The sequence below is a fragment of the Cucumis melo genome, chromosome 8 (genome assembly GCF_025177605.1).
Source record: "Cucumis melo cultivar AY chromosome 8, USDA_Cmelo_AY_1.0, whole genome shotgun sequence".
Taxonomy (NCBI): domain Eukaryota; kingdom Viridiplantae; phylum Streptophyta; class Magnoliopsida; order Cucurbitales; family Cucurbitaceae; genus Cucumis; species Cucumis melo.
The window spans coordinates 2384870-2442337 of record NC_066864.1 but is presented as its reverse complement, the minus strand read 5'-3'; the positions used below and the strand labels follow the sequence as shown (position 1 = coordinate 2442337).

The 57468-nt window shown below is 33.3% G+C and overlaps 10 protein-coding genes across 17 annotated transcripts; 2 read left to right on the top strand and 8 right to left on the bottom strand.

The window, feature by feature from the left end:
- Nucleotides 1–15896: 15896 nt before the first annotated feature.
- Nucleotides 15897–17495, bottom strand: LOC103484596 (CRIB domain-containing protein RIC10-like). Of its 2 annotated transcripts, none has more exons than XM_008441744.3 (4): nt 17100–17495; nt 16912–17015; nt 16735–16828; nt 15897–16621 (listed from the first exon to the last, which is right to left on the bottom strand). In XM_008441744.3, the coding sequence occupies exons 1-4, from the start codon at nt 17161–17163 to the stop codon at nt 16443–16445; spliced, it is 441 nt and encodes a 146-aa protein (XP_008439966.1). In that variant the 5' UTR covers nt 17164–17495; the 3' UTR covers nt 15897–16442. The 2 variants fall into 2 exon arrangements, with proteins under 2 accessions (XP_008439966.1, XP_008439967.1); XM_008441745.3 differs by having other exon boundaries at nt 17106–17491.
- Nucleotides 17496–19615: 2120 nt separating this feature from the next.
- Nucleotides 19616–24756, bottom strand: LOC103484595 (pectinesterase). Its single transcript, XM_008441743.3, has 2 exons — nt 20507–24756; nt 19616–20415 (listed from the first exon to the last, which is right to left on the bottom strand). Exons 1-2 carry the CDS (start codon nt 21480–21482, stop codon nt 19724–19726), a joined length of 1668 nt encoding a protein of 555 aa, XP_008439965.1. The 5' UTR covers nt 21483–24756; the 3' UTR covers nt 19616–19723.
- A 196-nt stretch (nt 24757–24952) lies between these two features.
- LOC103484594 (probable dolichyl-diphosphooligosaccharide--protein glycosyltransferase subunit 3B) lies at nt 24953–26299 on the bottom strand. The gene has a single exon (XM_008441741.3). It carries the CDS (start codon nt 26185–26187, stop codon nt 25153–25155), a length of 1035 nt encoding a protein of 344 aa, XP_008439963.3. The 5' UTR covers nt 26188–26299; the 3' UTR covers nt 24953–25152.
- A 212-nt stretch (nt 26300–26511) lies between these two features.
- On the top strand, nt 26512–28328 carry LOC103484593 (uncharacterized). The gene is made up of 4 exons (XM_008441740.3): nt 26512–26932; nt 27063–27180; nt 27823–27914; nt 28012–28328. The coding sequence occupies exons 1-4, from the start codon at nt 26917–26919 to the stop codon at nt 28074–28076; spliced, it is 291 nt and encodes a 96-aa protein (XP_008439962.1). The 5' UTR covers nt 26512–26916; the 3' UTR covers nt 28077–28328.
- A 2035-nt stretch (nt 28329–30363) lies between these two features.
- Nucleotides 30364–32265, bottom strand: LOC103484592 (polyubiquitin-like). Its single transcript, XM_051088641.1, has 2 exons — nt 31964–32265; nt 30364–31721 (listed from the first exon to the last, which is right to left on the bottom strand). The coding sequence occupies exons 1-2, from the start codon at nt 32201–32203 to the stop codon at nt 30576–30578; spliced, it is 1386 nt and encodes a 461-aa protein (XP_050944598.1). The 5' UTR covers nt 32204–32265; the 3' UTR covers nt 30364–30575.
- A 1737-nt stretch (nt 32266–34002) lies between these two features.
- On the bottom strand, nt 34003–35044 carry LOC103484590 (ubiquitin domain-containing protein 7SL RNA1-like). The gene has a single exon (XM_008441738.3). The coding sequence runs from the start codon at nt 34725–34727 to the stop codon at nt 34131–34133; it is 597 nt and encodes a 198-aa protein (XP_008439960.1). The 5' UTR covers nt 34728–35044; the 3' UTR covers nt 34003–34130.
- An 893-nt stretch (nt 35045–35937) lies between these two features.
- LOC103484589 (tyrosyl-DNA phosphodiesterase 1) lies at nt 35938–41670 on the bottom strand. 2 transcript variants are annotated; one of them, XM_008441737.3, is made up of 16 exons: nt 41324–41670; nt 41043–41222; nt 40714–40938; nt 40386–40580; nt 40091–40151; nt 39630–39706; nt 39298–39555; nt 39054–39143; nt 38807–38941; nt 38461–38610; nt 37583–37686; nt 37282–37335; nt 37080–37170; nt 36792–36866; nt 36485–36669; nt 35938–35953 (listed from the first exon to the last, which is right to left on the bottom strand). In XM_008441737.3, coding segments are annotated over exons 1-16 (1896 nt in total). In that variant the 5' UTR covers nt 41339–41670; the 3' UTR covers nt 35938–35952. The 2 variants fall into 2 exon arrangements, with proteins under 2 accessions (XP_008439959.1, XP_008439958.1); XM_008441736.3 differs by lacking the exon at nt 35938–35953 and adding an exon at nt 36131–36432 and having other exon boundaries at nt 36513–36669; nt 41324–41668.
- A 475-nt stretch (nt 41671–42145) lies between these two features.
- On the bottom strand, nt 42146–44660 carry LOC103484588 (uncharacterized). 2 transcript variants are annotated; one of them, XM_008441734.3, is made up of 6 exons: nt 44449–44660; nt 44282–44351; nt 43902–44057; nt 43697–43793; nt 43303–43549; nt 42146–42509 (listed from the first exon to the last, which is right to left on the bottom strand). In XM_008441734.3, exons 2-6 carry the CDS (start codon nt 44306–44308, stop codon nt 42425–42427), a joined length of 612 nt encoding a protein of 203 aa, XP_008439956.1. In that variant the 5' UTR covers nt 44309–44351; nt 44449–44660; the 3' UTR covers nt 42146–42424. The 2 variants fall into 2 exon arrangements, with proteins under 2 accessions (XP_008439956.1, XP_050944597.1); XM_051088640.1 differs by having other exon boundaries at nt 43691–43793; nt 44449–44648.
- A 3642-nt stretch (nt 44661–48302) lies between these two features.
- On the bottom strand, nt 48303–53439 carry LOC103484587 (probable UDP-3-O-acylglucosamine N-acyltransferase 2, mitochondrial). Of its 5 annotated transcripts, none has more exons than XM_051088639.1 (11): nt 52942–53439; nt 52592–52802; nt 52414–52490; nt 51954–52003; nt 51535–51599; nt 51380–51431; nt 51206–51276; nt 50998–51064; nt 50537–50696; nt 50310–50454; nt 48303–48733 (listed from the first exon to the last, which is right to left on the bottom strand). In XM_051088639.1, exons 1-9 carry the CDS (start codon nt 53087–53089, stop codon nt 50646–50648), a joined length of 792 nt encoding a protein of 263 aa, XP_050944596.1. In that variant the 5' UTR covers nt 53090–53439; the 3' UTR covers nt 48303–48733; nt 50310–50454; nt 50537–50645. The 5 variants fall into 5 exon arrangements, with proteins under 5 accessions (XP_050944596.1, XP_050944595.1, XP_050944594.1 ...); XM_051088638.1 differs by having other exon boundaries at nt 50615–50696; nt 52942–53432; XM_051088637.1 differs by having other exon boundaries at nt 48372–48733; nt 50537–50686; nt 52942–53429.
- A 28-nt stretch (nt 53440–53467) lies between these two features.
- LOC103484583 (putative F-box protein At3g21120) lies at nt 53468–55606 on the top strand. The gene is made up of 2 exons (XM_008441728.3): nt 53468–55048; nt 55239–55606. Exon 1 carries the CDS (start codon nt 53894–53896, stop codon nt 55040–55042), a length of 1149 nt encoding a protein of 382 aa, XP_008439950.1. The 5' UTR covers nt 53468–53893; the 3' UTR covers nt 55043–55048; nt 55239–55606.
- Nucleotides 55607–57468: the final 1862 nt, after the last annotated feature.

Below are 57468 nucleotides of genomic sequence, written 5' to 3'. Positions count from 1 at the left end.
TGTGGCCTCTTTTGTGACAACAGAGATGTTTAATTGTTTACTTTCGTAAGGTGCGGTTTCGCCTCTTCTCCAAAATGTTGACCAGCGAACTCTACTCCTCTTTGATATGTTGCAGACAAGGATCTTTCCATGTGTTGTGCCCAAGAGGATCTTCATCTTCATCTTCTCCCATGTGTTGCAGCCGAGAGGATCTTCATCTTCATCATCTCAAATATGTTGCAGCCAAAAAGATTTTTGTCTCAAGTATATTGTAGCCGAGAAAGTCGTCGTCTCATATATATTGCAGTCGAGGATGTCGTCGTCTCAAATATGTTGCCGCCGAGGAGGTCGTCCCCTCAAATATGTTGCAGCTGAGAAGATTGTCCCTCTTAAATATGTTGTAGCTGAGAAGATCGTCGTCTCAAATATGTTGCAGTCAAAAAGATTTTTGTCTCAAGTATATTGTAGCCGAGAAAGTCGTCGTCTCATATATATTGCAGCCGAGGATGTCGTCGTCTCAAATATGTTGCCGCCGAGGAGGTCGTCCCCTCAAATATGTTGCAGCTGAGAAGATTGTCGCTCTTAAATATGTTGCAGCTGAGAAGATCGTCGTCTCAAATATGTTGCAGTCAAAAAGATTTTTGTCTCAAGTATATTGTAGCCGAGAAAGTCGTCGTCTCATATATATTGCAGCCGAGGATGTCGTCGTCTCAAATATGTTGCCACCGAGGAGGTCGTCCCCTCAAATATGTTGCAGCTGAGAAGATTGTCGTTCTTAAATATGTTGCAGCTAAGAAGATCGTCATCTCAAATATATTACAACCGAGAAGATCGTCGTCTCAAATACGTTGCAGCCAAAAAGGTCGTCGTCTCATATATGTTGCAGCCGAGGATGTCGTCGTCTCAAATATATTATCGTCGAGAAGGTCGTCCCCTAAAATATGTTGCAGCTCAGAAGATTGTCGTTCTTAAATATGTTGAAGCAGAGAAGATCATCGTCTCAAATATGTTACAACCGAGAAGATCGTCGTCTCAAATATGTTACAGCCAAAAAGATTTTTGTCTCAAGTATATTGTAGCCGAGAAAGTCGTCGTCTCATATATATTGCAGCCGAGGATGTCGTCGTCTCAAATATGTTGCTGTCGAGAAGGTCGTCCCTTCAAATATGTTGCAGCTGGGAGGATCTTCACCATCATCATCATCTTCAATGTGTTGCAACAGAGAGGATCATCATCTTCATCTTCAATGTGTTGTAGCGGAGGAAATCATCAACTTCATCTTCTCACAAATGTTGCAGCCGAGAAAATCATCGTCTTCATCTTCTCACATATGTTGCGGCCGAGAGGATCATCATCTTCATCTTCTCATATATGTTGCAGCCAAGAGGATCATCATCATCATTCTCATCTTCTCACATATGTTGCAGTCGAGAGGATCATCATCTCATTTTCATTTTCTCACATATGTTGTAGCCGAGAGGATCTTCACCATCATTTTCATCTTCTCACATATGTTGCAGCCGAGAGGATCTTCATCAGCATGTTCATCTTCTCACATATGTTGCAGCTGAGAGGATCTTCATCATCATCTTCATCTCACAAATGTTGCAGCCGAGAGGATCTTCATCATCATCTTCATCTCACAAATGTTGCAGCCGAGAGGATCTTCATCATCATCTTCATCTCACAAATGTTGCAGCCGAGAGGATCTTCATCATCATCTTCATCTCACATATGTTGCAGCCGAGAGGATCTTCATCATCATCTTCATCTCACATATGTTGCCGAGAGGATAACCATCATCATCTTCATCTTCAAGGCAGCGCAGCGAAATCATCATCAACTCCATCTTCAATGCGGCACACTCGATAAATCATCATCGTCTATAGAACAATCATCGTCGTCTCCATGCGGTGTAGTCGATAGAACAATCATCGTCGTCTCCATGCGGTGTAGTCGATAGAACAATCATCTTCGTCTCCATGCGGTGTAGTCGATAGAACAATCATCTTCGTCTCCATGCGGTGTAGTCGATAGAACAATCATCGTCGTCTCCATGCGGTGTAGTCGATAGAACAATCATTGTCGTCTCCATGCGGTGTAGTCGATAGAACAATCATCGTCGTCTCCATGCGGTGTAGTCGATAGAACAATCATCGTCGTCTCCATGCGGTGTAGTCGATAGAACAATCATCGTCGTCTCCATGCGGTGTAGTCGATAGAACAATCATCGTCGTCTCCATGCGGTGTAGTCGATAGAACAATCATCATCGTCTCCATGCGGTGTAGTCGATAGAACGATCATCCTCAAATTTGTTCAAGCGGCAATCCATCCTCAAATTTGTTCAAGCGGCATCTCGATCCTCAAATTTGTTCAAGCGCATCATCTACACACTTCACTCTATGAAAAAAGAATTTGTGGAAAAAAAAATTGGAGTAAAAGAATTGAAAAAAAAAAAAAAAGGTTTAGCTTCACTCCTATGAAAAAGAAGGGTAAGTAAGTAAAAAAAAATTGTTAAAAAACATTGGGGTAAAAAAAAATTGCAAAAGAAAAAGTTTGGAAAAATGGGGACAAAATGGTTGAATTTTCTTTTTAACAAAATTGTAGAAAAAAAAAGGAAAGAAAGAAAAAGATAATAAAAAAAGAAAAAATTTGAAAAAATTGAAAAAAAATTGAAAAAAAATGAAAAAAAAAAAGAACAAGGAAAATATAATAAAAAAAAAAGGAAAGAAAAATGGAAAAAGAAAAGATAAACGGTAATAAAAGAAAAGGAAAACGATAAAAAAAGAAAAAAGAAAAAAAAGAACTACATCTGCCGCATAAAAAAAAAGGAGAGAGAGAAAAAAAAAACAAGAAAAGAAAAGAAAAAGTTTTAAAAAGAAAGTAACTAAAAAAAAAAATTGAAAAAAAAATGTTAGAACAAAACGATTTAAAAAAAAAAGAGAAAAGAAAACTTTTTCTAAAAAAAAAAACAAAAACAAAAAAAAAAACAAAAAAAAAGTTAAAAAAAGAAAGGACAGGAAGAAAAAAAATGAAAATGAAATAAAAGTAAACAAAGAAAAACAAAACTAAACTAAAAGGAGTAAAAATGTAAAAAAAAAAAAAAACATATATGTATATTAAAAAAAAAAAAGATGAAAACGTGAAAAAAAAAAGAGGGGAAAAAGTAATTGAAAAAAAAAAAAGAAGTAAGAAAAAAAAACAAAAAAAATGAAAAAGAAAAAAAATAAATATATATATATATATATATATATAGAGAGAGAGAGAGAGAGAGAGAGAAAAGAAAAGAAATAGAAGAAAAGAAAAAAAGAAATAAGAAAAGAAAAAAAAAAGAAAAGGAAAAGAAATCTCTCCAAAATTTAAAAAAAAAAAAAGGGGGTTTTTTTTCTCTCTTCTCTGTCTCTTTTTTTTCTTCTTCATCTGTGCTCTTCCTTACCAATTGAATGAAAAAAAATCTGTTTTTTTTTTCATCTATCACCTCTTCTTCCAAATCATGAAAAAAAAGAGAAGCACATCGGATTTTTTTTTCTCTCCCAAATAAAGAAAAAGAATTGGAGGATCAAACACATATGCAATGAAAAAAAAGTTAGAGAAGATGAATTGGTGTGAATTTTGTTTGCAAGCTTCTTCCCTATTTATAAAGGATGGAAGGTAGCAAATCAAATCTTTTCTCAACAAACTAAATAAAAATCTTCTTAACAAATAGTTAGATTAGGTGAGATTATAGGAGAGAATTCCTAACCTCCCCTATTCTTTTCCTTTATTAAATAAAAAAAAAAAAACCTCCTCTATTGTTTTTTTTTTTAAGATTAATTAAGAAAAAAAAATGACATTCTGTTTTTTTTAAAAGCGTTAAAAAAATTTCAAGTCTTATCCCTCCCATATCCTCTTCATAATTAAACCTTAAAAAAAAAAAAAAAACCTCAAGTCTTGGAAAAAAAAAATCCCCCGATTTTCTTTTCTCATCTATTAAAAAAAAATGTTTAAATTTTATCCCAAATCATAAATGGATTTGAAATGAAGTAAAAAAAAAATGGCAAACTTTTCAAATTTTATCCCAATTCGCTAAAAATTCAAATTAAGAGAATATGCAAAAAAAAAAAAAAAAAAAAAAAAAACTTTGACTTAAATTCATATTTTGATGAATTGGCAATATTCCAATTTTATAAATGTTATGTCTCAATTCTTCCATTAAATTCATTGGTAAAAAAGAAAAAGTTCAATTTCATTCAAGTTTTGGCTATATTCCAAAATAAATAAATAAATGGTGAATTAAAATCAAAATTCACTACAAATTTGATATTGGGTTGTATCAAAACTTCATTTTTAATCAAACTTATGTCCAAACGCATAGTTTGATTAATTCGACATATTAACTGGAGCAAAAGTCAAGAACAAGATCACTTGTATTTTTTGTTCCAGCTTATCATTTTCGAGATTCATCCACCCATACATGTGTACAAATCTCGAAAAGGGGGCATTTGTTGAACAGGAAATTTTGACCAATTAAATCACGCCACGTCATCACAGCAAAATTGAGATAATTATAATTTGATTGGATTTAGGTAGTCAAGTTTTCTCATACCCAACCTAGTTCAAGGCCCTAAAAAAATTGGGCCAAAGAAATAATGGACCCGAGCTTGCGCAAATAAGTGGGTCGAGTTCGAGCCCACCAAGCAAATGGATCCAAGCCCAAACCGATCGAGCAAATGGGTCCGAGCCTAAGCCTGTCAAGAAAACAGGTCCAAGCTCAAGCCCAACAAGCAGATGGGTCCAAGCCCAAACCCAACAAGCAGATGGGCCCAGGCCTAAGCCCGCCCAACAAGCAAATCGGCCCAAGCCCACCTAAAGCCCATCGAGATTCTCTATAAATAGAGACCTTCTCATTCATCTTGGGGAGACCTTTGATTGAAGAGAAGAATCGAAGCTCTGAAGAATTGAAGACAAAAACTTCTGAAGCCTCTCAAGACGTGCAAGTTATCATCAACCTCGAAATCAACCTTCTGAAAAATCGAAGACTTGGAAGATCAAACTTTCCTTGAATTCCAGAAGATTGAAGCTCGAACTGACTTGTAGTTACAACTTCTTGAAGATCGAAGACCACGAAGTTTTAAATCTTACTTTTTGTATCCAAGAGAAAGAATCAAAGGAGTAAATATTAGAGATTGTATCCGCAATACATAAATCAATACAAAGTTCGATTCCACGAATTAAATTTCTCCTGAAATCTCGTGTGAACAATATATAACAATAAATATTTAGTTTTAAATAACGTAATGCAAAATATTACGATATAGGTTACAATATATTATTATTTGTGTTTATTATAATAAAGAGATACAAATAGTAGTCTATTTTTATCTATCAAAGTTTAGAATAGATAGATCATAACATTTTTTTATATTTTAATTTATTTTATTCTACTTGAAAATAAATTTTTATTAATTTTAATTTGATATAACAAATTTGTGTCCGTATTTATTTATTTTACAATAAATTCACATGATAATCAATCAATTTTGAAGGGGTTTTTTTTTTCCGATATATTGATGAAAATAATATATAATTGGATAATAAGGTATAGGAAAGCAAAGGGAAATGCATTCCAATAATGTTACAGACATAAACATTTAATTTCTTTAAAGTCCTTTTATTATAACCATATTAAATACTCCTTCGTTTTTAAAGTATTGTTCTCCTTATATTTTTAACCACCATACAATTTAAACTTATCAAAACAACATTATTGTTTTCGTATCTACTTTTAATTCTAATTTAGCTAAACCATACTTTTTTTTTTTAAATGAAAATGAAGATAAAAACTTTGGTACATACACATAAGCTATAAGATTATTTCTACATATAACAAAATGCACTAACTTATTCTTTTTAAAAAAACTATTGTAAACTTAGTTACGATCTATCATGAATAAAAAACAAACTTTTTTTTTATATATGTTATAAATATTTTCAACATCAACAACCAATTGTTTGAGTAACTAAGCTTGGTGAAGTGAGGTCTTAGAACTATTAAATTAAAAATTTGAAACTTTATTTAATAAATACCAAATCCGAATTTGGTATTTATTTATGGTAAAATTTATATTGGAAATTTTCTAATTAAGAGTCACCAAAATATACGATGAAGATGAAATTTTGGCATCTGTTTGAAGAGAAAAAATCTCTCTTCCGATGCTGATATTTTTATTATTTTTCCTTTAAATCGTTTCATTGTATCTTGGTCTTAGTTGAGTTATAAAAGTTTATGTTTGGATGTAAATTATTTTCATTTGGATTATAATATGTATTTATTCTATGGATTATTTTAGTTTGGGAAGAAAATGGTAAATACTATGGGGACAATAAAAAATAACGAATGTCAAATAGTAAAAAGTGTAACAAATAGTACATACAATAATGAGAGGTTTTGAAATAATGTTTACGTAGTTGACTGAAATTTTTTTAAATAATGTTAGTTAGATGTGGTTATTATGATCTTGTATTATCATCATCCGGGCAAACCCTAAAAATCAAAAGGCATGCATTTTTATTATTTATTTTGTAATATTTGTACCCTATTAATTTCTTTTAACTTTTTAAGACTGAAACAACTAATTTTCTAATATTTCAAGTATAGTTACTGTTCAAAAATTTGTAAATATAGTAGGTCTATTGGCAATAGAAGAATATAGTTTCCCTCTGAGTGATAGACTTTTAACAAATTATACTATATTTTTAATTTCTTAAAATGTTGTTATATATATTAATACTACTTCAAATGTAATTGTTATATTTACAATTGTCCAAAAGATTCTCATCGAATTTTAGGGCATGGGAGATTGGAATATTAAGGGGGAATAATAGAGAGTATTTAATTTGAGAAGAATATTTAATTTTGGTCCCGTGGGAGGAGACAGATATGTCCCCGAAGGCAGAGTTATAATCAGAATACATAAATGTAATTTCTTTCTTCTTTGTAACTATAATGGCGATGAGAGGGGTAGTAGAATACACATAAATATTCAAGAGTACGTATAAATTCAATTTCGAGTGTTTAGAGGTAAATACACGCAACGACCCGACCTCCTGATGAAAAACGGTCCTAATTCGTAATTCCATTCAGTTCTCCATTTCATTCCATCCTCACACACTCCCTTCTATATACCTTTTTCATTCATCCTTCTTCCTCTTCATTCTCTTTCTTTTTCCTTTCTGAATAAACCAGCTTTAATGTTAATGCAATGGTCCCCTTTTTAAAACCTTTATACTTATACTTATACTTATCCCTTCTTTCTATATTATTCTACCAACTTCTTATTTGTCTCCATTATCACCCATGATCTTGTATGTAACGTGTCAAAACATATTTGTTCAACCAGAGACATATGTGATAATTAATACATACAATTCATACAGAGCGAGCGTTACAAAATGAACCCCCAAATGTATTCTTTTTGACAAATAGATACTTTAATGTAAATGTGAGAGGTACATATTATTGTTAACCTATCAAATCTATATATATATATTTTTTTATTACTGTTATAATCTGCTAGGATCCAAATTTTGCTAATTAGGTTGTTTAAACTTGTCATAACTTTTGGCCTTATATTTAAGTTATCTGTACTTTACGCAAGTGGTCAAGAAATCAAGAATTAATACACCAAAGTTTTCAGATGATATCATAGCCCCACAGTAGGTTTAGCCTCCTCCCACTATACGAATTCCACCTTGAATATGTATACCCATGAACAATAAGTATATAGAATATGATGCATCAATTTTTTTGTTTTTTTTTTTGTTTTGAAAGGAGTGCTTTTTTTTTTTTTCTTCTTGGAATCTAAAGATTTTAAATAATAGAAGTGCAGAATAAGAATGGTACATTTAATAATTCCTTTCTATATCCCAGTACTTAAAATATTTCTTTCTTCTTTTTCTTTAAATAATAATAACAATAACACTAACAATACACAAAAACATTTCAACTAACTTGACACACAATTATAAAATCATGTCCTTCTTAGTCATCTCATCTTATCTCACCTCACCTCACAACCAAGAGCAAATCTTATGAAATAAGTACACATTGTACAAGTTTTTCTAGGCATAAGACATCTCATAAAGAAATTCTAACATTATCCCAATGGTTCAAAATCTTTATCAATTTAAACTGTTTGCATTATTAGTTCACATTTTTAATACCTTCCTCTATTATTGTAGGGGTATAGTTTAGGGTAGATATAATGTAACATCGCTTTCTTTAAATGGAAAGATACCAAAAACCTCATGGTCAGACAACAATAATTTTTTAAATATTGTAGTGTGCATGTGTGTCCTCATTTTAGTTTCGACAATAGTATTCAGTCAACAAAAGTTAACAAACAAACACACATATGTATATTATATTAAAGAAAATGATACTAGTTTCCTAACTGAAGCAAAAACTAAAACTTTAGAACCCTGAATAAAAAATGGGATGTGAAATACAGATAATATAACATTGTGGGGATTGTTTAAAAGAAAATACAAATTAAAAGGGGGAATTAATTAAACTAGCAGTTCATACACTCGAGAAGTACGAATTATGATGAATCGTCATTAGAGAATATATATAAAAAGACTAATTTTAACTGAGAATTTTTGCTTAGTTCGATGAAGGGCAGAATGGACAAAGGATTTGTATATACAGTGAAAGAAGAAGAAAACGTTTATCGAAATGGGCGGCGCGAAAGAAGACGAGCGGTCTCTCTCGTCTCGGTTCAGACCGGAAAAACAGGTGTGGCTCAGTTTGTCTTGTGTGGTCCGAAACCCCAAATGCAACCGGAAGAAAGCGATCCATGATTTTGGCTCACGGATCGAAGCCTAAACAAAAAGAGATATATATATTTTTCTTTTACATTTATAATTTTTACAGAAAGGAACTCTGTTTCCCTTTTTATTATTTCACCATTATATTCATCATCAATAAATTATATTTTGTATTTGTAGCAAATATAATTGAATTGGTTAGAGTTAAAGGTTCAATTATACTTTTTCAAACGAGTATTGCATGAATTTAAATTATATGAGAAAACAACAAAATTATATTTTATATATTTGTGACAAATAGTATTTTTTATAGGTCTCCTTCAATTCTGTTGTATATTCCTGAAGGTATAAGTTCAAGACTTTACTTTCAATACAAAGCTCAATTATCCTTGAGTAAATTATGCTCATTTCAACATTTAATTTATAAGATCTCTCATAATATAAACTTTCACAAAAATGAAATCATATAGAAGAGACAATGGTCATAAGACACAATAGATGTATCCATATTGTTATTATATTATATTATGTTATATTTCTTCTTTTTTTTAGATAAAAAAAATCATCGTCATCGTCACCACTAATCTGGATCCCGAAACATATAATTTGGTTGCATAAATCAATAGGGTTATTAGTTAAAAGAAAGTTAAAAAGTTTATCATTTTAAAATGCTTCACTTGGTTGGTTAAGATATTTGTATTGAGATAGTTGTTGTTTAACTTTTTTTCTTCTTCTAATGATTTGAATTAAAATAGCATATCTATCTAACTCTAATAAATTTTAAATATCTACCCAACTAAGAAATTAATGTACGTGACTGAAATAAAAAATTACATTTTTCGAGAGTTAAAGATTTAAATTTCTATTATTATTGAAAAAAAACTCACCTCAATTTTTTGAAGCAAAAATGAAAATGAAATAAATGTTTGCCCTATGAAATGGTCAAAGAAATAATGAAAGAAACATAGTGAATGACGAGACATATTAAAATGAGATAAGGACGTATTTCATAAGAAGAAGATACAACCAATAAGAATTGTGAAATTATTTGAACATAACACTTACCTACGAAAATGAAATAAAGACATTTGTCATCTTTTATAAAAGTATTGTCGTTGTCATTTTTGCAAATTTATTTTTTCATTTTTATTTTTCTTTTTTTGAAAAGGTCGTCAGACATATCGATACGATAAGAAATGTATGTTATAAATGAAGACCAAGACCTAAAAAATGAGATCGTGACATTTTCTTCTTTTGTCGTTTTGTTTCTAAAAGCGAAGTGTTATTTGTGTCACCCTCCCAATCAATCATATTATAAAGTTTCTAGTAAAATATTATGGTACAGTTAATTAGTAGAGAAAGAGGAATGGAAGTTACTGATTAAGTCTTTCAAAATTTGCAAAAAAAGAGTGAAAAATGATGAAGTGAGAAAATTAGAATTAAAAAAATGGAGGCAATTAGTTTGATTAGTTAGTTAATTTGTGGAAATGAAAAGAAAGGTATGGTAGAAATGGAAGAGTCCTATCGTGTAGTTGTTAAGTTGAAAGTGAAACGTATATAGTCCGAAGACATGTCGCTTGCAGCCATTATTCCTATTAAATAAATTCAGCTTACAATTCTTTTTATTTTAAAATGAAAAAAGAATATTGGTGGTGATTCTTTAATAAATAGTTTTATTGAATACAAATGAATCACCCGAGCCCTCAGCCTCAGCCTGAGGAGGCAAATAAGCCATCAAGGAAAGGATGGCTTCCCAGCAACTTGCAACTGAATATAACCCTCACGTTCATCATTTCTTTAATTTAATTCCAATATTCAATATTTACAGCCATCTCTATTTTACGGTCTTATTATTATTCTTATTTACTTTTTACTTTTTAACCCCCTGGTGCAGTGAAATACCCATTCACAATTTAGGTTCCCGAGAGATTTCATTATCGTGAATAATAAGCAAATTATTATGTTGATCTGACTGAACCCTTTTCTTATATATTCACTTATTATTAAAGATTTAAACTGGTGGTTATTAAATTGAAGGCACAGGTACTCCTTCTACAGATACATGCTGAATAGTTTGTTTGATTTGATCACTTTAACTAAACTTAAGAGTACATCGTCTCTTCTGTTTTTACGTTGTTCCCCCCATTCCTATACTTCAAACAGACAAAAATCAGATAATAACTTGTTTCACACGCAATTTACAATTTCTACCTTTCCAGTCTATACCAATCAATTTTAGTTTTTTTAAATTGTTTATCCATTTTTGTTTTCTTAAATCAACATTTTTTTTTCTATGTTTGATAGTAATGTAAACGTACTCGGTAGTTCCGTTTAATTAATTTACGATCATTTCATTATTTACGTATTTGTTTGATTAATTTGTAAAGTATGAAACAATCATGATGGAATTATGTGTTAGTGTCAATTTGTTGTGTTAAAAAGGTGAAACCAAAGTCAAGTTATTGCAGCAAATGGGAGTCAAAAGAACAACAAAACCATATTTGGTCTTTGCCTTCCAGCGCCATGTCGCATGTCCTACGACACTATAAGGCAGTAGTTGCCATGCATTGTCGTGAAAGGATCTAACGTTTCGATGTTGTTGCATTTTATATATGTATTTATTCTGTCATCTAGGTCAAACTATTTTTGGTTCCAACAGTCTAAAGGAATGATTTCTCTTTACTTTTCAAAGTTATTTTCATTAGTTTAATGCGCTTTATCATTTCTTCATCATCCGACAAGTGGATGAGAGGTTAACGTACTCTTTTATAGCTTGGATTCTTAGGGTTTGATTTTATATATTTCATGGCATTTTGTGAAAATTTGAACTAAGTCACCATATGTTAGTAGAATTCAATTATGTTTTGAACAGTTCTTAATTCATATTATTATGGAAGCTTGTTGACTTTATGATGATAACTATGATTGTTGTTGTCTAATTCTCCTTGTTGGTTGCACAGCAATTACATGAAGCATTGAGTTAGATTAGCTTGTTAGTAATTTATTTGTGCATTATTCTAATCAACTTTGAATTGATTCATATTTAACTTACATTCGAATAATTCATTAGACGCATAGAAGTTATTTATTTAGTCTAACTTTCTCTAAATCTTAATTCAATTGGGTTGATATTCAAGTTGACATATTTCTCATTGGTTTGAATTAGGTTAGTTTAATTTTTAAAATGATTTAGTGAGCTTTTCTAATTAAATTGATTAGGTATAGGCAATGAATCATTTAATTTTATGATCGAATTAAAATTTTATGAGCAAATGGTTTGAATAGATTGAATTCAGTTAACCTAAGTTAGGAAATTTTAATTATTAAATTTCACCCTAATTTACTCCTCGTTACCTTTAGTCAAAAATAGTTTATTTGTGCTATGTGTTCAACTCAAACTCTCCACTAATACTACTACTAGAACTTGGTGTGCGATTTGGTTTTAACAAGGTTGCATCAAATTATATTTGAAAATATAAAAACATTGACAAATATCATATTAGATAAATTTTTTACCAAATACTTTTTAATCCAACGACCACCCCCTCCTTTATACCTCTAATTCTTTTATTCTAAAAAACCAACTTTGTAGCAACAATTTAATAAATTGGGCTAAATTTTTTTTTTAAAAAAAAAAAACTCATTTTTTTAAAATTTTGTTAAAATTTTAATTATCATACTTTAAAAATATATAGACAATAATTACAAATATATAAGATATATATGAAATTGGAGTAAGAAAATGGTTAATAGTTGATAGGTATATTAATTGTTAGGTGGTCACATCATGTACATAGTATTGGGGGAGGTGACATTATCTTCTTACTGTGGTTAAAGTTGATGAATCAAAATTTTACAGTTACACGATATGGTACTTTTATCTTCATTATTCTTTCAACCATTTCAAATTCCTACTTTCTCATCTGTCAAATCAACCCCTTTACTTCCCTTTCCCTAACATTTTGGTTTCTTATCTATTTTTCAACTCATGAAAAAACCATATTTAGACTACTCTTTTTTATTCCACTTTTTCCTAATATAATTATAAAATATGATCTCTCTTTTGACTTCCCCCCACCCCCTCTCTGTTGTTTTTCTTTTGTAATGTAATCTTGGATTCAATGTCAATTCAGTTTCAACTTTTTAATAAAACAGACAATAGTGAAATTTCTAAAAAGAGAACACAACCTTCATTTTTCATATTAACTCTGAATTAAATCACTTTTTTAGTACTTATTAGGAGTACAAAAGGCAGAATATCATACTGAATTGTCTACTCAATTAAAATAATATAATTGCTTCTTATATCTAAGGCCATGCACATTTCTTTATTTTTATTACTATCTTTTTCTCTCTGTTCAATATTTTAACAAATACATTGACATTAAATATCAACTAAAAAAATTGAGGGGATCAAATATTTGAAGTATATAATATATATAACCACTAATGATATCAATATTCCAAATAAGTATAATTCAATTAACCTAAAATGTAATTGGGATTAAGTTCTGAAAAAACATTCAAAATATTTAGTTTAAGGAAAAAGACAATATATTTATACCATAAAATATTTATTATAATATTTGAATTCTGCAGAAAAGTTCTTTCAGTTTAAAAAGATATCAATATTCATGAATATTTAATATTAAATTATAAAAACACATCAATTAAAAAAGTAATATATTTATACCCTTTAAAATAAGTTAAAATATTTATTGTTTATAGCCTATTCTACTTAACTCTATGTCTATCATTTCAGATCATCCATAATATAATATAATTAATGTTTAAATTTAGTCTCTATATTTTTAAGTCTTCTATTTTAATCCACACCCAAAAAAATGGTAACAATTCTCTTATAATATGAGAGCATATGATCAAATTTTATAGTTGGAAAATAAGAAAAAAGATACAAAAGAAAGAAAGAATAGAATGTGACAAAGATTCGACATGATCTCACCAAAATACTTATTTGAAGTGTATATTATAAGCAAGGATATGTGAGTAAGATTGAATGTAAAATGCAGTTGATGTTTGGGTCGTGGAGAGGAATTTTTGTTTGTATTTAAATAGATAGAGCATAAAGTGAATGAATATGCATGATGTAATGTGAATCTAAACATTGATAATGCAAAGATACGTATTAGATATTAGATAGATATAAGAAGAAAAATAAGATTCGGTTTGAGAGAAATAAAAGCAAAAGAAATAGAAAAATAAATGAAGTTGTAGAAAAGAAAAATAGAAAAAGGGAAGAAGATTGTAGAGAGAATCCCAAGGTACCGAAGTAGATATCTGAAGAGTGATGTAAGCTAAGGTTATGAAATTTACATCTCACTTCTGATCAAAACGTACAACTCCACCTAATAAATTAATTAATTATTTAATTTACCACTCCCTCAATAACAATTCTCTTTTTCTTTTATTTTTAAAACGTGCAATTAATTTCTTGTGTCTTGAAAAAGAATACAAGGTTCCACTGGACCACCACGGGTTAGAGTTTCAAATGGCTGATTTAATTAGTTGTCAAGACTTATCGATTTAATACACCATCTTCCATTTTCTTTTCTACTATTTTTCCAATTTCTACACATATTACACAGTTGGTTTTGAAGGAGTTTTAGTCCATGATTTGGAAAACTAATTGTTATCCCAAACTTTACCTACAATATATCATCATTTTAATACTTAATCGACTATAGTTAATTAAATTTCAAGATTTACGTGAGTATAAATTGTGTTTTGAACTTTTTTAGTGAAAATTAATATGCTTTATTTGGTTAATCAATGGACTTCATGTCCTTGAATTCTCAACCTTTCTAAAGTAAAATTATTTTAAAATGACCAATAAAATTGTTGGTCTCATAGAATATAAAGTTTTTGTATTTTTTAAAACTTTTGGTGATATTAATTATTCATATAATTGGAACTACTAAGAAATTTATTGATTTCAACCAAAAGAGAATTTTTTTTTTTTTTTACAATCCATAGGATTAACTATTTGAATTACGAAGCTAAAAAAATCAACAAATATATCATTATTTAGAGAAAAAGGTGGTCTAAAGGAGAAGGTGACAATCAGGTAGGTAATTAATGTTTTGAGTTAAAAAGATTATAATATTTGTGTGTGGTTATCCAAGTAATCAAAGTCTAAACCCACATAACATGTCTAGGTGTTACAAGGTCCAAACACAAGGAGACGGTTGGAATCCATATATAAATTTTCAAATGGAACAATGTGGCCTCATATTTGACGTCGGCTTAATCGAGTGTTTAGTTTCACCATGAGAAATAAATAAACCAAAGTCACTAATCAAAAACCCTAGAATCTTGACTATCATAATCTTACTGACACAACCAATTAATATTGTACATGTTCTAAAAAGAAATGTGAGACCAAAGACTTATAATTAAGTAGTCTAATTCTATCATTTTAAAGTGGCAATCAATATTCGTATGCTTAAGCAAATTAAAAGACCCATGTACTAATATAATTATGAAAGCATATTTGGCATGGTACCATACCAATATAAGTATTTATTTGTTTTTTCACTTTTTTTGTGTCAACTCAAACCAATGGATGAGAAGGGATGACCGGACGAGAATATGTACAATACATACACAGACATAAACACACACACATATATATTCACCTATGGTGTTTTCTTTTTCATCGTATCTTCTTTGTTCCACTATGATTAAAGGCCACCTAACCAACGGAGGTTGGGCCCTTCCACGGATTCCATCGACTTTGATCTCATCGGTTGGGCCCGTCCATAGATTCCAGTCCATTCAAGCTGCTGCTTTCTTCTTCTTTTCTAAATTAATTCGTCGAGTCCTTTCGCTTTTATTACTAATAATAAACCATATCATAACAACATTTTTTTAAAAAATAAAAATATAGCATAATCTGTTGGTAGTATGCTATTTCAGAATAGACTTTTAACAGCGACTGGAATGTAAGGCTAACCTATTATACTATAAACCTTAAAAAGTTAGACCAAATTTTTATTATATTTATAAATTCTTTGATATTATGCTATATAACTGTTAAAAGCCAAAATTTTAAACTATGCCATAAATATGGTAGCATAAAAAAATTACAACACACTTTCTAAACTTTCATAATTGAGTAAATAAACTATCAAGTTTATAAAGTTTCAATTCTGCCTCTAATTGTACCGGGACTAACAAATTGTTCTTACAATTTTGATTGGGGGTCATAATATTGAGAGTTGTGTATAGTAGGATGCACAAATGTTTTACTTTTTCTGTTGGTCTGATCTGCTAATTATACTTCATATTATACTTTAAGAATGGAGTATACTCTGGTTGGTATCATATCGGTATCGGTGTGGTGTGAGTACTCCAATAAGTAAGCCCCAGTAATATATCCAGATTTGAGTACGCGTGAGTGTATTCTATATTCATTTAGAAACCACAACAATTTGAATGGATCATTCTAACTAAAGAGATGGAAAGAAATCAGCAGCCTCGGTCATCTATTATTTACGCAACCCGAGGCCAAAAAGAGAAAGAAAAACTATTAACAAATTTGGATTCAAGGAAAACAATGAAAAAACACGCTTTGTGAAAAGGTTTTGACAAATTCTGAAAAATCTAATTAACCATATTATTATTATTAATTGTTCTAAATTTGATAGTTTGGGATCGGCTCCACGGGATTGTTGCAGGTAGCTTTTGACTTCGTTGTTCTCGACGACGACGACGACATTGTCGTGTTCTTGCTACTCCTTTTTTTCTTTGGTTTCTTTGGAAGCTCCAACGATAAGTCGGATGCCGATTGGTAACCTATCGAAATGTCAAATTCTGCCCCATCATCAAACAAAAACACACTAATTTATGTTAAATTTCGTGATTGATTAATGTTAATGATCTCTTTGAAGAGCTAAATAAAATTAATTAATTTCAAAATTACAAACCTTGGGAATGTGTAGACCAATGACTGAGAGCCGTTACTGCGGTTGAACTAGAATCCCTTCGTTCACTCACCTCACCACCTTTAAATTCATTCATCTGTTTTATTTTAATTTTTCAAACATTAGAAGAGCAAATAAATTGAAGAAATAACAAAATTAAAGAGAAATAATAATATATACCCAACTAGGGGCGGAAGCGGATGGAGAAGAATTATCCAATCCGATATGAGCTACATGCTTTACATCGGTCGGATATCCGATTTCCATTTCGCGATCTTTCACCACTACAATCAAAAAGCTATTGAGTTTAGCAATAGAGAGTATGTTTCATAAAATATGAAAGAAAAACGAAATCAAGAAATGTATACCATTACCGAAAATCTGAGTGATATATTTGAAACTTTTGTAGATTCCTTTCATTTTGGAAGCCATGGTTGAGGGAAGATAAATTATTGCATAACCTACTTACAACAAATTGAACTCAAACAATTTGTTATAGGAAATTAATGGGAGAAAGAGAATTAACATTGCTACACTACACCAGTCGTTGTTCATACATCATTTAAATTCAGGATAATAAGTTTTTCTTTTCTTTTCTTTTTTTCTGTCAATGCAACAAACCCCAGATCATTGAGATTAGGAAGGAGGATTAAGGTGAGATCCAAAACGACGACGTAAAGGTATGAGCATGAAATGAGTGGGGGAGGAGGAAATGGATAAGAAAAAAGAGACGATTGAGAATTAAATTAGAAAAAGTAATGAGAAAAGGGTTTGAGCGGTGGAACGAGAGAAAAGCACTGCCATATATCATTTCAAGACATTATGAGAAAAATTTAAAGTCTACATTAAATATCTTCAAATTGCACAAAATCCATCATATAATATATATATAATATGTATATATTCAGACATGGGATTTACAATATAATAATGTTCAAGCTTACTTTTGCCCTCTCAAATGGATCTCAATTTCTGATTAAACAAATTGTAACGATCTCTTTATGTGATTCCTGTTGCTCCTCCCGTCATGTTACAAACATATTTTAATTTTGTTTTTTTCGTGCATACCATATGAATAAATGATTAAAATGAAGGGTTAGTAATCCAGTTTTGTAATGAATGTGGGGAAATGATTTTGTCTGTTATACTGAAAAATCCCACTCATTGCTCTTGGGATTCCCCTGGATAATTGGAAGCACGTCCTAATAATAATAATAATATATATATAAAATGTTGTTTTCCAAAATGAGAAATGATGGCACCCACTTAAGAATTACAGATATTAAGATCCTTTTTTTTAAAAAAAAATAGAATTAGGTTTACAAATCTCAAATGGGGTTTCGTCGGACTTTGTAGGTATATGGGAAGCATGATCTCATTCCCTGTGTTTCCCTTAAACCAATTCTTTTATTTTCTAATTTACATTCTCTTTTATTCATGAATATCACTACACACACAGCTCATAATCTTTATTTATACAAATATTTAAACTTTCAAACTTTATTACAGGTTAGTGTAATTCCTTAATTTTGAAATATGTGTGCTCGATGTAATTTTTAAGTTCCCATTTGTTGATCATTTAATTTGGTTTTCAAAATTAAATCTATAAACTATAATTTCTTTATTAAATTAATTTAGGGTCCTCTTTAGACAAAATGAAAATATAATTATTTACTTTTTGGGTAGAATGCTACATAGTTATCCATACTAGTTTTCATTAACGAGTTGTTATTTATAATTGTATGATGTATATTTTAGTTTTAGTTTTTTGATTTTTGGTTTTTGATTTTGTTGCCTAAAAACTCAACCATTGATCACAAGTGTCGTCTGAGATTGGGTGATTTTGTGGTTGAGATTGAGAGTGTTTTTTTGAGGGGATAAAGCGTAGGGTTTCAAGTGGAGTTGATCATGTAGAGCAAACAGTGTTGTCCACTAGGTTGCTAAGGCGACCCTTTCGTATGGTAATTAAGAAGGTGGTGTATTTTGTTGTCCCCTCCCCCCTTTCTTCTAACTGAGAGGGAGGTGAAAGGGATGTTGACGGGGCTTTTAATTGGTTTTCCTTAGCTGCGAAGAGGTTGATTGATCAATATAGGTTTGATCCTTTTCTTAGAAACAAAAAGCATTGATTGCAATTTCTTTCTTTCTTTCTTTCTTTCTTTCTTTCTTTTTTTTTTTTTGGTATTAAAACAAAACATGTTTTTGACTAAACAAAATGTATTTTTATTTTTTTTGTTATTGACAAATAAAGGTTTGATTTTTTTAATAGTGGGAATGGATATTTGAACTTTCAAAGTATATTTAAGAGCTAATTCATTTATTTGAAATATGGTTATGTAGGCTGATATTCTTCTAATTTATAATGTAATGTTTCTTATTGACAAAACATCAAATTATTTGCTTGGGTGTCCATTTTGATTTTTAGAAAAGGTATATAAAAAAAAAAAAAAAAACTCATAGGAATTAGGCTTTATTGCTTAAGGGTTGTTGTGGAAAATGTGGTTTTCATCGGAGATATAGTTACTAGAACCAACATTTGCTCATGAAGTAGGTCATCGGAAATTAATAGGAGATCCTTCCATATAATTAAATTTATCTTCGTCCATTAATTTAATAGGGTCACTAGATCTTTCTATGATTTAAAATGATATCAAAGTAGGTGATCATCGGATGTGGAACCTTTCTTCGTAAATTTATTTTTATCCATTAATTTAAACTTTTTAATCGATCTATAATTTAACACGTTTTATTTGTTTTTAACATATTGATCTTTTTCTGAATTCATATACACAACCAAATACAAATTTGAAATTTAAAAATCGTAGATTAGAACAAAACCTAATTTTAGTAGTGTAATTATGAAAGGAAAAAAAAACGGAGTCATGAATTATAAGGGTAGAACATAGATATATTCCATTCTTTTAAATTTTATTGCCTAATAAAACAACGATAACAGAACGAGTAGATACCAACCGTTGATCACAAGCGCACACAATCACAGCCCTGGGATAAAACTCGCGCCCGATGGGCCCAGCCATTCACCTCCTTGTATAAGTGAATTCACCGTAAATTTTTGGGCCTCAGATGGGCTCGTAATGACATGATAACCGGCCCACTTAACTCGCTTGCTAACATCAGAGCCCGGCCCAGTATTTGAGTATTCCCCGTAATACAGCGTTTTCAGTGCAAAGTCCCCACTCCATTCGGCCCAGCCCGCTGGTTGAATAAGATCGCCAATTCTCGACTGCATGACGACGGTCCTCGAATACTCCTTCCATGGTCGCCCCAGATATGTCTTAATCGACTTCTTAACCGGCTCCAAGTCGAAGCTTGCCACGATATCGCATTGCTGGATCGAAGTTCCAGTGTTCTGATTTGGGTCGATTCGGCCTTGTGCCGTCACCATGTTGGCTTGGTTGTTCATCGGTCGTCGGGGCTCTATTTTACAGTTCTGTAGAACCACGGCCGCGTTACCGAATATGAAGTCGACGGTGCCGGTGATGGTGGAATCTCGGTAGAATTGGCGGTTGGAATGTGTGTAGAGTGTGTCCTGATAAGCGTCGATACGACACCGGTTTATGACCGATTGATCTGCTCCGACCCGAAGCGCCACGGCTTGGTGCTTTGCCGGCCCCGCGGTGTTTTGGAACCAAATGTCTTGGGCTATAAACCCATCTCCCACCGCAGCTGGATCATCAAATTAAACAAGAAAGTTGTTGATCATAAGTGATAAAAAGATTAGGTGAGAAAGAGAAACCAATGTTTCTGATAGTCTTACCTACAGTTGCAGATTTGAAAGTTGTTGATCCATCAACGACGTTGAGGCTACCGGTTATAATGGTGGAATCCATTCCATCTCCAACGATCATTACATTCTTTTTCTTCTTTCCCACTTCCACATTTTCCTTGTAAGTCCCCTTTTTCACATATATAACAATTCTGTTCTTGCTCTTATCTGGAACTGATTCAACCGCCTCCTGCACCGTCTTGAAATTCCCACTCCCATCCTTCGCCACCACGATATTCGGTTCCATTTCTCTCCCCAAAACCCCCAATAATCTCCGATCTCCTTTCTTCAACCAACTCGGATACCCATTTCCTCTTTTCCCCAACTCTCCCAAATTTTTAATTTCCAATCCCCAAATCGAAACCAACATCCCCAACGAGTTTCTCCCTCTCATAATCAACTCTTCGAGCCCTAAATCCATTGCCGCCGCTCTGGATAATGAACTCTCCACCTCATCCCAGCACGTGACGTGGTTCGTCAGCACGCTACTCAGCCATGTGTGGGAACTTTCGATGTAGCCACTCGTTCTGTTCTTCAGAGCCAAAACAGAGTCCATGATTCGGCCGTTTGAAATCTCCATAAGCTCGATACAATCATCCAAAGCTCCTTCACCGCGAGGGCTGTTGATTCTTTGGCGGAGATCTTTGGCTCTCTCAATTGTGTTGATTACTTTAGGCATGGATTTCTTCAGGAAAGACTGTAAGAAATGTTCCTCGTTCGTGGTTTTGATTATGCTCAAGGGAAATTCTGAGGCGGCCATTTCAATGCAGGATGATGGGTTATAAGCCTTGTGGCATATGTTGTGAAGGAAGGGAAGATCATTTTCATATGGGTTTAATTTGATGAACTTGTTAGTAACGAAAATGGCTGAGCACAAAACTACAGCGAAACAGAGGATTGTGGAAATGGTTTTGGAGCAGGAAGTTTTGGGGGGTTGAAGATGAAGAAGTGGCTGATGGGTAGCCATGAACAATCACCAGTGCTACTAAGTGAAGCTTTAAGTGATGAATTAAGCTTCACCCACTAGAGATTTAAATAGGATAATAATAGAGTAAAGTCCCACGATTGTATTATACTACTGAAATTCAATCAGTGGTTGATAAATGAGCAAAACCACTGTTTTCGACATTTTTTAAGACTTAAAAGAGTCGACTTTTTGAATTTTAACACCGTAATTTGGGCTTAACTTGCTCTCTTAGATAAGAATTAAGTTTTCTTTTAGATGATTTTTTTTATTCGATGAACTTCGATATGGGTGTAATTGAAGGAAAATATTCAGAATAGTGATAAAATGTAATCATTTAGACATTGATACTTTATAGGATTATGGGTTTTGGGGTTCATGATTCAGCAGAACTTTTTCTTTTATTTTTAATTTTGATGATTGTGATCTGACCTACCTAACACATTACCCTCTTTTCCTGTTATTCCAAGCGGAATCAAAGAATTGATTTTTGTGAATTGGTTTGGATTGTCTAAAGAGAAACGTATTGGTAGTCAAAAGAAATAGAGACAAAGGGAAGAGAACGTCAAGAAAGAGATAAAATTGTTGACAGAAATTGGAGTAGGTTTTGAACTTTTAAAACATATAAACAAACTTTACAAAATGTAACATTCCAGGCTCAGGAGTTGAAATGACCTAACAACATCATCTTTACTGTCTTAAAGAACTTATTAGAATGCAACATGAGTCCTTTGCATACTTTCACCCAACATAGAATTTCTCCAAGCTAGGTGTAGACTTCCTATGATGGAGACACCGAAAAAAAAAGTGCATCTTGCTAGTATAGGTTTTAGCTTTTAATTCTTTTGAGTATTTGTTAACCTTACTTTTATGTCTTTATGATCCCTCTAGATGTGATATCGATTTATTCACGTCTCCCTCCTAAATTAGAATATAAGATGTAATATTGGTTCATTCATGTCTCCCTTCTAAATCAGAACGTTACACAAAATGTCTAATATATCAGCTTTTCAATTTGTGTTTATATGTTAGGTCTAATTTATCATTCAGTTAGTAGATACATGTATAACAGTCAGTTGGATTCAACCAACTTTTGAAGGTAGCTTCATTAGTAGACCTATGAGGGGAAGAAAAAATAATTTATGGTGGGGTTGGGCTCATAAACGAAGTAATTGAGAGCTTTAAATGAAAGGAAATAGAAAAACATTAGTAAGAGAAGAGAACAGGAGAAGGGAAAATAACCCATTTAAATAAGTAATCATTACCAGTTTCAATCATGCTAAATAGCAGTTTGACTAATTCGATTTGAATAGTTACTCACAAACACACTCGACATTAAAATTAAATTAAAAGTTCACAACCTTATACACAAAATAAAATTTAATTATGTTTATATAACCGTACATGTTAATTTTTAAAAAAATTCAAATAATCATATTTAATGCAACAATTATTATTCCATAAACATATTAGACATTTTAGAAGTCCAATTGACAATTTTTTTTATTCTAGTTTCAATTTTTTAGAAAGTTTTGGTACTTCAGTTGTAATTTAACCCAGAAAGTAGCGTTTTGAAGCGTATTTTCCAACGACCTGTTGGCATTAAACATACAGCCCAAATGATCAAATGCAGATTCAGCAAAATGTCAAAATCAAAGTTATAGACCTGCAGACTTTCAGAGAAATGTGGAACATACATCTAATAATCAAATACAAAAGGGTGGATCAAATGCAGACTCTACAATGTCATAGTAATGGGCGATTCAGCTCTGTGCCGGAGAGCATAACGAGCTTGCCACGGCCAGGGAGCCACACCCTTTTTACATAAATCATATCAACAACAAAGTAATAGGATTACTGATTAGGATAGAATTAGAAATATTACTAGAGTTAAAGGATGAAAACTAACGACGGTTTTGTTGATTTAGGCTAGTGATATCAAGAGATAGAGAGATATTACGGGTACCTCAAATTACTTGCTACTTTTCCTTCTATATTTTCTCCATCATCAAAGTTCTTACTCCCATCTAAACCAACTATAGGTATACTCAACTCATACAAAAACATAGCAAGTACATCATACATCTAAAATCCATTTAATCAATTCAAGTTTTCTCTCAGATAATAGGAAAACACATCGATTCTTTTTGGATAAAATCTTTCGAGTTTAAGCTCTCATGAGTTCTAGTAATAGAGCATGGTTGAGTTCATGTGAGCAAGTCTCCAGCTTTGGTAGGACAGTAGTTTCAACAAAGGTCATTATCAAACTAAAACAAGGACCATTACTCATCAAACTGATCCTATAAAATTCACTGGGCTAGGAAAAAGCTGTAGATCAATACAAGGTAATGGCTTTCAATTTCACTATATCATACAGATAGGAAATCAGGGAAATATCAGGGAAATTCAAGGAAACAATGTGGCTCATATCGTGCACACTGTCTTTTTGCAAGTAGCCACTGTTACTCTTACTTCACTTCTAAAAAACCCTCTAGAAAAATATGATCTCTCCAAAAAGAAAAAAGAAAAGAAAAGAAAAGAAGAGAAATGAAACTCAGCCAGCAAGAACACCCTCTTACTCTTCTTAGGTTCCATTCTACTCTCAGTTTTACCGTCATTGGCCTAATTGGTACAGAAACTATGAAGCAATAAAATAATCACCAAAACTGCAGATTTGTAAAGACTAGAGGTCGACTATCTAACCATACAACAACCAGTTCTCTGAAATGACCAATATTTAATATCCTGGGTAGCTGTTATGGTCAAAATCCAGTTCTTCAAAGATATTTAAGTTCATAATTTGAGCATTATCCACTGAACATGTCTAGGATGATTTTGAAGAACCGGTAATCTCAAATTTAACAGCATGAAACATAGCACAGCTATAGAATAAAACGATAGAGAAACGATATTTCAATCAATAGCTTGAGCCAAAAAGAATGCAATTTTAATATTAACTGAGTTTGACCAAGCTATTGTTCATTTGAGATTTCAAGAGTATTGTCCCAATGAAGCAAACTCTTCGGCAATAAGGCATAATATACTATACCGAGAAAAAGTAAAGACATACAGGATGCTAATTATAATGTAATGAAAAAACTTCCCATAGACTTTCCAAGTAATGCAAATTGCAATGACGAGAAAAGAGCAAACAATTTAAAACATGAAATTAGTGTCAAATATGGCAGCTTAATTACTGATGTATGAAACCAGGAAGGTATAAAGTATACAAACTTTTATGGGCTGTCCTAGACTCCTAGCATTTGTCCATCAGAATGAGAATAGGAGTGAAAAAAACCTACCAACTATACAAAGTTTCAGAAATGTGAGTTAATTCTACTTGATAATTTGTTAGTTTTTCTAGAAGAGAATGTAATCCTCAGAGTAGGTTAGAAAATGTATATATAGCGTTGTAGCTTTAAACCAGAAAACAATAAGTAAGAGAGAGTTCATTCTATCTCAAACCTGCAATATTGAAGAGTGGAATGCAAATGTATCTAATACTTCAAAAAATAGTTTTCAAGTATAACTGAGCGTCATTCTTAGAGAAGCATCTAATGGCCAAAGTCGTATGGTTAAAACAACAAAATTTAACTTCAACAGCTACCAGTTTCATGGACGAGAAATTCTCACATATAGAGATAGCCGAACAGCAAAGGCACTCTTCCTGAAATCAATTCCAACTTGATGGCCAATATCCATGAATTCCATAACCTGTCTTCCAGTTATCCAAATACACGACTTTCTTCACTGCCCAAAATGACACAAAGAGCGCAATCATCATAGCAACCCGCTGTGTATTCACATTCCTGACTTTGACAAGCACATGAGTCACGAAAGCCAAAAGCAACCCAACAATCGTATACAAGAAACCCACAGCAAACCCCTCTGCACCAAGCTGCATTCCAGAGCCCTGATAGAAGAATACCAGCTTGGAGGGATCGTTCCGGTCGGTCAAAAACATGGGCATTTTCCGAATAATGTTATGCATAGTGCCCGCAACACTGAAAAAGTAGATAAAGATAGCCCCCATCAACCAGACTTTCCGGTCGTTGAGCAATGTCTCACCTGCAATGACCTTTTTCAAAGCAAATGGCGCCGAAATTAACATGGCAATGAAAAGAACGACCAATTGATTCTTGGAAAACATTGGGGGTCGTTGGATCGGACCAACGACAAGCGATGTCTTGGACTCTACAAATTCCGCCATGGATTCAGCCAATCTGGAATAGTCGCTTTGGTCCATTTGATCGGACTTCTTAGGCGTTTGATTGGGGCCAATCAGCCGTACATGGGGGAGAGCATTAACGCCGAAAAGGGAAAAACTAGGTTGGGACTCTTTGAACTCAATCTCGCAGAAGAATAATTTGGAGCGAGATGGAGAAGAGGGATCGGGGTTGTTGGCGATGAAGGAGGAGGAGACGAGGCCAAATTCATGGCGGAGTTCTTTGAGGTGGAGCTCGGACTTGTCGTGAAGCTGTAAGGCGTCAAAGAAAATGAGAAGTGAATAAGGTCTAGGGCTTTTTGGTGTGGTAAGGAAACGGGAGACGGACTGGTCGTCGAGATGAATCACACCGGAAGGGGATCGAGATTGGAGGTCAAGAAGCTCTGCAACTCGATCGGAGTCAGATGAAGATAGAGAATATTGAACGAAGAGAGCGAGAAGGAGAGTTAGGAGGAGAGGATGAGAGAATTTGAGTGTCGCCATTTTGGCTCGAAGCGAGAGATTGGGTTTGTGCAATGGCCAAATTTTGGGTAGACGAACTCGGAATCTATTTGGGAACCACTCTTGACTTTTTCTTTTTTCTTTTATCAAATTAAAATTAAATTTTATTTATCCATTTTGGTGCCATAAATTGAGGCATTTTTCTTTTTACAATGTTTTTTTAGTCATTAATTAATTTAAATTACAACTTTAATTGAGAATTCATAATCGAATTTGATTTGGCTTCTGATCCAAAAAATTATTTTGGATAACAAAAACAAATTTCTTTTTTTTTTATTGAAATTGAAAATATTTTGCTTCCAATTTAAAATTTTAAAATTCAAATAATTATTGATTGTGAATTTGAAAATAGAATAAATTATGTAAGTAGCATTATCTTAAAAAAGGAAAAACAATAATTTATTATTTTAAAATTTTAGTTTATTTTACTTACTTAGTTTAAGAATTTATCAGAAAAAAATTAAAATATTGGAAATTTTTAGAACACAAATGAATAAATTTGAGAATAAAACATTAAACATTAGCGGATAACATAAATAAAAGGGTTATGAATCTAAGATTTGCCATTTCCGACCCTTTTATTTTCCTTTTACAATTTTGACGAAAATCTGGTCCATTCCTCTTCGTTTTCCTTCATAGATTTCTAATTAGGGCTCTGATCACATCCGTTTCTACATTCAATTTCAACATCGTCTAACCAGCAGTTTAGCCATGGTCTGCGAGAAGTGTAAGCCTCTTTCTCTCCTCTTCCTGATTCACTACGAATTTTGACTACAATCGAGTAATTTTGCGATTTGTTCACTGGTTCTTTTGATTTGTTTGTTTCCTTACTGAGTCGTTTGGAGTTGTGGATGCAGGTGAAAAGAAGCTATCGAAGGTGATAGTGCCGGACAAGTGGAAAGAAGGTGCAAGCAACACACAAGAAAGCGGTGGCCGTAAAATTAACGAAAACAAGCTCCTCTCCAAGAAGAAAAGGTCTGTTCTTTTCAATGTTCTCCCTTGTGAATTTACCAATTAAATTGACATTTTTTGTAGTTTCTAGGGTTTTTTTTTATCCTTTACTGATTCATGTAAACATTTACCCAGAAATGTGAATTAGGGTTTAGAATATGAAGTTCATGTACACAATAGAATATGCCCTGGCTTTAATTTAGAGACTTGGTGGATGTTTTGTCTAGGAGTTCATCTTGTGATTGTATAAATTCTGCCGTTCTGGAGATACGAGAGTAATGTCTACTTCTTAAACATGCTAATTGAATGTGATATTGTATCAAATAGATTAACCTACGCATATGACATTATCATTCTTACATAGCGTATGAATGGAATGGCCAATCAATCCTCGATGCCAACTTATCAGTGGATGTTTTGTCATGCATACGCCCGATACTTATAAGTTCTTGATTGAATGAAATTTTGTTTCAAGGTATATGAATCTGATATTTTTCATGCATCCATATGATATGACTAATAGATGTTTTGTGTGAAACTGATCAACCCATTTTTTGTCTGGCTCATTCATCAAATTGCATAGTAAAAACCATCTGATATTCATTAAGTTCATCAGTTGTAAAAGTTTGCAAGTCTATTCATTATTCTGAACGGTATTGCTTGTAGGTGGACTCCTTATGGAAACACCAAGTGCATAATTTGTAAGCAGCAGGTACATCAGGATGGGAAGTATTGTCACACATGTGCTTACAGCAAAGGTATGAATTGCAAATGGAAGTTTATCTTTGTTTTTATATCTACATACGGTTTACTACAACGCAATTATGTGTGAAATTGTTGTGTCACGCTTGGCAGGGGTTTGTGCTATGTGTGGGAAGCAAGTACTTGACACCAAGTTTTACAAACAGAGCAACGTGTAATTAGTAGCCAGAATTGATATTCAACTTGTAACTTTATCATCAGGGGTTAACGACATGTACTTCGATCCTGATGTAATTTTCATCCCGGTATCCATCTATAGTAAATGACTAATAGTTCCTTCAATTTCCTGATCCGACTTGAAGTGTAATTCAACCCAGAATTAACATTTGTTTGTTTAATGAGATTTATGTATTATAAAATTCTACTTTCCTTTCCTTGCTAATGCAGTTATGACCTAATCTTTTACCCGATGTGATTGTTGTTGAGTTCTTTTCTTGAATAAAGATGGATAGTGCCTATGTATCCTTTCTGAATTGACAGATAACTCTTTTCATTGAATCTATGACAATTAGCTATTGTTTAAGAGCTTCTCTGCTCTAGCAAATATAACGGATAAACCAAGAAAAGGTTATATTGTTATATTGTAATTCAACACAAATTCGTGTTGTTATATTGTTAAAAACGGATTCAATACTTCTGGTGGGATTGCTTTGTATATGTTGGTACCTTTCATTTCTACAAAATTTCCTGGTAGTTCTGAGTATAGAAGTTATAGGTTTGTAAATGATCAAGGTCTATCAAAATCAGTGTGTTTAAATTACGCTTCTTCAAAATATCGTAGTATATATATATCTTTCCAAATTTTGTAAGAGGATTAAAGTGGCACAGTAATGACAACATCTTAGCACAACTCAGAGTTAAAATCAACAGACAACATAATATGAAAAGTTAAATCTGTGGTGCTATAGTTGCTTTTGGTGAAAAGAAAGTTTCTTCCATTTTATATCATGGTTCTGCTATACACTAAAAATTTCTCTAAGAAGTTGCTTTTCAGATTTCTGAAGGTAAATCGTTTTACTTAATTTTCTTTTTCATAATGTTTTTGCTCTGTACATCATTCGAATAAGCAAATATTTTAAAATGAAGATAATTGCAAATGTTGCAATATTCAAGACAATTAAGTATAAACCATGATAAACATGTCATGAGAGTGACAGATTTTACTATATTTATAATTTGTAGTTATAAACGAAGATAACAAATGACAAAAGGGCTATTTCGATTGACTATAGAAAAAGTATAGTAAGTTCGTATTTTAAAAACTATTTTTAAAACAAAATATTTAAAAAATCAATTCAAACACATCAAAATTGAGAAAAGGTCTGAATATTGAAATGTTACTGCCACACAATCACTCAGCCATTGAGATCAGATGAACCCATTGAGATCAGATGAACCAAGTAAATACTTTAGTAGTTGAAAGGGATAAAAAAAATACTCTAGATATTGATTGATGTCTAGGCTGAACCAAAAACGTCTTCAACCAAAGAAAACTCAACAATAGGAATAGATATCCTACATTTGCTCAATGATTCAATAGTGAAAACATACAGCCTATCAACTATGACTGATTCAGAGAATCAAGATGGCCACAATCTCTCTTACTTCACAGAACAAAACCACACAACCCCTGTTTTATTTATATTCTGATATATACATACACACATACACACCATCTTACATGCATTTACGTGGATTCTCTACAATATTGGGGTGACCACCAGGATTGGAAGAACACGATTCATCCAACCAAGGAACAAATAACTCCCCAACACAGACCGCGAAATACAAACGTAATAACCGCTAACTAGTCCCCACAAAAATGATTTACTAGTATTTTCTGCCTGAGATGGAGATTAAACAGATTCCTCATTGACTAACTCGTGAGTTATCTGGCTTTCTACTTGAACAAGTTTGAACATTGAAGGGAGCAGTGTACAATTCATCAATTGCACCTAAAAAAAAGAGAGAGAAACCAAATTCCATTACCTCACAGTTTGATATAGAAGAAAGATCTACAGGCCCCCCTATAAAGTTCACATAATATTGTTTGTCCAAAAAAAAAAAAAGAAAAGAAAAGAAATCAATGAAACAGTAAGGAAAATTGTGCACTCAACGTCCGTTTGATCTTTTTACTTGAGCAATGAGATTGCAAAAGCCAATTTCGGAATCCTCGGTTTCTTGCTGAAATCCCACTGCAAATCCATTTTAGTTTTGAATCTAGAGACGGTTTACAACACAATTTCCATACCCAACTTCCCCACAACACTGTTCTTTTTTAAGAGGACAAAGATGGATTATCAAGTGTGGTACAATACCAGTTCAACCCCCTAAATTTAACTTGCAGTTAGAAACGTCTACAAAATTTGAAAAAACATCCTCAGATTGAGGGAACAGAGCTAATATCGAGCAGAAAAGGAGTCGGATCAGAATTCAGCAAAGATGTACAATGCAATTCACCATTACGATGTTCATTTCATTTAGAGAAATAAGCAACATTCACATAAACAAAAACATAAACATTTCGGGAAATCAACTTTATTCAACAGCAATAATAGGCCTACAGGCAGCTGTTTCCAAGTACCAAATCTTCAACACATTAACATTCAGAAATCATTCAAAGACAATCACCAACACCCAACAACATCCACCACCATCTAAAATCCACCACGGAGACGCAGGACAAGGTGAAGGGTGGACTCCTTCTGAATGTTGTAATCAGCGAGAGTCCTCCCATCCTCTAGCTGCTTCCCAGCAAAGATCAACCTCTGCTGATCCGGAGGGATGCCTTCCTTGTCCTGAATTTTAGCTTTCACATTATCGATCGTGTCGGAGCTCTCCACCTCCAAGGTGATGGTCTTTCCGGTCAAGGTCTTAACAAAAATCTGCATTCCACCCCGGAGACGAAGCACCAAATGCAAGGTTGACTCCTTCTGGATGTTGTAGTCAGCCAGAGTCCTTCCATCTTCAAGCTGCTTTCCAGCGAAGATCAACCTCTGCTGGTCTGGTGGGATTCCCTCCTTGTCTTGGATCTTAGCCTTGACGTTGTCGATGGTGTCAGAGCTCTCAACCTCTAGGGTGATGGTCTTTCCGGTCAACGTCTTGACGAAAATCTGCATACCACCACGAAGACGCAACACAAGGTGGAGGGTGGACTCCTTCTGGATGTTGTAATCGGCAAGGGTACGGCCGTCCTCTAATTGCTTACCAGCAAAGATGAGTCTTTGTTGGTCTGGGGGAATTCCCTCCTTGTCCTGGATCTTTGCCTTGACGTTATCGATGGTATCAGAGGATTCGACCTCGAGGGTGATGGTTTTACCCGTCAGGGTCTTAACGAAAATTTGCATACCACCACGAAGACGGAGGACCAAGTGGAGGGTAGACTCCTTCTGGATGTTGTAGTCGGCCAAAGTGCGGCCATCCTCGAGTTGCTTTCCAGCGAAGATAAGACGCTGTTGGTCTGGGGGAATGCCTTCTTTGTCCTGGATCTTGGCCTTCACGTTGTCAATGGTGTCAGACGACTCAACCTCAAGGGTGATGGTCTTTCCGGTCAGGGTCTTCACGAAAATCTGCATGCCACCACGAAGACGGAGGACAAGGTGGAGGGTGGACTCCTTCTGGATGTTGTAGTCGGCCAAGGTACGGCCATCCTCGAGTTGTTTACCGGCGAAGATGAGACGTTGCTGATCCGGGGGAATCCCTTCCTTGTCCTGGATCTTGGCCTTGACGTTGTCGATCGTATCAGACGACTCAACCTCAAGGGTGATTGTCTTACCGGTTAGGGTTTTAACGAAGATTTGCATCTGCCAGATAAGAAAAAGGAAAAAAAAAAAAACAAATAAGAACTCCTTTCTCCAAAATCACAATAGCCCTTAAGTAGGATAAGAAATAAAACCTAAATCGAAACCCTAAAACATCTCAATTCAACAAATACCACATACCATATAACAAAAAGAAACGAATGAAATTAAAAGAACAAAAACCGAAAGAAAAGAAAAAAGCGAAAAAAAGTGAAAGAAAGAAGAAAGATAAAAGGAGGACGAACCTTGGAAGAAATGAATATGACGTATAGAGAGAAGAATAGAGGAAAACTGAATGAAAGGGAAGGAGCCGGAGAGGTGAATTTATAGGTGGATGAGAAGGACAGATTCGTCATTTCGGGTAAAAATATAGTAGGACGAAGGTCCAATGGATTAAAGACACGTGTAATATAGGTGTCAAAGAAATATAGAGAATGGTACAAAAACAAGTTGGAAATAGTGGTGGAGGTAAACGGCCCCTTCATTGGAAGCGATAAGAACGATGCCCAAATTGCAAAGACCACGCAATTTCTTCAATAATTATACAAAATTTTCCAATATTTTAAAAACTTTTTCTTTTTCTTTTTATAAACAAAGCTGGGTAATCTAATAGTAATAGATATTTATTTATTCACACACCGACAAAAATTTAATACATGGAATTTATGTTTATTGATTTCTTACATTCAACTTTAATCATTTAATTCCTTTTCATATTTTTCTCTCTTTTAACTTTCTCTTAAATTCCAAGTATCTATCCACAAAATTCATTTTTACTAATAATTCTACTTAAAATAAAATTCTTTTTAAACTATATTATTAATCTAATTACAAGTTATATTTAATCTAATTAAGTTTGTCTATGTAAAGAAAAAGGTTGTTTGGTTATTTTAAATTAATAGGAGGGTGTTTGAAGAGAAGAAAAGAATAAGGATAGAAAACAACTATAAGTTTCAATAATTAGATTAAATATAATTAAATTAAAAAAGCAGCAAGTGGTGCTTACTTTTTTGAAAACTTATTATATGGTAAAGGCCTTATCTGATGGCAGACCACAGATTTGAATATACAAAGAAGGAGGGACCCATGCCTCAATATCCACAAGTATCGTTTCTTGACGTATTAAACTTTTTGTTAGTTTTATTTAATGTGACATGGGGCTATTATTAAATAGTTGTTGTTGTATTTAGGTCTCCTAGAATTTTTTTTTTTTCTCTCAATGCAATTATGGAAAAATGATAATAGATATGGGAATAATTAAACAATAATTTTATTTTGAGAGGATTGTATAGATAAAGGGTTTGGTTTGGGTTTGCTCAACTGCTACTCTGATCTCTACGTATTTGACAACCTTTTATATACGTAGGTTTCTTCAATTTTAATTTAATTAAGTTGGTTTTACCAGAATATTAAATATGGTGTGTGTATTTTGGAATTATTGATTCTCAATTTGTTTAATTTTGACGATGTGCAGCCCACTATCTCCTTTCCTTCACAATAATTCTATATGCTCTCTCTATCTTTGACGCAAATATTATAGCCAATTAGGTTAAGTTTCTTTAATATCTAGTTAGTTGCATCCGAACACTATCGATATATATTTATGCATCCTATCAAATTGTCAAATGAATGATTTAGTGTACTTTTATAATGAATAATGAGAAGGGATGGGCAAAAAAATGTGTAATGTCAGGATGCACTAAAAATTGTTGCTTATATTTATATTAACTTTTGTTTCATGCAAGGACTTGATACTCTTTATAATATATTCGACAAGAATTGAACTAAAGGGACTTCATGTTCCTCATAATATCCAAAATCTAGGGAAAGAAAATACTTTTGTTCAAATAAGTTATATTCGATTTTATCCTAAAACAACAAGTAAGACGCACAGATATTTAATTTGATCGTATTCATTCAAGATGGAAATCAGATAATCTCAAATGATCAACGAGTGAGTGTTAATTACAAAAACTAGCACTACTTAGCTTTATACAAATTATTGGAATGAACAGTAAGAAGTTCCAATCAATGAAACAAATGAATTAACTTTCATCCCAACTCCCCTCCTGAGTAATTCTTCTCCTTGTTGTTTGTATATGTATAGCCCTAGCTACGTTTTTAGCTTTGAATCTCTCTCCCACCAATTTCTATCCAACTAAAACCTATAACTTACTCTCTTTCTAGGGTTTCTGCATGCTGTAACAAAATTATTCAAAATTCATCAACATATATAAGTTAACAACGTAGACTCCACATGCATCAACCTTGACAAACAATAACATAGTTATCAATTCGTGTGTGTTATTTACAAAATAATTTTGATTGTCCCGAAAAAACCCTTAAAAGAAAAGAAAAATTAAAGAAGGGTCCGTGGTACCTAATGAATGAATGAAAGAATGAAATTAAGAATCAAGATCCACCAGTAATAGTGCCATTGAAGATCTCAATGGTATCGCCATGAGCAACACCATGCCATCGAAACGAACGGTCTTCATCCATAACATCACGATCATAAATAAAAAAGAAACCCTCAGGAGGCAAATGAAATTGCATTCTCTGTTGAAGCTTTTCCAACTCTTTCTTCAATTCACCCACGTTGTCTGTTGGGTTAACTTCCATTGGTATTTTTGAACTCCCACATTTAGGTTTCACCATCACTTTCAATTTATTACTGTTTTTTGTAGATGTGGTTCCCGATGGCGGATGATGATGAGAAGAAGGATCTGGAATCATATTGTGCTGTTTCATTATCAGCCGTCCGATTTGGGATTGGGCAGATAATTCGGAATTAGCGACAACAAGCTGAATCCGGGAGTGTTGCAAGATTTCACAGAATTCGACGTCACGGTCGTCTTGTAGAATGCGGCCATTGAAGATTAGGGTTTGTTTGGGAATAGGAATACCATGGTATTTCTCAATCTTTTCTTTGATTTCTAACACAGTGTCGAAGTAGCCAACTTCAATGCCGAATGTATCTCCTTGCTCTGGAACTAATATCACGTCCATGGAGAAACAAAAAAAATATACTATTTTGTTTCTTAGTTTCGAAGCGAAGCACTGTTTAATTGAACGAATGAATGTAGACAGAAGTGGCGAAGATGGTTGAAGAAAAGAATGGGATTTTATAACTGTGTTATCCGTTATTTTTGTTCCCACTCACACTTACTTCTAACTTTCTATTTCTCTTTTTAGTAAAACCCTAAACTCTTTTTTCTTCTAATATATATTTTTTATTTTAAGAACTTTTTTTTTCCTCTCTTTCCTTTTCTTTGTCTCTTTAGGGTTGAGATACCTTTTTTAATCGTTTAATAATACTATCAACCTCCCGCTTAGAATTTGATATAAATATATTGCAAAGACTAATTTACTAATCATTAAGGTTTAACAGTTACCATATCAAAGATTTTAGTTAACACTATTCTTATCTCCTTAATTTAGGAGCGCTAGGTAGAAACAATCCTAAATTATTTTGGATTTTACGAGCATTGTGTACTTCAACAAATCTAATAAGACACGTCTAACTTGGATCGAGTAAAATCTTTGAGACTATATTTCCATTTAAATCATTAGCCGATCCTATAATAATTTTTTTAAAAAAGGACCATGAATTAATTAAACTAGAAGTAATTAATCGGAACCAAATGAACCAATTTTGAGAGATTAATTCAAGTTATAGGTGTGTGTGTGAATCAATCTTTGATGATTACTTCGTTACGAACAGTCGATCTTGTTTTGTAGCTAAATCATAAAATTTCGTAAGATCTCCAAAAATTGAGTCTAATACATTACAAGTTAAATTAACATTAAAGTTTATAAATACTAACTTTTCTCAAATACATACAATTAATTTTTAAGCTAAAAATAAATATGTTATGATTTGAATTCATTTTTGTTTGCTTAAAAACAAATATTATTATGATTTGAATTCATTTGTGTTTTTCAGTCATGTTCAAAATAGGTAGACAAGCAATAGAATGATACAGCCCAAGAAAAACAGTAAATGCGAAAAGTATATTGATTATTAAATAACTTCAATTTCAGGTCATAAAAAATTCTGACGAACCACATTGTCAAAAGGAAATGAAAAAGAACCTCTAATTTGTATTAATGCTGATTCTCAATAATGTAGTCCTTTTACATCTTCGATCCATGGAAAGAAAATAAATGAAACTTCAATTCTTGAATCACGCCATCATCTCGCCTAGAGTTTTAAATACTCAAAAAATTTACATCTGCCAAACAAATAAATAATGATATTATGTCTACTTAACTTGGTACAGACCAATTAAAAGAGTGCCCCATTTGATTAAAACCCCATTAATGAGATTACTTGTCATATTTCCATGGCTAATTTGATTGATGTGATTTACGTGGTGCTTTCGCATCAATCTGCATTTGCATTACACATGTTTATCTAGTTCAACATGAAGGTCATGATTCAAATTTATGAAATTTTTGTTGATAGCAAAATATCCCATACTACTGCATTCTTAGATACTCCTAACAAATTAAACAAAATATTCTTTAATATGAAGAATAGCTCAATGAAAAAGAACCTCTACATGAACCCTAAGTTAATTAAATAATTACTTGGAGGGGAAAGAGGATATATATCAAGAACCCTAGGAAGCATAAAGCTAAACTTGACGTGGCCAAACCGCACCATGGACATCTTTTTGGGTATACCGACGGTCCCAAGACCAGGGTACATCTGTATGAGATTAAAACAAGTCATTATACGTAATTAAAGAAAGTGACTTTACCACCATGAAGGAATGAGCGTTGCCTGACCTTGAGGGCCATATGGCTGAGGAGGGAGTTCATAAGGTATAGGCAATTGAATTACTTCAGACAATGATTCTCTTTTCTTGTTTTCTTGCCAAGCCAATGTCACCAATTCGGTTTTTCCTTCCAAGTTTTCTGATGGTCTTGAGACTCTTGACTTGTTCTGAAGTTATTGAGAGAGAGAAAAAAAAAAGAAGAAAAGAAAATAGAATGGTTCATTCTTCCCTTGTGAAGAATTTGTCATATATTTCAAAAATTCATTCAAGGACCGATTGAAGGAATTACCTGTGCTGAACCGCCATTCTTGGTACAGGAAAAACTGCAATCATCCCTTTTTTGAGGAAGAAAGAGCACCCCAAGCTGATTTTTTTTAAGACAAATATTTCATCGTCCAAAAATGATAATCAGAAGATCAGTGGATTCATGGGATTATTTCAGTAATCACGGATGGATTTTTGATGAATTAACACACTGTAGAGTCAACTGCGCAGACCCATCCTCTTAAAAGAAACGATGATAAATAAATCTAGATATGTGCAACCAGACCGAACCATCACATTCTGACGTACTTACCTCGTAGGAACGAATCATTAGCTGAGAATTGTTCTTCTGAAGTGCTCCCCAGGCAGCTTGGCTGAGGTTAGATGACGTGAGCACTAACCAACTGTCAACAACAAACTGTTTTAACTCTCATGACTTCACATTTACTCCAAAATTCCCCTTAAAATGAAGAAGTAAATAGAAGTAAACCAATTGGTTTGGAATGAAGTCTTACGCAAGTTTTTGACCATTATAACGAGCAAATGTCTTTATGTGTGGCATTGCATGACTGCAGCACAGAAAAGCACGAATACAAAGATCAAATTCTCATAGCGCAAGGAAGAAACTTTTTTGAGACAAGAAGATAACTTTGGGAGGAATTGGTTTCTTTCAGTTAGTATTCATTAAATATCATGAGTAAATGCTTTGAAAAAGAAGCTAAAGCACCAGAAATATTTTTGTTGAAATAATATTAAAAAATTGCGATATGTGAGTTTTTATATAGTTATAATATACATAAAGAAAGATATGCTAACCATCGGCCACTATGGTATGATTTCCATTTTGCCCAATACTTCCTCAAAAATCCCTTCTCCACATTCTTTAATGGACTTGGAATGGCATTTCCAGCAGCATAACCCTATCAAAAAGGAAAAGAAGTAGTTTGAGCAGAGAGTAAACTGAACACTATGCCACATTAGTCATCGAAGTCAGCTCAAGAATTCAGAGGAAATATACAAATTTATTACTTTCTGGTCAGGTCTGGGAAAAAAAAAAACAAAAAAAAATGCAGTTTGTATCTTTACGCTGGAATTAATAGATAAGGAGCCGTCAGTCTATAAGCAGGGAAATCCAACTCTAAAACTGCAGAATAAATTTACTTTTATTCTAGAAGGGGCATAGCTTTTATGACGACTGTTGGATTGTCATGGATCTCCTCTAGAGAGAATTATTTAATAGGACCTCCAACAAATATGACCTCTTCATTATCTTTTTGCATAGAGTCAGATTCTAATGATAGCCATACTTGGTTTGTTGAGTCTTCAGATGAGCTCTCTTATAGGGCAACGCTATTTGCACAGGATTAGCGGACAAAATATCCTCAATTTCAACTGCTCTTCTATAAGTCTCTTTTATCTTGTGCTTGCTCACTTTTCTTATTCACCATTCCTTTTCTTTTTACCAAGCTCTAAAAGATTTAGAAGTCCAATGAATGTTAAAATCCAATAATGAACGTTCATTGTAGAGGAAGAGTTTTTGGGGATTGGAAACCAAATCCAACAAAGAACGTCTGAATGGCATCCACTAGGTACTAGTGTCACAGTTCAAATGATAACAAAGGGGATGGCAGAAGACAGACAGAAAAAATCATAGAAAGGTTTCAAATAATACCCTACTCAGTACTCAGTAGTACCTCCAGAGAGCACCTGACATCTTCCACAGTAGGCCAGACTATTAGTGGTTCCCCAAGACCTAGTGGCGTTTTATCAGGTGCGGAACCTGATGACAGTGATGCTGCAAACTCGGCCATCCATTTCTCATTCAATGATCCAAGGGAAGAGAACTAGAACATGGCACAAAAGAGGCAGGTGAACATAAGAATTATTTATCATCCTTTCAAATAAAGTCAAAGACATGCAAGATCAACGGAGGCCACATAGCACAAGAACTATGGTTTTGCACAAAATAGAACGTACCACCAAAGTGCCCTTGGTCCATAAACAAAAACTCATTACAATTAGCCACAGAAGTGACTGTACCTGGTAAACAAGAGGAGATCTCTGAAACTCTTTATCAAAAACACATTCCTGGAGAACGGAACGTAGTTTCATATGGCCCCACTTCTTTAAATAGCGACCCATGTGATATCCAGGCACAGAAGCAATCAATCTAACCTGAAATCAAGCACACTCCAAATCTGATACCTTAGTCATAAATATATGAAAAAACATCAACAAGATGATACTAGACATTGAAGACTACAAACTTAGGCAATTGAAAAAGTACCGCTGCTTTACTATAATCAAACTTTCTGAAAAAAGATGGATTGATATTGAAGTTTCCATGAGCTGGAAAACTAGCAGGAAATTCTGGCCACTGCAAACAGTTAGGAGGAAAAGGAATAAGCATTCTCATTTTCAGTAGGAATGATATGCTGAAAATCCATCCTACAACAATTAAGCTTATCTCAACGGTAGTAAGCACACGTCCTATTGTTTTCATGTTTTTTTCTTAACAAGTAAATGTGTACCTTCAAAGCACTAAGATATTCAACCAAGTCATCTTCAAATGCACATCCTCTTGTAGAGGAATTCTGATCTTTCCAGGGGAAATCTTGCATCCATAAACCTTGACTTTTGTTGTTCCAATCAACATAGATTAAATTTGCAGTGTGTACAACCATTCTTATTCCTCGAGGATAGACAAGAAATATTGCTTTCGAATGGTGAGTCCCAAAAGATATGGGTAGTGGTGGTTTATGCAAAATCCAATTAGCAGGCTTCTTCCTCTATGATTCATATAAACCCACGGTTAAATTCGGCCAACATAAATGTAAATTTAGTTTCAATTCAGACGCTCTACCTTCATGTTATCCAGTGTTCCATCACCCTCGCCATGAATAACCAGCACCTGAGGAACTTTTGCAAGAGCAGGACATGCTGCAGGTGCACCAATATAAAAGGAGGAACGCAAATACATGATGAAAAAACTTTTGGTCTGGACATAACCAAATGAATCACAACAAAGTCACGTAACTCTTGTCTGACTTAAAATTAAATGCTTGTAGAACCAGAGTAGATAACGAAAAAACTACCGTTTAAGAAAAATAAATAAATAAATAATGACAAGAAGAGTCAGAAACTGTATGTATAATGAACGACTGAATGCAATAGAAACATGAATATCATATCAGCCTAGCTAGTAAACGGTTTATGCATATATTACTTAAATTACACTGAAACAACTCCAATGAACCAAGAGGAAGTGGATGAATATGAAACAACTACATATTGTAAAAAAGTTTCACGTGCAGTTGAACTCACCAGGTATTAACCAATCAATATCCACCATGTAATTTGACAGGACAGCAAAGAGAATGTCTCCCTGAGAAATAAAAACAAAATTTCCAATGCCATATAAAATTACATGTGTTAAAATCCTAACAGTTCAAATATATCTTGAAGAACCCCACCAGATATAGAACAAAACAAGGTCACAACGGGAAATAACAAAACAGAGTACATGCAACTAAACAAAATTTATCAATCAATTCAATACTCGGTAGTTGGTAGCTGCCGTTCGTGAAAATGGAAGATTAACTAGCATGTCTCCTTTTACCTGTATAATATCAGTAATCCTCACACATGATGTATTAGCCCATGGAGGCAGACCTTTAACACTCAAAAGTCTGAAAGTCATAGGCAATCTATCGTCGGGAATGTGAAAATTGCGAATAGCTTCCACACTGTTATCGTCCTTAGACTGCGAGAATCCAGATTGCGGATTCTCCAAAGGGCTTCCCATTTCAGCCCTCTGCACAAGTGTACAATAACACCAAATACAGAAAAGAACAATCTTCAATTCCAACAACCAAAATTGAAAATTCCACAATGTGACTGAACATTACAAAACAAAGAAGCAAGAATTAACAACTTCTTGACTAAACCTTAGCCACTCTCTCAGAAATTTTATCTTCCACCACTTGTCGAACTCTCTTCTGTCCCAAATCCTCCGAGCCGGGCCTTGAATTGAAACAGTGTGATGCATACTTGAAAGGATAATGGCCTGGGATCAACTCTATAACATCCCCGTCCCGAATTATCACACTTTCACGAGGACCAAGTTTCTTTCTACCATCACCAGAATTAATAACAACTGGATTCGTGCCTTCCTACAATTAAAACAAATAAACCTTCATGCGATTACTCCACATGCAAACCTATATCAAGTTACATCAAAAAACTTCGGTAACAGGTGAGAGAAGGCGTAAGCTACCACAAGTAGTTTAGCAGAACCATCAGTGGAGGTGGTAAGAGTGATGTGCTTGCGGCTGATCCTCTTGTCAGAAACGAGAACGTTGCAACGGCCGATGTAATTTGGGCCCTCAGAGAGACGTATTTTTAGCCCCGAACTGTCTACCTCCAGACTTTTATCAAGCGGAACCAAATACCCAACCTTCTTCCCGCAGGAGAACACAGAAAAGTAATAAGAGAAAACAAATAAGCCAAAATATGAGTAAGAGTAAATAAGCCCACTGTGAGCTGAAAAGTCAGGACCTGGAGGCGAGCCATTTCTGAGCAGAGAAGCGGTTGTAGAGTGAGAGGAGAAGGGCTTGATGAAGACAAATGGAGAAATTAGCTGACGTTGGCGATACTTTAGGGAGAGAAGCTTGCAAAATCCGTTGGAATGACGATGAATATGGTGGCTTTACGGCGAGGAAAGCCGATGAACGACGGAGTTCGTTGCTGTTGTTGGCGGTACAGAAGCGGCGGGGAGGGAATGAACACATGCCACGGTGGCCAGACTCTGATGAAACGCACCGTATTGGGCCCGGCTCTCCTCTCCCCCAGATCCTGTTTTACTCTCTCTCTCTTTTTTTTCTTTTTCAAAAAGTATTTTGCTTTCGTTATAATTTATTTTCCCTTTAAATTAATTCAGTATTATTTTTGTATGGTTTCTTACGCATAATTTTAATTAAATTCCTATAATAATTTAAGATTAAACCTTTTCAAGTGGCTGCTACTCACTTTGGAAGTTTCAATTCAGTTGGTATGTATCAAATATATTAATAATTATATTATACAAGTCATCCTCAACGCAAATTTATTAATTCCTGTGCAAATGCTGACTCAAGATTTTAATATATATATATATCATACAATAATAACCAAATTTGCATCAAATATCAATAGTATAGAGCTTCCAAATTTCTCTGCCAAAAGAACATATGTAGTGGCCTAGCCGAATTCCAAACTATTAATTTAATACACAATAAATTTAAACATTTATGAGACCAAATGCAATAATTACCGATTAGGCAACCATTGACCTTTTCTTTTAATACTATCTTTAATTTATAATTATGATAGAGAAAAATATACCGAAGAAGGGACAAGTAGTAGATTCAGATTAAGGGATGTATATGTATTATGTATACACTAATTATAAATGGGACCTCCATTGGTGAAAGACTAATTTCCTTCGGATTCTCTACACCTCCCGTAGGCTACAACTGCCCTTATTTTTTAATCCCTTTCCGAAATTCAACACACACACACACACACACACAGATATATATAGCTATACTAAACAAAAGTATAATACATCATATATCACCAAAAAAGAGTTCGTCACCTAACGGTTTGGACTATTGACTTCTATGAACCCAGCTCGCTTTCTTCTACTTTGAGCAATCCAGATGAAAATGTCAAGTATATCAGCAACATAGTTCCCACGCACGACCTGCACCCATGTATTTCATTATCATTTTATATTGTTAAGTACGTATAACTATATTCTACCTTCTAATGTAACTATAACTCACTAGCCTTCATCAGTTTATTATTATTATTATTATTATTATTATTTTTTACCGTTTTATTGGAATTTTCATGTACTGTCCAATAGATGACTGTTACGGTAGCTTAAGATTTATTGTTTAATTTGTAGTAACCTTTTCGTCTTATGTTTAATGAGTTTTGGAGTTTTTAAAAAGAAAAAAAAAATTGAATATGACATAGACACTACGAACCCCATTCAATGTTTTTTGGATTTTATTGAATAAAGTTCAAAAACTTCTTTAAGATTTCAGGTTTTAAAACCTACACCTTACTGAATGATGACAACGTGAACCATCAAATATTAATGGGTGAAAATGACAAAATTAAACCTAGGATTATTTTTCCAAAAAAAAAAAAAAAAAAAATCTAAGATAGCATATATATATATTGAATTGACATATTTTAAAATTCATATAAAATTGAAAGTTTAATTTCGAATCCAATACATCAAGTCATCAACTATAAATTATTTGGGTTAAAAATTTAAAAACTCGGTTAAAAGTTAAAATTATAAAATTGAAAATTGACATTTAATTGAGAACATTCATACATTGATAAGCCAAAAAGATAGATACGAATTTAAAAGTGAAAAAGCAGTATTTAAAAAAAGGGAATTAAAAGGTATTAATTTTGAAATCAAAACCTATAAATAATGCATTGAATTGTTAAGATAAAAACAAAAGGAATGAGCTTACAATGTGGCGCAGAACAAAAAAATCTTCCTGGGGTCCAAGTACCAACTGCAAGGTTGTGGAGACCGCTTGAAGCTGTTCCTTCTAATGCTCAGCTTTTCGGCGCCGACGCTCCATTGGGTGCTACTAATCGCTGTCTCATGGCTCAGTGCGCCGACGCCGACGCCGCCGCTGCCACCGACCACCAATTCTTCTCTCCCCACCACCGCCTGCTTTTCCAGCGTGCTCGACCCTCCTCCTCCTCCTCCCCCTACCACACATACACCGCGACATTTATTGATGGGCAAAATTAATTAAAAATAACATAAGGGTAAGGCATATCCAATTGTTAATGTATGGTTTTGGTGGAAACTTGCAAGTGCTGAGCACGTGCTTTCCGAAGTTAAGTTACTTTTACCTAATGGAGATATGGACTCTCCTGCTTCATCACCATCACCATTATCTTGCCCTATCTTGCTTCCGCCACGTAACATTCCTTTTCTACTAAAATTCCTCTGCATTTTCCATATATATTACAATATTATTTCCTCTTTTAATTAACCTCTTTAATACGTCAATTTTTCAACTTTTTTCTTTACAGTAAAAATTAAAAAAAAACACACTGAAATTCTTGAATTGTGAGAAATTTCCTTGTTGGAAAGATTGTCCATATCGATGATGAAGCTATCAGATTTTGTATTGTACTGAAATCTGTTTGTTTGATCGGAAATCACTGCCTTTTCTAACCCACTGTTCACCTCTCCAGGAGTAATAACACCCTGAACGAAAGAATCAAAAACACGATTCAATGTCCAAATGGTTAAAAGTAAAAGACCACTGTGCAGGAAAATTAAATTAAAATTAAAAATAAAAAGGGTATGGGAAACAAGCAAGATTAATAAATTGATTATGACACAAAATCCAATGGAACAGTTGAAAAGCGTAAATCATTAGTTTAGAGAAGGGAACCAAAAAAAGAAAAAAAAAAGAAAAAAAGGCTTACCGACTTTGGAATGTCCGCCAATTCCATTGAAGCAAGAAATTAAGAAGAAGAGGTTGGAGAAATGGGGGCACTGAATGAATGAAAGAAAGAGTCGAGAAAGAATTCAAGAACAGTTACGTTCTGAATAGATGTAAGTTAGGTTAATGAAAAGAGACAAGGAAACGAACCTCAGGAAGATCCTTGTTCGTCTTTCTTTTCTTGTAAATTTGCTACAATCAATATATACGAAGACGACTTACAGTATCCTTTCTCAAAGAAATGATCCGAAATCTGATTGATTTTGAAATTGAGTAAGTTGAAGACGAAGAGAATACTTTTATTTAATCGCAGAGGATGAGAAACAGAGGAAAAGGGAGAAGAGAACGGAATGAATTGGTAAATTAGAAGACTTTGCCTCTACATTTATATATACACATTATTATATTATATGGACTAAAATTGAAGACATAGGATAGTTTTTTTTAATTTCCTTTATTTAGAGAAACAAAGCAATTTTACCCAACACAACAAATGAATTTGGAGATGGAAATTTGTGTAATAGGTGGCCGAATTTTGTCATACTATCTCCCTTCTACCCTTTACACTTCTAAACCTATAATTTTATGATACAAATCAACATTAAAAAGGTTTTATTAAATTTATTTTATATCTTACAATAATAAATTTTTACCTTTCATTTTGATTAACTCTTTTTTTCCTATTAGGTAATAAGTTGTTATAACTTTAGAAGCAGAGGGACCAAATAGTTTCGTACCCGATACCAAATTCAAGAACTAAATTGTTATATATTGCGATCAAAATAAAATAAATGAATGGTAAATTAATATGTCATTTGATAATACGTTAAATATGTGCCAACTATAGAAATTAGTATAGTATAAATTTAGTTTTTCGAAGATCAACATTTTAATTGAGATGATGTTAACTCTTGAACTATTATATTTAGTTCTTTTTCTTTAATTTAGTCTATTATTTAATTCTTCGTGTTTTTAACATTTTTTTTAAAGTAGCATTTAAGAGTGAGTTACTGCGATTTTTAATTATAATAGTTTGTGTTTGGAGTATAGATTATTTTAGTTTGAAGAAAAAATAATAAACAATGTAGCAAATAATAAAAAAGAATGATAAATGTTAAATAGTATTTAGTGTACTAATTATTATAGTCTTGCCTAATCCTCGTTTCAAAAGACGTACGAAGTATATAAGAGAAATTGTGTGTTGGTATAAAATGGACCCAGAAATAGTTGGCGTTGCAATAATTGTTGAAGGGAAGGTTAGAAGAAGCATATGGCAATGGCAATGCCAACAAATTCGGACTTGAAATAATCTGTCTTAATTCTTTTTCCTTTCTTTAGTTTCAATCATAACTTTGGGAGATTTAAACAATCTTATCCAATATAAGCAACCCAAGCTACCTTACCAAACATTATCAAATAATCAAAATATATCAACTATACCATATTCCTTCCTCTTAATTAATTAAGATGTTGAAACTTTATCTTCCCTCCTTATAAATTATAAATTTTGTTATATTATAAAGTTTCTAAAAATATTTACAAACACAGTAAAATATCACGACGAACAATTATCCACATTAATCTATAGTAGCTGATAGACAAATATACTAGTCTATCTCGGTGTATCGTAGTCTATAGTAGATAAACAATGATATTCTCTTATATTTTATAAATATTTTGATTCATTTTGCTATATTTGAAAACAATCGCTACAAAATCTTATTTATTTTTTTTATTTTTATATCATTCTTAAATACAAGCAAAAATCACCGACATGTGATATATATATATTGATCTATTAGTAATCTAATTTTCTTATTTGAACATTAGATTAAAAAAATTAACCTTAAATTTCATGCTTGGAACAAATAGTTGGTTATTATACCATCTTAATTAGATTGTTTTGGTTTGAGGTGTAGATTGTTTTAGTTTGAATTATAATAACATATACTTGAATCGTAAACTATCTTAGAGGTTTGAGAAGAAATCAACACATACAATAGTAAAAAAAAAAAAAAAAAAAAAAAAAGAAACCGATTGAGTATAAAATAATAAAATTCATAACAAATAGGAAATAACAGATCAAAGAAGGATTTGATTGTTATACTTTTGAGTATAAAAGTATAATGGATGCCTTCAATTAGCTGAGATGGATGGGGGAGGTATTTAAATAGTGAAATTGGGTAGGTCAAATTTAAGTGATGAGTTTGATTTTATTTCAGATGTCATGTATTATCAATTAAAGAGAGACACATGTATCTTGAATTAGGTTAATAAATGCAATCATAATAAAATAAAAGAAAGTTAAGTCCATGCAGGTGTGTATTTTTAACCTAATCGGCTTAGCTGCTCTTTGGACTTTATGGATCTAAAATTAAATTAAATAAAAGTTGGCCTCTTAACTTGTTTTTAGCTCAAAACAATAGTGTTGTTTTAGTTTAATTCAACCTTTTACTTTTTGTTTTTAAATTGATTAGAGTTAATTTATTATTATTTTATACGTCGTTTAAAAATATTAACCATAAAATGACATAATCGATCTTTTTAGGCACACATTCAATTTGTAATTTAGAATTTTAATTAACGTAAAACAAGAAAAAGAAACAATTATGTTTATTGTATTATTTTTTTTCTCTTAAAAATGGCAATTTAAACCATGTGGGATTGATTATTATTATTATTATTATTTGTTTTTAATCTTTCACATAGTTACTAAAATAGTCTTTCTTAATTTCTTTTTGTCTTTTATTTTGTTTTTATTGATACATCCCTCACATTTTCATTTTCTTCACCTTCCAGAATTTGATATCCATATAGATTTTTTTCCCTATATTATTGATGGAGTATATCACCTCTACAAGAATATTGATAACATTTTGTATCTTAAACTTGGCACAAGGTTCATACAGAATTTTCATTTCCTATCAGAATATTGATAAATGTGACAATTACAAATATAACTAATAAATTTATACAATCTAAAATATAACAAAATATAGGTTTGAGAGTCCAAACAATTTAAACATCAAATTATTATTAGAATGAGTTTAGTTCGAAGTGATATATGTTAATACACCACCAAGAATGTTAGCAATTCTAATAAAAATATATATTTTTTTCATTTGTCAACCCTTTCACCTTTCGGTGTGATTATTTCTAAGAATACAAAATTAGAATCTAATTTTGATGATACATATCTAATGGAAAAAATCAAAATGATAATAATAATAAAATTACGTCATTCCCAACCACCAAACTAAAAAAACCAACACTTGTCAATTCTCAAAGGAATTTAGGATAAGATTTGAGGGAGAGCCGAAAAACTGTCATTTGAACCGTACCTGGATGGATTCTGGTGAGCACTATGGAATAATCTGCGGAATATGGGGAGCTAAGCTGGGAGTAGTTACCATAGAATTTTAAAACTATACTACATCATTATATTACATGTTCAAAATATGACATTACAAATATATATGCTCATAATGGGCTTCATGTTTGTGGTCAATTAATATATATATTGTAGGTTGGATAAAGCCTAGAGCTAAATATATTTTGTGGAAAAAATGGCACTTGATTTCTGTTCAGACTGCTTCAGAGTTGGTCCTTATTAATGAGGCACATATTTTATCGATGTTCATGAAAGAAAATAAACTAAAGCTATTTCCAAGTTGGGATTTATTCTGAATTTGAATATACTTGATGGAGTTGACATAGTTTATAAATTATAGGGAGTGCCCACATTTGACCTTTTACTATATAGTTGAAAAGCTTGGAGTTATTTTTTTGTGGGTTGTCCTGTCGATTGCAAATGCAAACAAATGTCTACAAAAGGGTCTACTTGTGACCATTTCTGACTTTCTGACACTTAGTTTAAGAGAAAGCAATACAAGGCCCACTGGGACCAAGCCCAATATCTACCCCACTTTACCTAGTCGCATCTTTTAAAGATTCACACAGTGTGACATAAATTGCACTCCTAGCAAATGTTGAGATTTAAGATGTATAGGGTTGAATCAACTAAGGTTTAGTATTATGCATGTTGATAAAATAAGATGGATGCAACTGAAATGTGCCCAAACCACTACTGATCCCAGCTTTTAACACACGTTTGAGATCCAAATCAATACAATCGAGATAACAAGCCGGAAAAGTGTAGGTCAAGAAGAAGTTGGTGGAAATTAAGAATTTAAAACTTAAAACAAGATTGTTCCATGCTTTACAAACGAGTCTGCAAATAGGTAAATTTGAATAAGGGGAGTTTGGAGAGTATTACTTGAATGATATGTTCTGGTGGAAGCTTCGAATTTAATTTCATAATTGTTATCTTATTACTTCTCTGCTTCTTCTGCCCATCCTCGAACAGCTGCCCATGAATCAAATCAAAAATCCACCAGCAGCCCATGAATGATATCAAAAAGCCAAAATCCACCAGCTGCCACAGTATACATTAGCCATCAGGGTTTCTCTATTTATAATCAGCACAAAATCGAGCAAAAAATCAACATTACATGTTATATTGTAATACATGTGGGATGGAGAGGGGATCGTTTTGTAATATAACTCTTCAATATTGAATGTAAGTTTTTAAAAATCATATACTAATGAATATAACAGAAATTCTAAATCAACATTTCTAATAATCAACATTATATGTTATATAACAGACAAAAAACCATTACTAAAATCGTTTATTAGAAAAATACGTACATACAATTTTGAGTTTAGACTGCATGAGAGATACATTTTCACTACTTGCCGGACATGAAATGATGGGATCTTTTTTGAAATAAATACTTGCATGCTTCAGTAAATATAAAATATACATCACGAAGAACTGAAAAATGAAAAAATGGTGTAACTTTGACAGAAATCAAAGGAATGATGATCAGTAATGTATCATATTCTATAAAAAATTGTAAAAACTTGTGTAATATTATTTTCTCCTTGTTTTCTTATTAACTGTCAATGTGTTGAGTCTCTACGTGGCAGGGTTGTGATGGGTCAATGTTTTTGAGGTCTTGATCTATCTATAAGGCTAAAATAGACTCATTTCCCAATCTTGAGTCTTAAATATAATTGACAAAGTTAAGACTAAATTGGAAAAAGAGCTTGCCCTAGGTGGGTCTTCTGCACAATCCTTGCGGAGATGTAGTTGTCGCCGTAGGAAGCAGGAACAAATATAATTTTCTAAATCTTTGGTTTGGCTTTTGTTCTTTTTTGTCCTTTTTAGTGATTATAATGGAGGAAGATTGAATGATGGATGATAACAGATCCACAGACCTTAGTGGGAAGTTGAAATGGATGGAGAGATGGAAGAGATTGCTTCAGAGTAGAAGCACTTGTGAATCTAATCCCGCCTATAGAACGTTTGTAAGCCATGGACCTCTTTGGATTTAGTTTGTTTAGATGTTATTTCGAGTGGTGCAAAAAAAATTGTAATTGCGGTGTGGGTGGTACTTCAAGTATGTTTCAGTTGTGATTTCTTCTGCAATATTCTTTGTGGATATAATGTTATGTAATCAGTACGGATCAAAAATGAACTCATTGAAGCAAGCATTATTAACTATGAATTTAGCTAATAGACTTGGCCAAATAAAGTAGGTTGTGAGTTCCACAAGCTAAACCATATCCATAAGAAATAAAAAGCCACAAATCACTTTGAACCGAATACTTGGGTAGGATCGAGACCATGTTACATTAACTGAAAAATGAATAAGAAAAAATATAATTTGATTGTTATCCTCTGTTTTCATATATAGAAGAAAAGATAGAACGAATCACTGCATCTAATAAGGTGTTCCCAATCAATGAGAAAGCTTTTGTCTTTGAATCTTTATGCAATAGAGTACACAGAGAACATGTTCAATAATTGAGTATATGGCAGCTGAGTAATAATAATCTAATTGATAGCAAAGATATTCTTTTTGAGGTAAGAAACAAAAAACACAGCAACTATCAACTAAGTGGTTAGCTGAGAATCTAAAAATGTTAGTCATAGCAGCACTTACTTCCACTCTTGCATGACTTGAATGTCCAAACTCGTATGATGTTAGTCCGTAACAGATGAAAGGAGCTTGAAGTTTTCTGATTTCATTTCTTCCTCGATGCCAGAGAATGCTTAGCGACATGTCTTCTCCATGCAGAGATTGGTATCTACAGGGAAAAAAAACCCAATGGTTCAAGGATTGATGAATCTTGTAGTTACAATTGATGACAGTCAACATCAACTCATAACCTATAAGTTTGATTCAGTATTCTTGAACCCTCAAAATGTTGTACATAGGCAAAAGTAAAACCAATATACAATCCTTACAGCAGGAAAGCCACCATAATCCCCAGGTTCCTTAATGTCTTTGGTGACACAACTCAAGGCAGCAAGCCGCACCTGCAGACGTCTACCAGTTAGACACCTCAGTCCAAAACTTCTATTCCGTAAAAGCAGAACCACAAAATATCTAAATCTGCTTCGTGGCTCATAGTAAATAATTGAGTACGAAACATTTATCTTTTCTGTTTAATCATGAATCTTAGGAGCGTTATCTAATAGCTTTGAGCAGTTTTTTTGTCTTCTTTGAATATTTTGTGTTCTTATATTTTGAGCATTACTCTCCTTTTATTATATATATATATTTAGAGAAGTCTCTTGTCATTCTATCAATGAAAAGTTATGTTTCTTTTAAGAAAAAAGAGATTTACTTTTGATCCAACTGATACGTGATCACGGATAGCTACTCTCCCACCCAATGTTACATAGTCCCCTATCCTGAAAGAAATGAGTCATCCAAAGTCATTGCTGGAAGAATTGTAAGCATAAACAAAGCTCTCATTAAAAAAATTGAATCTAAATTGAATAGGCAGTCTTAAGAAATCATAGCAGAGTTTGAGAGAAGCAAAAGAAATGTACGTCACGGATCCTGCAATTCCCACTTGTCCACAAAGCAAGCAGCAATCTCCAATAATTACATTATGGCCGATCTAAAAAGCCAGAAAGAGTTTGAGAGTCACTATGATGATTTTGACTATGAATTATTGAAGTGTGTGTGGGTAGATGTGTGGTGGCCAGTGGGAGAGGAAAAACCTGAACCAAATTGTCAATTTTTGTATTATTGCCTATGATAGTATCTCTCCAACTGCATAGACAGAGCACTGTATTAGAAATTTAGAATGTCAGCTCATCCTATTCCCAAAAGCAATGACATTCAAGAAAATATATCTAGTCCATTACAGCAGTACCTCCCTCTGTCAATGCATGTATTGGAACCAATTTCTACATTCATTCCTATCTTGACATTCAGCATCTAAGAAAGAAGGGAAGAACATATATGAAAACATTTTCAGGTGGTAATATAAAAGGAAGTTGTTATTGGCAATATCTTTTATTGCTTCTACCCAAAATAACTCTACATCCTGATACCAGAGATGTAGTAATAGAAGTCCGAAAACCATAGTTAATTATTGAGTATAAGAGATTTACACATGGAAAGCACGATATGAAGTGTGTCAAAACAAGTAATTCGTTAATTCATGAGTGGATGTTGTGGAAACTAGTAGCTGTTGAAGAACTTGCACGACAGATTTGTTAAACTCTTTATTCTTAAATTGTTCAATCAAAGAATCGAGAGATAATGGAAATAAAGGTTTGTGACACAAACTTGAGGTTTCTTTTTCATTGTTCCTTGCTCATCCACAAAAAATCCAAATCCTGCATAGAGAAAATATTGGAATTAGCAACTTGATTTGATTAATCTTGGAAGTAAAACATTCATTTAATAAATAAAGATGGCCTAGAGTTCACAACTACTGCAGTTATAAGTTCCATGGAGAACATTGACTTGGAATTTCAACATGTAGGCATCAGTACTAGTAGCCAATGCGTTTCATCGAATATTTTCCCTTTTGCGGCTAGAACTCTATTTGAACTCTATACTGTTAGCATTAGGTCATGAAATTTTATCCATAAAACTTGATGAGACTGAGATTTGAATATTTGGGTTGGTAAGTTAAGTCTCTCCCTGCTATTTTCTAAATTAACATGAATTGCAGTGCCTTCTTTATGATGTTAGTCTAATTCCCATAACTTCCATCAATTGAGTTAATGAAAATTAGTCTTACCATCTTGACCAACGCATACTCCATTGTGGATAACGCAAAAATCACCTACGGTGCAATTACTAAGTGCAACATTAAACCTAGAGATTGGAGGCAAAAAAATTACAACGTAAATGTAAGAATTCATAATTTGAAAACTACGGAAAGCTGTGTTTGAGTCCCATCAAAGAAGATAACAAACCCGATCTTTGTTGATTGACCAATTGTAACAGCATGACCAATAACAGAACCTGATCCAATATGCACACTTGGACCAACGACAGAATTCGAGTGAACCACCGCACCAATCTCGACAACTGCTGTTGGATCAATGGAAGCGGAGTGGTGGAAAGTCCCACCCCCATTGTGCCATGTACGAAATCCAAGGCAATTTACTGCAGCATCACCTTCTACTATGCAAAAAAAAAAAAAAAAAAAAAAAAAAAAAGGAAAAAAGGAAAGCTAAGTTGTTGAAAAATTGTAAACATTTCCTAAAAGAATGAGCTAAACTGAAACGCAAGAGCTGGAGATTGGAGAAGAACTAAACCTTACCAGTGGTGACGGAGGAGTGGGAAAAACTACAAAGGCTACCGATCTTAGAAGGGAACCGAGTTCGAAAATTGGAAGCGGAACGGGTAAGTGAAGTAGACAAGCACCGAGCAACATAGGTAGAAGCAAAGCGTCTGACAAGAATTTCCATGGCCGACAAAAACAGAGGAAGTATCAATCGTTACTCCGTGAAAGAAAGCCTTCGACGATGAAGTGTGAGCTGAGCTAACTACCAAAGTTGCTTTTCAGTAGCCGATGGGTCGGGTTGGACAAAGATTCCCATGGGTCGGGTCACCGCCTCGATGGATACGGAGAATCGTTGACCCCGCGCCCGCACCTTTTTCCGGGACGAGGATGGTCACCACTGTTGGCCCGGCCCATTACCAACCCTAGCGCTGCCTCTCAGCTTCAGATGAAGGAATTGATTGAACCCAAATAACAACAAAATTCAAGGACTGTAGTGTCATACTAAAACAAAGCATTTATTAATTAATATCTAAATATCAAATTTAAGCGAGATATTTAAATTAGAGGATAATAATAATAGAAGAACATATGGGTTCGGTTCAAAATCATAAATGACATCTTGAACTTCTTCATTCTTCATGGAGATTCTCTCCGATTGTGAATTTTGATATAGCAACATGATATTTGGATAACATACTAAAATTCTGAAAAGAAATTAAAATGCATTTAGATAAAAGAATAAAAATAAAAGTATGATTAGTTAGTTTTTGTTTGTTCTTCAAAATCAAAATAACAGATTTTTCATTTGGGACCCGCATGGGGACCATCCGTACAAACAAATAAACCCTAATATCCGTACAAAAGGGAAAAGAATCTGAATTTCCCCAATTTCTTTATTAATAATTCCCTCATTCAATCTTGATCGCAGCCACGCACCGCCGCGCCAAACCTCTGATCCCATCTTTGATTCATCTGCAGGTGGTCGAGGATGGAGAAAAAGTGGAAAGGTGAGATTAAGAAATTATCAAATTCGGAGTTTCCACCTGATAATATAATTCAGGTAATACTCTCGAAAGTCCCTTTATTCAATTTGACCAGTTGCAGGCTCGTTTGTAAATCATGGAACAATCTTGTTTTAACTTGTAAGTTTGATCCTTCACTCTTCATTTCCCTTGCCTATGATTGTCCCTCTCGCACTCTCTATTGTGTGGACTTCGATCCTATGTATTCGGAAGGAATGAATAGTGTTGGTTCATTTAGCTTCCATCCTAAATTTTCCACCAGTTCCAGTTCCATCTCCATTATCAATGCCTGCAACGGACTCCTTTCTCTTCTTATCTCTAAAAGAAAACCAGGATCTGTATCTTATGTTCTTGGCATATTAAACCCCATGACAAACGAGTACTTCAAATTTCCCGCTGAGAAATCGAAATCACATTGTTGTTGTGGTAGACTATATAGCTACGGATTAGGATTCAATCCTAAAAAAAAGCAGTACAAAATAGCAAGAACCTCCTTTAGACCCGATGAATCCACTACCTTAGTAGAGATTTTTGCGTTTGGTTCTATTTACCAAGTTTGGACCTCTGTTGGGTTTTTGCCTTCTCTTGTCGTTGAAGACCATGGCGTTTATTTCAATGGAGGCCTCTACTGGGTCGCAAACCAGCCGGACCCACATGATTCTTCTATTAGTACCATTTACCGTTTGGATATAGAAAATGAGAATCTAGAGAAAATTTCATGTCCCCAACATCTCGGTGGTCATTTTTTCTTTGGAGTTTTTGATGGTACCCTCTATCTAACTGTTTCCAAGAATAACAAGTACCAGGTGTGGAAGATGAAAGATAATTTTTCATGGATTAAAGCATTTGTTATATCTAGTCCAAGAAATTTGTGTCATCCTGACCATCCTCACCAACCTTGGGGAGTATCTCAGCTCGATCCCATCAAAGCTTGTGAAGATGGGAAGATATTGTGTCTTCTTGCGGGACTCCATTTAATACTGTATGACCCCAAGACTAAGAGCGCGGAGATATTGACTGATCAAAGTGTTAAAGTTGAGAAACATCTTCATGTTCATCATATTGACTCCTTCAATTTTAATTCTCTCCCCAACATTTTGGCAGGAAACAGTTGAATGATGGTACGTAGGACTTTTTTTTAAAAAAATTTATTTGTTTACTGTTATCGACTGTAAACTCTCTGCATTCACTTTTGACTCGTTGACAAAATGTTCTAAATTTTTGTTCTCTTGAATAAGTAGTAAATTCTGATATGATAACATTGCCTATGGATGATAATTTAAGGTCACTGTTTCTTGCAATGTTGAACAGAGATTGTTAGCATCAAAGGGGCTGTTCAAAATGCAATGGTGCTCCTTTGCTGATTATCGTTGGGGGAGAGTCTGTTTAGCTTGTTCAAAGTGCATTGGTGTTGGCCCAAGAAAGCTTCCAATGCCCTTCTACACTAACGGTCCTTAGTTAAATGTTCAGACAAAATCACAAAAATCCTTTGGTCTAGTTCAATCTTTGCCTTTTTTTGGTGCTTGTGATTTGAAAGAAACTCTGGAACCTTTCATGATCAAGAAACTAGCCTGGATTGGTTACTCTTTCTACTTCAACTTTGTCTTTTACCTCTAAATTCTTTTGTAATTACAACCTGAACCTAACTCAAATTTATACTAGTTGGGCTCTTTTCCTGATTTCTGTTAGTTGTTTTTGTGTGTCCCCCCCCCCCCCCCCCCCCCCCCCCCCCCCCCCGTCTTTCTCCTTGATAATGAGAGTTATGTTTGTTATATTAAAAGAAAATCTTAATGATAGATGATCCAAAACATTGCATCAAGTTACTGCTAAGTTTATGTGATATGTCTTTTACCGATAAGGACCCCTTTAGTTCAATAACAATGCTTGCAAGTGTATCCCTATTTTATGCTTTTCAATTATTTATTATTGGATACCATATTGTTAAATAAAATACTGTGTGTTATTGTATTAGTAATTAAGACTACTTGCAACACTTTAAGAAGTCTCAGCTTCTCACTTTTATGAGAAACTCATCTGTAATCTTTTTATTGTTTAAATTGGAATCTTTGAATGGAAAGATACAGATCATTTTTGCTTTTAGATGTTAAAGCAAGCTGGCCCAAATTAGATTAGTTTGAAAACGTTACATTTTTCAATCTTGTAAGCCATTTCCATTATTATTTGCTTCAACTAAACCTTTAATGCGACTTATTCGAGATGGTACCCTGCAACTCTTACATATGAAACTACATGCGTAAAGATAGATCATCCTTATATGTTGTAATGTGATGGATCTGTCAATTTGATTCTTTTTTCTCATATCACAGAATGATGCTATGACAGATATAACCAATATTGTTGTCCTAATTCTCTGACAGTCAATATTATTTTATTAGTCAAACTAAAGTTTGGATGAGTAGAAGGGGAGGTTGTTCATTTTATGTTAGACCAACAATGATTTTAGTGCTTTTGATGATAAGTAGGTTCTGTCCCTTCATTGTTATGATGTGAAAACTAAATAGCACATGTTAGTTATTTTCTAAAGTTAACACAACTTTTCAACTCAAGTGTAATCTCACTGATAGGGAATAAAATCGATGAAAATTTTCAATTTCCATCATAACTACAATTTAAAAGCTTCCAAGTAAGCTTTGGTATAACAATATCTTTACCAAATCAAAATCTTCTATGGTCGGAAAAGTTACTCTCTCTCTCTTTTTCAATTTGGTTTTTACTATGGGTGACTTGGGGAAACTATGGATTCAACGTTAGATGGGTTATTTGTTTGTATTTATAGTGTTCAATGTGGCAGTAGGGATCTTTTTTTAAAATAATGTATTTTAAAAAATTAATTTAAAAAATAGGGTGGAAGCCAAACTATTGACAAAAATATGGTAGTTTTGTGAAAATCTTTGCTTGCGTTGACCCCACTTCCTTTATTTTAAAATTTAAAGATATTGAATATTTTTTTTATTTATTTAATATTAATAGGTGAGTCCCACAGGTTTTAAAGATATTGAATATATTTTTTTATTTATTTCATATTTAATACGTGGGTCCCACATGTTTTTAATTTTAAAGATATTATATCGATAAATCTCCAGACGCCACCGTCGCGGTTGGCACAATGGGTTACTACGCGCCGGAATATCTCCTCACTAGACGAGCTACAGAAAAAACCGATGTGTTTAACTGTCGACGAGATTGAATCCGAGGACTGAGAAGATGACCACCGCGGTCGACGGGATTCATTTTTCGCCGCCGTCTCCATTTTCCTACCCCGTCAATTGCCGCCGTCCTCCACTTTACCTCGCCGCCGTCTGCAATTTCCCCTGTCGCTCGCCGACGTCCTCCACCCTATCTTTTCGATTTCTCCTCGCCTCAATCGCCGCACAAATACTTTAAATTTAAAAATTAAAAACGTGTGGGGCCCACATATTAAATATTAAAAAAATATATATATTTAATATCTTTAAATTTTAAAATAAAAAAAGTGGGGTCCACGCAAACCCGTCCACGACTTCCACATAACTACTCTGTT

Bases quoted from the DNA above. Each gene is read 5' to 3' on its own strand.
- LOC103484589 (XM_008441736.3), bottom strand. The intron at 39,556-39,629 runs GTAGAGCGTCTG...TATGAATCATAG, and splicing joins GAACACTGGATAACATGAAG to AGGAAGAAGCCTGCTAATTG. The intron at 38,942-39,053 runs GTACTTTTTCAA...GCTTGATTTCAG, and splicing joins TTGATTATAGTAAAGCAGCG to GTTAGATTGATTGCTTCTGT.
- LOC103484587 (XM_008441732.3), bottom strand. From the start codon at position 53,089: ATGGAAATTCTTGTCAGACGCTTTGCTTCTACCTATGTTGCTCGGTGC. The intron at 51,432-51,534 runs GTACTGCTGTAA...CTGTCTATGCAG, and splicing joins ACATGCATTGACAGAGGGAG to TTGGAGAGATACTATCATAG. The intron at 51,065-51,205 runs GTACATTTCTTT...CATTTCTTTCAG, and splicing joins GGAATTGCAGGATCCGTGAC to GATAGGGGACTATGTAACAT.
- LOC103484588 (XM_051088640.1), bottom strand. From the start codon at position 44,308: ATGGAATTGGCGGACATTCCAAAGTCG. The intron at 43,794-43,901 runs GTGTGTTTTTTT...TGGAAAATGCAG, and splicing joins CTCACAATTCAAGAATTTCA to AGGAATTTTAGTAGAAAAGG. The intron at 42,510-43,302 runs GTAAGCTCATTC...ACATGGGTGCAG, and splicing joins TTTTTGTTCTGCGCCACATT to GTCGTGCGTGGGAACTATGT.
- LOC103484594 (XM_008441741.3), bottom strand. From the start codon at position 26,187: ATGGCGACACTCAAATTCTCTCATCCTCTCCTCCTAACTCTCCTTCTC.
- LOC103484593 (XM_008441740.3), top strand. The intron at 27,181-27,822 runs GTCTGTTCTTTT...TATTGCTTGTAG, and splicing joins CTCCTCTCCAAGAAGAAAAG to GTGGACTCCTTATGGAAACA. The intron at 27,915-28,011 runs GTATGAATTGCA...CACGCTTGGCAG, and splicing joins CACATGTGCTTACAGCAAAG to GGGTTTGTGCTATGTGTGGG.
- LOC103484592 (XM_051088641.1), bottom strand. From the start codon at position 32,203: ATGAAGGGGCCGTTTACCTCCACCACTATTTCCAACTTGTTTTTGTAC. The intron at 31,722-31,963 runs GTTCGTCCTCCT...CTTATCTGGCAG, and splicing joins TCATATTCATTTCTTCCAAG to ATGCAAATCTTCGTTAAAAC.
- LOC103484595 (XM_008441743.3), bottom strand. From the start codon at position 21,482: ATGGCTACCCATCAGCCACTTCTTCATCTTCAACCCCCCAAAACTTCC. The intron at 20,416-20,506 runs GTAAGACTATCA...TTGATGATCCAG, and splicing joins TTTCAAATCTGCAACTGTAG to CTGCGGTGGGAGATGGGTTT.
- LOC103484583 (XM_008441728.3), top strand. From the start codon at position 53,894: ATGGAGAAAAAGTGGAAAGGTGAGATTAAGAAATTATCAAATTCGGAG.
- LOC103484590 (XM_008441738.3), bottom strand. From the start codon at position 34,727: ATGGACGTGATATTAGTTCCAGAGCAAGGAGATACATTCGGCATTGAA.
- LOC103484596 (XM_008441744.3), bottom strand. From the start codon at position 17,163: ATGGCTTCCAAAATGAAAGGAATCTACAAAAGTTTCAAATATATCACT. The intron at 16,829-16,911 runs GTATATATTATT...AAAATAAAACAG, and splicing joins CCGCTTCCGCCCCTAGTTGG to ATGAATGAATTTAAAGGTGG. The intron at 16,622-16,734 runs GTTTGTAATTTT...ATGATGGGGCAG, and splicing joins TTGGTCTACACATTCCCAAG to AATTTGACATTTCGATAGGT.